The 59,756-nt window shown below is 43.5% G+C and overlaps 2 protein-coding genes across 2 annotated transcripts; one reads left to right on the forward strand and one right to left on the reverse strand.

Annotated features, from left to right (window-relative positions):
* Window positions 1–3,013: 3,013 nt before the first annotated feature.
* Window positions 3,014–34,879, reverse strand: PLEKHA8 (pleckstrin homology domain containing A8). Its single transcript, XM_074150528.1, has 14 exons — window positions 34,802–34,879; window positions 23,994–24,123; window positions 23,161–23,316; window positions 21,092–21,216; window positions 19,515–19,673; window positions 18,556–18,596; window positions 17,691–17,852; window positions 15,354–15,509; window positions 14,867–14,952; window positions 13,558–13,616; window positions 12,146–12,276; window positions 11,581–11,651; window positions 9,294–9,355; window positions 3,014–8,366 (listed from the first exon to the last, which is right to left on the reverse strand). Exons 1-14 carry the CDS (start codon window positions 34,877–34,879, stop codon window positions 8,169–8,171), a joined length of 1,614 nt encoding a protein of 537 aa, XP_074006629.1. The 3' UTR covers window positions 3,014–8,168.
* A 627-nt stretch (window positions 34,880–35,506) lies between these two features.
* FKBP14 (FKBP prolyl isomerase 14) lies at window positions 35,507–43,519 on the forward strand. The gene is made up of 4 exons (XM_074150598.1): window positions 35,507–35,832; window positions 37,679–37,830; window positions 40,543–40,670; window positions 42,395–43,519. The coding sequence occupies exons 1-4, from the start codon at window positions 35,636–35,638 to the stop codon at window positions 42,551–42,553; spliced, it is 636 nt and encodes a 211-aa protein (XP_074006699.1). The 5' UTR covers window positions 35,507–35,635; the 3' UTR covers window positions 42,554–43,519.
* Window positions 43,520–59,756: the final 16,237 nt, after the last annotated feature.

Here is a 59,756-nt window from a genome sequence, read left to right on the forward strand (position 1 = left end):
TGCCTTGCTAAAGCAGTGGGTAAACAGCAAGGGATCCTGGAAATTATAACCAATCTTGCAAGTTGAAATACCAGCAAAGTAGTACAGGCTGGTAACAGGAGAAGGTTAGGGGAATGCAAGAACACAATGAAACTTGGGAAAGCCTTTTTCCCTAATCCCCAAAGTCAGGGGTTGAGCCTGCGCTGCCGTCACTGCAGCTTCTCTGGGAACCATCCCCTCACAGGGCAGGGAAGGGAAGCTGGAAGCTGATGTGTTGGTTTTTTTTTTAATTGTAACACGCAAGAAACAAATCTAAAATCTGTGTTAGACAGAGAAGGAGAGGAATACATATCTGCTAATTCAGAAATATATTTGGGTCATTGTACTGAAATATTTGGAAAAAGTACATGGTAACATGTTGGACTGAACCTTCCACATGGACAGACACATACCTTAGTTGGACTAATAAGTGGAAGTTTCTGGTGTAGTACAACATCTCCTGAACTTCCTTTTCCCAGTCCTAATACTTATGCTCAACGCTTACTCTACCAGTCCCCAAATGATAAAGAAAACTTTTCTCCTCGTGGCTCCGATCTGGGGAACAGTTTTGTGCAAACACATTAAACTGGTGTTCAAAACCTGTGCTCCATCCAGGCTGTAGCCCTGAATTATGGCCCCATATTCTGCATTTCAATAGCTTTGTATTTCCCATAGGGCAGAAAAACTGCCCCGCGCTGTCCCCAGCGTAGCAGGGTCTGCAGCTGGGCTAAAAGCAAGCAGCCCAGTAAAGGTTTCACTCTGCCTGGTTCCGTTAGTCAAAGCTTTGGTATGGTGAGCTTGCATTGCCCTTCCCGCTCAACTTCAGGTAACACAGTCTTTTTCCATATAGGAGAACCCTTAAGAAAAAAATTTTTACAGGTAATTTGGACTGATACAGATAATTTGTTGAATCTCAACATGTCCTCTTTGAGCGCCACACTTTAACAGCAGCATCTGTGTGTTCCTACAAACACTACACGTTCAGCACACCATTTTTTATTTTGAACCACAGCCCTAGATTCCTCTAGGGACAGGAATCTAGCGGCCACTATGACAGCCCATGACCTTTACTAACAAACATCACAAACTCTGTCAAAGCTTTAGCTGGGGCTCTTTCTGCAGCTCATCTGGGATCCCGTAATGGCAACAGATTTGCTTTTTTTAACCAGTGGAGGTTATGGTGAGGAGACACTTACCTGGGAGATCTCTTTTTGTGCACGGGGTTGGTTTCTAGTAGCGTACGTCTGCAGCGCTGCAGGTCTGTGTTTGGCTATTTAGGAGAGCAGAGCGTTTTTCCGAGGTGAGCCCAAGGACTCCCGCTGGCAGACAGTTCCTCCACACGGCCGCACACCTCCTCGCCACAGCCACCACGTTCTGCTTCTCCTTTTAATGTCCATCTCTGCGTACATCCTCCTTGTTTCGGTGTGAAGAGCTACAGGTGTCTAGGACAGCACAACACAGTAGAGAAACCAACACCAGAAGTGCTGACACTGCACAGGACCGAGCTCTGCCCCAGCAGCAGCCCCGTCCAACCGCGACATGTAACAGCATGGCTTCAGAGAAGCTGCCAGACAATGGAGTGAACTGGGCTCAGTGGTTCCTTGTGGCACAGCTGACACTTCAGGAGAGCCACCAAAGCAACCTGCGCCATGGCTGCAATGGCAGCTTATGCCTGAGGTACCCAGGCCCACCCACACGCCAAGTTATTTCCACATACCCACAAAATAGGGCCAGGACAGTGTCTTAGGGGGACCTCTAAAAATATTAGAATCATAGAACTGTTTAGGTTGGAACGGACCTTAAAAATCATCTAGTTCCAACTCCCCTGCCATGGGCAGGGACACCTCCCACTAGAGCAGGTTGCTCAAAGCCCCATCCAGCCTGGCCTTGAACACTTCAGTGATGGGGCATCCACAACTTCTCTGGGCAACCTGTTCCAGTGTCTCACCACCCTCACAGTCAAGAATTTCTTCCTAGTATCTAATCTAAATCTCCCCTCTTTCAGTTTGAGGCCATTACCCCTCATCCTACCGCTACATGCCCTTGTAAAAAGTCCCTCCCCATCTCTCCTGTAGACCTTTTAGGTATTGGAAGGCTGCTGTAAGGTCTCCCCAGAGCTTTCTCGTCTCCAGGCTGAACAACCCCAACTCTCTCAGCCTGTCTTCATAGGAGAAGTGCTCCAGGCCTCCAGAGACACAACTTTTGTTATTTACCTGCACCACACAAAGCCAGAACTGCCAGGGTCTCATGACTGATAACCTGCTCCTTTCCTTGGGAAGGAGAGGAGATGAACAAAACCCTGAGGCGATGAAAAAGGCAAGTACTCCCTGAGCTGGAAGGCCTTCTGAACTCCTCCTCCTCACTGAGCTGCCAGTTACCCACCAGCTCAGCCCCAGCAGGTGAGACAGAGGGATGCTGTGTTTGGGGCTCCTGCCAACCCTTGCTGGAGCAGAGGCAGCTCAGCCTTTGCAGAACTGATGCTCTGGGGCCCACTGCAGTCAGCTAAAGAAGGGTTTGGAGTCCCCCATATCCCACAGCCGAGCACTGCTGTTGCTGCTGCAAGAGGGTACATGCATTCTTCCCCCTGCCACAGGGCTGGCTCAGTCTCATCTGCTGAGAAAGTGCCTCCACCACTTCACAAATGGCAACATTCAGGTGGAGATATAACAGAGGGACTTTGACCTCGCAAACGGGTACCATAGATTTGTTCAGGTCCCTGCTGCGTTCATACAGAGAGAGAGAAAGAAAGGGAGGAAAAAAGGGAGCTGTTACACCCACATTAAGTAAGGAACACTAGTCTTCATCTCAAGATCACCACGCAGATTTCAAAGACTTGAGGAACTCCTACAGAAGAGATTCAAGTCCAGGCAAAAGGCCATATACTATATGCAATTTTAAAATACAAATTCCTCTCACACTGCCAGGCTAGGCTGGCTTTTGTAACTACAGACTTCATATATTTAGACTGGCCAAGGACCCACAACCACATGCCAGACACAGCTTTTATTCTCGTAATCAAAACAGGCTCCATGTGTGTTAACATTCTTCTTACAAAGATACATACAGGTAGTTTCTATGAACCAGAAACATACTGTTTTCGACTGTTCACACAGTACCTAGAACAGATGCAGTCCTGAAGAGCACTTTAGGCCCCCTATTGTAATAAAAGAAAAAAAATCCATGCAAGGAGAAAGTGAAATTTTAAAACATGCTTATTTAAAATAAGTTTATTATAATGAAATAATATAAAAGTCTGACAAATGCTCCAACAGAAAAGAGACAGATGCTGTATGATTTGAGAGATGATGCTGACCGGAAACTTCAAAGTATTTTAAGACTGAACTGCTTACGCCAGCACAATTTGTGCAATGCTGACACTGGAAGGGGTGATGCTGGGGGCAAGAACAAGCCCTTAGAATTAAGTAAATTTAAAGTGTGAGGCAATATACCTTCTCTTCATTTTACATGTGTTTCAGTATGTATGTAATGTATTTTAGCATGTATAAGTAAGGTTTGCAGTAAGCTCTACTTGACATTGACAAAATGTATGCCCAAAATTGGCTTGAAAAAAAGAAAATGGGAAAGGAAACCACAAAAGCAAGCTGCTTTGGTTTTCAATCTAGCCACCATATTCCAGAATGCAATTTACTTGTGAAGTTTAGTTTCAAGTAGACATAAATCTCAAACTTTCAAGATGACTTTAAATAAAGGAATTAGAGAGTAAGTTTTGGACCCCCTAAATGCTGCAATGCAAAATAAAGAGTGCTAAGCAAAAATCAGGAAGTGAAAACAAGGAAGTTTCATGAATTAAAAAAAAAAAAGTCAACCAACCTTTGGCACATGTGGAATATTTGGGGGGAGAAATAACACACGAAGAAAGGGATATTAAAAATTATAGTCAAAGATCATATTTTGAAGAAGAGCATGCCAGTGGGAGGGTGAATATGTGTTTAAGTGAAGCACACACACGCCTATGTTCTAACTTCAAAGCAAGTGCTTAAATCCTTGTGTGAACTGTGAGCAGCATCAGCTACTGCCTGGGCTTGCTCAGGGCCAGTAAGTGAGCTATGAATACCCCTTCTGCACAAGGGTGATTTTATATTGCTTGGAGCATGCAGTAGTGTGCAGGGTTTGTTCACCAAGGGGCTACAGAAGGCAGGAAAGAGGCACGAATTCAGTTTTCCTGCCCCCCTTCCTTTTTTTTAATCAGTACTATGCAGGCAAGGAAACAGAAATAAGTCAATTAAAAAAAAATAAATCCCTGTGCTTTCCCTCAAAAGAGGTAGAACTGCCAATTTTGAAGTGTCCTGATTTAAATTTCTTCAGTGAAATTAAAGGTTCAAGGTGGTGTGGTTTTCCTGCCAAAATATGTCAAATCAAGGAGAAACTTCAGAGAAAAGCTGAACATTCTCCACCTGACTGCAAGTCTGGCTGCCTGCCAAACAAGTCACGTCTGATTTTCCAACTTTACATTTTTATCACTTACAAAACTTCCTGCTTTGTGCTCTTATAGAGAGATGCTTCAATTTGACTGCAGCTCTGGCAGCAAGAAAGTTGAGGATGGAAGGAAAGGAAGGGGTGGTGACTAGGTAAGGGAAGATGGAGTTAGCCACATAAGAACATGCTAATGATCTTTTCTGGTGTTTAAAAAGCATTTTAGGGCTCCCTAAAGCTTTTCACAAAAGCTGAATTGATAAAGAAAAGAAAGGGTTAGAAGGTCCAGCGTATGGACATATATAACTGGTTTCTGTAATGGTCCACATCCCTTTGCCAAAGGAGGCTGCAAACAACTCTAGTGTGTTTTGGGCATACTTTTTAAATGTCCAGCCAACCAAGTGACATTTTTCAAACTATGAAACATTTTTAAAGCAAACAGCTGTAACCTACATCCTGATGATGCTTTACAAAAATCTTCTAAGTGAAGGTATATGGCCCTTAACTTTAAGTGCATCTGTTAAAGGGGGAGACCCATATTACAACAGTGTCAAGATGGGATGTTTCAATGACTCCTTAAGTTTACACTAAAGCACTTGAGAATCCAGTTCATATTATACAATTGTAACGTCACAGAACTTCAATATGCAACTGAGTATGATGTCTTAAAATAGCAGAAGGGGCTCCAGAACGTGTTTGTTTTAAAAAAAAAAAACCCAACAAAATAAATAAAATAAATAAAAGCCTCCCATTGCTAAGCAGAACTCGACTGAAATTATTTGAGAGCTCCGCTCTAATGCCAACAGCACTATATTACAAAGATGTGTATGATCTCTATTCAAATATGCTGACAGCCATTATTCAGTACTAGATAGCACTTCTATCAGATTGCTTTGGGATTTACCATGTCTCAGCAAGGATGTGCACTGGATAGACACTGTCAGTGTCATACGCTGTATCAGAGTTCTATGCTCAGCTATACTAATTTCACAAAAAGCAGCCTTACTCCCCTAGGGTAAGGCTGTGATTACTCTTATTTTGCCATGGCTAAGTAAAATCCCTGAGAATATGCAACTGTTAGACATTGAAGGAAACAGCCGAAAGCATTTCTAAAGAAAAGGGATGCAAAACTTCAGACTAGTTCAGGCAGTTTAAGAAACCAAAGCAGTTCATGTAAAGTATACAGAGCAAGGGTGCTGTTATTTACGAGTCATATGGACCTCTGTCAGTATCCAGGTCAGTTGTTCATAAATGTCAGCCATTGAAAAAAAAAAAACAAACACCAAAACAACAGTAACCAATCAATGAACCAACCAAATCAAACAGAAAACAACAAACTTCTCTCCAACAGACAAGAAAGCCTGCTCTGAGGCAGGATGCCATGCCGATTAGAGGATATGCAATGTGGACCACTCTCTATTTGTTAGAAGAAAGAAGAATGGTAGAAGCTAGTAACTGCTGAAACAATTGCCCAATGAAGCTAACGGCCCAGCAAAGCTGTTAAGATCCCTGCTTACAAAATAAAGCCTCCTTACCTTTTGCATCAAACGTTGGGTCTGAGGCACTACTAACAAACCAGTGGTTCTCCCGCTAGTTAAAAAACAAAACAAAACAAACAGAAAAGCCAAAAATAAATCTAAGACTAAGTGCTGAATACACTTTCCTGCTACTGGAAAAGCTTAGAGCAAAAAGGGAAGCCAGTTTTCATAATCTTTACAGGTAATTTCTAGAGAAGAGGGATCTCTTCCTGCTCTTCCCATACCCCGACCTGATATTTTGTGGAATTGTGGTCTCCATTACCTTCCCAGAGCATTCAGGTAAGAACTATTACAGTGAAGTTTCCAACATAATAGCTGAAAACCCTGAGGAAACCATGCAGGGTGGAGAGCTGGTTCTGCTGCAGGGGTGATTTCTTTCCATTCATGCTTAGAAGCAGCAGACAGCCAAATCCCACAGGCTCTCTGCTTCATTTTTAGCACTGCAAGTAGTGAAATAATTGAATGGAGCTTTGGTCAAAAGTTTTTACTTCGTACTCAAATATATACTACTTAAATTAAGAAAACCCCAAAACCCTAAAACTCCCACATCCTTCTGATTCTTGGTGTATGTAGGAACTACAGATAGGCACAGCTCAGAGAAGATGACAGGAACAAGAAAGACACGCTGTTTAAATGCCTAATTACAGTTCTGGTATCTTGCTTTATACACCAAGTGTGATGTTTGGTCTTTTCTTCAAGCATCATATGCTTTTCTCAAAGCTCCTTAGAAAGGATCAAGTGGTCAGTGTGCAGAGAGGCTCCCATCACAGAGCCATGCAGGGCAGCAGACCTGCAGTACAGTCATTTTACCGACAATGTGGCTTTTAGCCTAGCAAAAGCCAGTACTTCTCCTGTGACTATGATGACACTGAAACTTCTCCTGTATTTATGAAGATTTACTAATTCTAAGTACCTCATTAGCACAGCCTTCTCTCCTCCTGCACACTCAACTCTTTGCACAAAGCCATCTGAAGCCCTAGGACACCACTGAGAGACCCTGAAAGGACTGCTTTATTATTTTTAATAGCAGCAATGTTAAGGAGCACATTTTTATCTGTATCAGCAAAATGGGAAAAAAATCTCACTTTCTTGATTTCCAGTCACTTCTACATCATTTCAAATTTTCAGGTTTGTAAATGGCCCAATGTGTAATGGTTCCATTACAAATTGTAGCTTCTCCTACATTTACCCCTTTCATGTCCGCTTTCATGAAGTGTCTGCCCATAATGGCAGCCTAGGAAGGGTTTTAATAAAATCTGCTTTTTAAATTGCTAGCTGTATTCAATTTAAAAGAAAGTATTACATTTTTGTGTGAATTTGATTTAAGAAAACCCTAAACACAAAATAGAAAAACCCCACCAAAACCTTAATAAACCAGGATGATGGACACGATCTTCAATTGCTTGTGTAAAGCACTGTTGCAATTAGCTGGGCTCTGCAATTAGCTGGGCTCTGCCAGTCTGTGCCAGCAAACTTCTTGTGGCCCATCAGCAGGAACTGACAGGGAGAACGTGGCACATACCGAGAGCTGGTCAGGGAACACAACCCTCAGTTTCAAAGGCTGGTTCCTAGGGAAGCTCAGACCACCAACCCACACGTGCTTTGTGGTGAAGGTCTCTCTAATATTTGGGGAGGTGCTGCATTAAAAAGCTTCAATCCAAATTAAAGGACAAATGCACCATGTACGTTGTAAGGTGGCATTTAACCGACCTTCTCTTCCGCTACCAAGTTAACAATAACTCTCACTACCTCTGTCCTCCTACACCGTCACAGGGAGTGGGCACAGGGCATGGGAGAGCTCGAGGCAGCTTGTCCACCCTGACCACTCTGCTGCATACACAGCTTCCTCCTAAGGTACGGAAGTGAAGGCCAAATTCTGCTCTGTTACTTTTATGAGGTGAAGAGAAGAGGGAGCGCACAGGCAGGAGAGAAACAGTCAAAAACATTCATCACAGACATAGTTATGACCCAAAGAGAAACAGTACCTCTGCATTTAAACACAAAACAAGTGCTAACAAAAAAAAAATAATACATACCCTTCCCCAAAAACACTCACAACACCCTTCCCACCTGAAAAGATACAATGAACAGAAACAATGTCCAAAAAAAATCCAAAACGAAAGGAATCTTTGTTAACAGACACAGTCCCTGAAGTTTTAATACACAGTCTTGCTGTAGTCATACCACCTCATCTGACTCCAAACCATGTACTTCATAGAGAGTGTCCAAGATATTTAGCTGCTTTTCCATGGCTGGTAAATAAATGTTGAGGTCCCTCTGCATTCCTTTGTAAAACGTTTCTTCCTGAGGATCACACTCCTCTACAGACAGAGCTGCCACAAAGTCTTCGTATGTTGGAGCTGCCCTTAAAGCTAACTGGGAGAAGAATCAAAGCTTTTAGATTTGCAAAACGGAACGGGAAAAGAAACCAAACTAAAGCCAGGAAAAACAAACTTCTAAGATATGTCTCTTTGCACTTAGATTGCATAGCTTTATTGTATTTATGTGTATGTGCATACGTTCAGATTTTTAACTGAGAAGTTATATATACATATACATATAAAACTAACATATATATATTTATTATCTCTATGTAGATCCCCAGTTTAAGACATCTTTAGAGAGGTCTGATTTTTAGGAAGTGAATCAAACAGGACCCCTAAATAAAGTACAGTTTGTTAGGGGAGCTCCCAACCCAGTGTCACACACTTCAAGAGTGAAGTCCCATTCTCAAAACAGTCTTAGAAAGCTTTCCCAAACATTTCTGTTTCTCCCAGTCAAAGGCTCTGTCACAATTGCCTGGATAGAGGCTCTTCTTTTTTCTTTTATAATTTCAGTGATGGTTTCCAGTGACAGACACGAGGGGGAGCTGCCAGACTGGACAAAAATACACCATTGCCTCTAGCCAATATATTCTGCTCTGACTCCCTGACACGTTCTGCACTAACCCTTCTTGAATGCTCACATCCAAAGACAGATCGATCCTCAAAAAAGCAACCTAAACCCCACACTCTTCATTTAATAGCCCTGTGAGACTGATGAAAAACACATAATGAAAAAAAATGTGCCTGCAAGCGTGATCTGTCTATTTTGGCTCCAGAAAGCAGGTTCCACCCTGAAAGACCAATGCTGAACACGGGGATAGTCACAGTCCTCATCCGGAAAATACGGTCTGATAAGGGAATCTATTCCTTTTAACGCTTATAATTTTAACATGGTATATTAATTACACAACATTTAACACAACATAAGATCACATTAACAACACCTCTAGCTCTGCCAGCAACCAAGATAATTACTTACCGCAAAGACCCCGCGGACAACCCAACCATGGTGCTGCCGTAATGTCTTTCCATAAGCATTGTCTTAAAGGAAGGGAAAAAAAATTAAAAATAATTCAAGAGAGATATGTATTGTAGTTTTAAGTTTGCATCACAAAGAGGACTTAGAGCTTAGAAACGACTATTTAAAGATATATCCTGCCACTGGATGGAAATAATGGCTGTTTCTGAGCACCACAGTTATGACTGAAAGAAGATGACAGATTTGGGATTTCTGCATCGGGGTCTCAGCTCTGCTGTCAAATCTCCTTCAACTCATCCACGGCAAGTAAGTATTCTAACAGACAAGAAGGCAAATGTAATTTTTATTTGACTAGCTATGCTTCAAGACTAACACTTCTATCTAATTCTCAATTCAGTGGAGGTCTGAGAAAATAATATTTGGGGTGGAACAATCCTGCAACCTGATGGTTAGCCAGCCTCAATCAAGGTGGTTAGCTCAGGCATTAACCAAGAACTCTCTCTTTACATCTGAGGGTCAAGTCTCAAGGCTCATTCGAACAGAAAGCACAGGGCCTTTATTAAAATAATCCTCAGGATCTCTATTGTGAGTTCCCCTGAGTGTAGCCTTTGATGAAGGCCCTTGTTATGTTCCTAGAAGGCTCCGCTTTCATATACAAAGTTTTCTATATACAAAGCTAAACATCTTTGAGCCGTATTTTCCCAGTCTCGGTTTATCACTGTTGTCATTTTATATCCTTGTCCTTTAGTTGAATTTTTAAGTATCTGACATTGTATTATACTTTCCCTGAGCTGTTCACCTTGAAGAAAGAGAATCTCTACATTTTTCTGCTTTAGGATATTTGCTCAAAAGACTGCAGACAGTTGGTACTGGAAGAGTGTAAATAGTCAGTAAAACATAGCCAGAAGTTTTGCTGTACTATGAAGTACTCCTCATCTATCAGTCTAATAATGAGGGAATGCGGCTTTTTTAACTTTACAGTAGGAGTGAGAGTCTACAAGAAAAGCATACAGTACTAAGAGCAATGAAATAAGGAGAAAGAGAGTATTGTGTAGCAAACAGGACTGACAAGTCTATTGTCTATCTTATCAGCAAGTACAGGAGACATTAAAAACACCAGAAGTTGAAAAGTTTGGTTAGATTTAAATCCCAAGTAAAGACAAATGCAGTTAGAAAGCTGTTTGTTCCTCATAAGATCATAAGAACTGGTGGATATTCCATTTTTTATTTTAATTTCATTAGCTTGACATTTGAGGTTGTAGAAAGAAAACATATACCCCATCTTTACTTGAGATTCAAATAGCACAGTAACTCCCAAATACGAAACTGTAACAGTAAACCAAAGCTGCACTGGTGATACAGACACGGAAGAGCTTTTCAGAGGGAGAAAGGGAAGGAAGAACTGAGAAAAAAAACAGCTGCTGGGGACACAGAGCAATTCAAGAAGTAATTCAGTGCTGAAGCCTTCAGACTCAGAAGGTCAAGTAAGTGCCTTGACTTTCCATGTATTTAACATCCACATCTGGTAGCAGTGTATTTACAGTCCTGCTTCCAAGAGCTGCCTACATACTTTGGTGTAGTAGGTCTTTTTACTAATCCTATAGGACAAGTGCTTAGCTGTTTAAAAGAAGCTAAAAAAAAAAAAAAAGCCAAACTGTTTTGAAGCTGTTTTAAAGGATTATCATAACATTAGACTACACTCATATAGAGGGTCTTACAGGAATAACGAAGTCAAGTCTAAGAGGTGTCTGTATTTTGTTTTATTCTTGCTGTGGGCAAGAATAAATGTCAGAAATTGTGTAATTGGAAAATAGTCCTTCTTTTCTGTTACAAACTCCCTTCTAACTGATACAGGCAATTCTCAGTCATAGTAGCAAAGAGGTGATTTCATTGAGTGATGGCCAATCTCACAAGGAATAAAAAAAACCAAAACAAACCAAACAACCAAACACAACAGCAACTATAAATTTGGGAGCACTCGCTGCAAATCAGTAGAGAAAACAGAATGAGACAAAGCACCTTTTTGCCTAAGATGTGATTGTCTGCACTGCCAAAAGTATGCCAATTAAAGGAATCTTTATCTGTCATTAAATCAACATTGACCAGCTATCTCGTAATCTGCCTGAATTAGCCATTTTCAAAAATTGTGATTTTCAAAAAATTTGTCTTGGACATTACTTGCATCATTAGTCACTGAAGAAAAGAAAACACGGGTTCTAAATGAGGAGGAAACAAGCCAAGTATGTAAATTCAGAAGCACAGGAAGAATAAAGCAACTGGCACTTACTCAGAGCTGTTTGGATATTCTTTTCCCCGTTCTTCACTTCTGTCAAAAACCCTTTCAAGAACTTTAAGCCCCTGTCAGGACGAACCCATGAAATAGAAAAAAATCATGTTCATAACAAAGTAACCCAAAGTAAAACAAAGCCCCCAAAGTGGCACTACAACTCAGAAGTGCAATAAAATTCAGAATGAAGATGCCATTTTCAATGTGAATAAAAAACCCCGCAGTCTCCAGCTTTTCTCCTAGCCCAGGCAAGAACACTTTGCTAAAACATTTCTGCTGCAGCCTGAAATCACCTGCCTGAGGTTCTGGCCCAACGGGATCAGTCACTCACTGTAGCCTCACTTTTATGGGAAAAAAAGGTTGCCTGCGATCGGTTTTTCGGGCCTTTGGGCAAAGTTGTGGTGATACACCCACAGACAACACACTAATCTTGAACCTAGCCAGTTTGGACTGATGGAGCCTGTGGAAAGTAACTGGTTTGCTCCATGTACATAAGTTTGCACTGGTGAAAGCCCCCTCATTCCGCCTTAGCGGTTAATAGCGTAAGCAGATACGAGGCCATTACCTTTTCAGCCACAGGAGAGCCTCTGTAGCAGAGTTTCTAACTTGTGCTACGCCAGCATTCACTTCATGGAGCACTATCTTCTGAAGGGTATCAAACTCTTCTTTGTTGGTTATAAATTTCTGGTTTATTTTCTGGAGGAAAAACGAGGCAAAGCTTTAGGCTTTTATGACCAAACAGTGGTCTGTCCTAAAAATACCACCTATTTACCAGGACTTTTCCCTGCAAAGCGATACCACAGATCCCTAACCATGTCACACACTCCCCACGGCAGGACTGGCCTGCCACGCAGGGCGCATCTTCCCAGGGCACAACCCCATACACAGCTGGTGAACCATCTGGCTAAGGCAAAGAAAAAAGAAAAAGCATCTCAGTCAAAGATTTACATGGAACCTACCACTTTCTGTCTGACAAAATGCTTCAGGTTCACATGACGCCCTCTGTACTGGTGGAAAGGAGTTAACTCAACCTGCTCTCTGAGCAAAGTCCCATTCGCCCCAAGCTTCAAGTAAAAGCAAGATTACGTTCTTACAACTGCTAAGCTACAAACTCTCAATTACACTTAGCAGTCGTTGGCTTAAGCTTTTAGTTTATTCCAAAGGTTGTTATACACAAATCCTCACAAAAATAAGAAGGAAAATACATGAGGCAGATAAACACAGTCATCTTCTACGTTAAAGGAGCAACTGCCTATCACTTGACAATAAATATTCAATTTTTTTTTTTAAATAGCATTCTTCCCTCTTGCTATTTTCAGTCTCTCAGTGGCCACCTTCAGCCAGATAAGTGCATACCTGTCTTACTCTGCACCAAACAAATCTGAATGTATGGAATGCTCCTTATCATACATTCAGGAAATAGGTTTTGCTTTTCTTGTTTTTCCTTGAAAGAAAAGCTATGAAAAGTCTCACTATGAATACATCTTGTCTCACAAGTAGCACTTCAAGCCTTTTCAGACTTGGTGCTGGAAGGACAGTCAGAATGAGAACCGAAGCTGCAGGGTCTGCCCCAACCAGCTGTGAAGCTCCTTCTTAACACACTAGTTTGCTCCCACTTTTTTGAGGAAAAGGGGTTTTTTCCTCTCATGGTTTGTTTTACAGTCTAAAGTCATCGCATCATGACTTACAACCTATTCAGCTCAGAATCAAAGTCATATTCATTAGGTGTAACAGATGTTTTACTTGGCAGTCAATCAAGTATTTTATAAGTTTGTGCACAACAGCTGGATTTATTAAACACGGCATTTACTGTAAGAATAGAATTAGGGGCATATCAGCATTCTGACATGAGAGATGGTAACATTATCAAATAGCCTTCCAGTATTGACTCCCACAATGAAGATTCTTGAGCTTCAGTACCTAAAATAGATATTTTAGTTAAAAAAAAAAAAATCAGTGTTAGAAATAAGCTGTTACCTTGATGTTACCTACAAAATCCATTTTAACAGGTGCAAAAACGGTTGGTCCCAGCTTGTCTAGAAAAAAAAAAAGCCACATTTTAAAATTGTGTCTTTTACCAGTCCTCAGTAAATTAATTTCATTTACTCTCTTAACAATCCTTCTAAATGGCAAAATACTAAACGAATGACGTAAACTGAAGCCTTTCTTTGGTGTAGAACCAATCTACCCTGTTTGGTACGAGTGTTAAAATACATTGGAAGCCTTCAAAAGGGGCTTACAGGGTCCTCACATCTACTGTTAGATTCAGGGGCCAAGTGAGTCATAGAATCATAGAATGGTTTGGGCGGGACCTTAAAGATCTTCTAGTTCCAACCCCCTGCCATGGGCAGGGACACCTCCCACTAGACCAGGTTGCTCAAAGCCCCATCCAGCCTGGCCTTAAACACTTCCAGGGAAGGGGAATCCACAGCTTCCCTGGGCAACCTGTTCCAGTGTCTCACCACCCTCACAGTCAAGAATTTCTTCCTAATATCTAATCTAAATCTGCACTCTTTCAGTTTAAAACCATTACCCCTCATCCTACCGCTACACTCCTTCATAGAGAGTCCCTCCTCATCTCTCCTGTAGCCCCTTTAGGTACTAGGAGGCTGCTATAAGGTCTCTCCAGAGTCTTCTCATCCAGGCTGAACAACCCCAACTCTCTCAGCCTGTCCTCATAGGAGAGGTGCTCCAGCCCTTTGATCATTTTCGTGGCCCTCCGCTGGACTCGTTCCAACAGGTCCAGGTCCTTCCTGTGCTAAGGACGCAGTACTCCAGGTGGCGTCTCACCAGAGTGGAGCAGAGGGGCAGAATCACCTCCCTGGACCTGCTGGCCACACTTCTTTTGATGCGGCCCAGGATGCGGTTGGCTTTCTGGGCTGCCAGCGCATGTTGCTGTCTCATGAGTCAGGGACTGCACTAGCTGGAGATAGAAATCTTTGGAAAAATCAAATAGCAGCAATAGCTAGTAGAGCTGATTGTGTGCTGTCAGCAGTACTAGCAAGGCATTCCACGCTCTTCTTCTGAGGATAAGAAATTGCTGTTCCAGATATACCCATAGATTTCCAGACAGCTCACACGGCTCCCATCTAAATGAGAGTGCATCCTCTACACAGTGAAAGAGTAAGAAACATCTTCTGGTACCAAATTGATTCCGCTGATAGCAACTATTTCTACTACACCACTTTGGTGAAGAAACAAATTCTCCAAATCAGCTGCTCCACCTTTTATCACAGCTGGCAGCAGTCAAAAGCAGTCAGATGCACAAAAAGAAAGAGCTGCTTACCCAGAACGGGCACAATTGCATAACATGACTCCAGGAACTCTTCTGTCGGTATGCCCTCCTCCTCCCGAAGTTCAATATCACTGAACCTGGTGTCCAGGACAAGCAGAAAAGATTGTTACCTTAACAACTCCTTTTGTGCAACTTCTAAAGGCAAAATGACATTTCATGCCCACTTCACCAGCATAGAGGTAAAATTTATAGATATGGAACCACCAACATGGCTTTTGTTTCACTAGGTTAATGTAAATGACTGCAGAAAATACACATTTGCTGGCATGCAAGCAAGGCCTGTAATTATAACCAAGGAAAAAACCTCCCACTCCACTCTGCATAGACAATTCTACAAAGGTTACTTTCTTCATTTACTGTTCTGTATGCAGTCTTGTTAAATCATCTCAGCAAATACAGCTTTACAGACAGAACAGACTTAAAAATTAGTCAATTAAGGGCAATAATCCTTGTAATTTACATTTGCAACATGTACTACCTATTGCTCATGACACTGAAGAAGGTAGGAGAATCATTTTCATTTCTGTCTTCCTCACACAGGGTCAATCCACTTAACGAATTAATTTCCGATTGCAGCAACTTGTGGGCACCAAAGCTTTCTACAGCTTGCAGCTTGTTCTCTCCATCTTCTTTAATGAAGTTTATAGGAAACAGAAGAAAAACAAAAATAGAAAACAGCCATGCACCCATATTGTTATTCCTGTTCCTCGGGACATGTTCTATTTGAAGGAAGGTATTTGGATATCTGTATCATGCAAGTTTAAAAGCTTGCCCTGCCAGCACCATGACTCTCAAAGTTTCCCTTCTGTCAGATGCTCAGACCACCTTTCACCTAGCCCTCTCCCCATTTCTTTTAACCATACAGACCAAGTACCAGGCTCCAGTGCAGGTGAGCCCACACATCCTCAGCGAGGACAGCCTCATTAGGGAAGAGCATTGAAGAAGCGATTGGGTGCAGCAGGGAGTAGACTCATCTCCTTGAAATAAAGATTACTTCTGACATGGCTGTAAATAACTTCCCCAGTGCTGATAAAGTGGCAGAGTGCGTTTTCAAAAGCAAAATAATAATAGTGATTTGTTTTCTCCTTCTGGTAAGTAAACTGGCTGCTTAGATGGGTACTGCTATGATATCAAAGTCTGCTATGTTCTCTCCGATTTCTATGAATATATTTTTCTAGAAAAATCAGTTGCCTCTTCCCCACTGTGATCTATTTTATTTCTTCTTTGGTGTCAAGTGCATCTGTTTCATATCAACAGAGCACTACATGAGCACCTCTGAAGGAAACTGAAGCCTCAGACACCCAAAGAAAGGTCACACCCCATACATGGCAAGACCTTCTGACCTCATGCACAACTGCAGAGAACAGCTCAAGAAGCAAAACCTATATATCTGCAGCATCTGCAGTGCACAAGCCATGGCTACCGCACAGCTTGCTGCCACACTATCAAACTAGCATCCAAGATTTCCCAGGGAACCTATCTCTCCAGGAAAGGAAGACTTTCAAATGCCAGTGAGGACTTACAGACCTGAAGTGGAACTGAACCTCTGGCTGAAGGAATCAAGCTGCAAGGATCTTGCTTCAAGTGAAGTCTGAAAACAAACTTGCAGCTTTCCCTACTACTTGCAGAACCACCTAATAAGCCTGGAGCTGGCTGAAAAAAGAACCACTCGCTCCCACTAACAGCAATGAGAATTCAGCCATTCTTCCCAGGGCAGAAAAAAATGGCTTCAGCCAACACTGACTGTGACTCATTCACAAGCAAAGTGACTCTGCTAATGAAGTGGAGTTTGAGGGATGTCACTGATCTGTCCCTCACCAAGACACATGGGCTGGTGAGTAGAGAAACAGTGACTCCAAGTCTACAGTGACTCCACAGGAGTTCCATGCGTAAAGCCCAGAGCCCTCTGAAACTCCAAACTCAAACACCGTAAGCCCTAAATGACAAACATAAATTTCTTATGGGACTGAAAATGCTCGAGTGTTTTTAAAGATTGACTGCTCCTAGTAAAGGCGAGAGGGAAGGAAGAGTACCTGAGACAGGGTAGAGCTGTGGGGCTCACAGGGAGCACCCAAATACAGCCATCAGCAAGATGGAGCCCTGGGCTGGCTGGCTCAGCCCATCCCACATGGATGGCACTGCACATCCTTCTCCACCCCGTACTGCCAGCAAAACTCTGCAACTCACACGTGCACACCCAAGAGGCAGTAGGCTTTTCTGTTTTTTGCACAGGAACAACCTGAATTAGTTCAACAATGTTTTACTAAAGTCACACACAAATCGAAGTGTCATGGTATTGCCAAGGCAGTGGAAGAAATAAGGTGCTTTCTAGTATACTCTTAGTTGCAGAAAAAGGGTTAATCTGTCAGAGCGATCAAGAGTGACTACAAGGTCAACCCCTCTGAGACAGGCACACAAAGCTTCAATGCCCCCCTTCTGACAGTGCGGCCCTACATACTAGCAGAGGTGCCGGCATTCCCAGCGGAGGGCCTCTGGGAATAACATGTCTGTCCACAGCTCAAGCACTGCCCAAGCTCTGCCAAGCTGTATTGTTACGCACGTCAATCAGCATCTTGAGGAGCTTCCACTTGTCCAGAAAAGAATTTTTAATTTCCTTCCCCATTCAGTCCCACGTTAGCTATCAACAAGGGCAGGAGCTATGCTGAGAATACTTGCAAAGGGCAGATACCAGACCGAAATACACTGACATTCCGTCTCATGAGAAGCGAGGTATCAGCACTCTCACAGGCAGCCTACCCCTCCCTCCATTTACACTTAAAGAATAACGATCCTGGATAAAAGGCCGTGCATATATTTACCTGCTAAATCCTCTGCTATGTGATCTTCAACAGAAACATCACTGCTCCCCTCATTTGTTCCCAGGTTTAAACATTCCAGGCTTTTAATAAGGGTTTGCTCTTGATGGTTAATTTCTGATTTTACAGAGCCATTTTCACAGGGGTTCAAATCCATCTGCCTGAAGGAAGGGAAAGTATACTGGTTAGTGTACAAAACATTGCTTGGTAAACTTCTTCCTGTGAAAACACACAAATAACAATAACAGAAAAATAGTTGACAGAAATTATAGGCTGTCACAGGCTGCTCTGAGCAAAAGAACTTGTCTAAATAATAAAAGGAATAAGGCATCTCTGCAGCAAGTAGGATTAGTTATTCAACCTCAGTTTGCAGAGTTTGAATATATTTACAATGACCTTTATTAAAAAGGGACATAATAAAAAAATACAATTGATTACAAAAAAAAAAAAAAAGAAAAGCACAGGCAGATATTGTAACTAAAAGAATATCCTCCCATTAGTACTTTAAAATATATACCTTTGCCACCTATTCCACAAATCATAGCCTGCTCTCCATCAATGATTTTATGAGCTTATGGAGTGGAACCTAAGATGCAGGAAAGAGCACTGAAGCGGGTGAGAGATGGCTGGTGGCTGACCAGTAAGTCACCAAGTGGAGGGGTGAGAAAAATAAAAGGGAAAGGGCTGATAAAGAAGCAACATGAAGTGGGGTGAGCCAGCTCTCTTTTGTCGTGCCTGATTCCAAGTACGCAGCTCAGAGCAATACAGTTCTGCCTGCATCCAGTATTAAGAGTAAAAATATGGAAAGAACAGACACTACCAAAAACAGATTAGAAAGAGATTGAGAGTAAAGACTTATTATACCTTTCCGTTGAGGTGTGACTGGACAAGACAGAGTGCTTTATCTGTAAGATAAATGGGGAGAGGGAATGTTCTTTAAAGCAAGAAGACTGTATCATGCTTCTCAAACTTCATATTTTATTAAACCCAGGCTGGAGTCAGCAAAGAAGCTGAAAAGCTAAGTGTACACTCACTAATTCTCTGACCTGGACGCAGTATACAGACAAACACAAAAAAGGTGCTACATTATTTCACCATTAAAATAATGGGGAAAAAAAAAAAAAAAAAGAAAACCAGGAGATTTCTTTCAGAAGTTAGCAAGTGCCAAGTGAGACACCATAGAGTATGTGGAAAAGAAGAAACAAGGCAGTGAGTTCCCTTTGCAATATGTTTTCTTTACTTTAGAAAATTTATGAAAAACCAGAAGAAACATGAGACCAGATACCATGAATGGTACGGTGAAGTAATCTCACTTCCCAGATGCAGTGGCACATCTACCTTCCTACATACACCTAATCACCTAGAGATGCTCCAGTTTTGCATACGTAGTTGTGGATCCAGGATTCAAGAAAGCGCCCTTGTCATTAAAAAGATAAACTCCTAATCTCCTGTTGGCATATTACCACAGATCCGATGCTGCAGTAGCTTAGAAGAGCAATAATTGCTGCGACCTCCTACAATGGACCAACTTGCTATACAGCCAGGGCATTTTGAAACACCACTGTCTGCAGCTGGGTCAGGCCCTGAAAGTTAATACTTACTAACTTTCACCTACCATTAAAAGTTAAGGAATTGGTCACCGCTTATTAATAAATAAGCCCTACCCCACTCGCAAACCCCAAGAATTAGCAGAGTATGTCCAGTGAATGACTACTAGCTATAATACGGGTAAAAATGCATTCCCTACTTCTACAAATGCTACTTTACAGAAGGGCACCTTACCAGCCATGCCAAGACTGAGAGAAAAGGACACTGGCCATTACCTTGCTCGTTCTGAGAACTGCTAGATTTGGGGAACCAGGCGGGGTCTGATGCAATAACTCAGAAGTGAAGGCAGTATTTGCAATCTGCATACATTCTTCAAGAGTCTTCAGGAAGGTGTCACAGGTTGATTTTAACAGAGCTCCCATATCAATCCCGCTCTGTAGGAAGAAACAAATTCGAAGACGTGGAGTCTCCACAGAAGATCAACTTGGAGCAACTAATGTCTACAAAGCCCCCAGCTGCTACAGTCATGATTTCTGTTTAACATGAATTAAAATGCAATGTGTCAGCTGCTCAGAGAACTGGCATCGCATATGACTGGGGCTATGCCCCCTCACTGCATTGCCACTCATCAGCCTCTCGCTACAACGAGCTCGGTACGCTCGTATTTTAAACACAGTGCCCCTTAGTTACTTATCTCTGATGTTAAAAGCATATTAAATACTAATCCTTGATGTATTCAACAATGGCATTCCAGAAAACACCGCTGACAGCAGAACTGAAAAGTAAACAAACTAAATAGATACAGAATGATCTGCAGATAATAATTTCAAAAACCCCATGAACAAAAAATTACTGCAGTTGAAAGGCAGAATGAAGTATCACGTTGCCACAATACTCTTCATCTCTGCAAAGTGCAGTTATTGATGCTGAAATGCTTTTAGCAATAAATCTTTCCTGTTAAATAGTGGTAAGATCAGGGAAAGTGAGTTTTCACCCAGAACCATGAACTGTGAGTTGGACAAACATCACATTACTTGTTTGTTGTCAAAACCTGTGAGCTGCAAGCTCTAGCAGTGCCTTTTAGTCATTTATACACTACATAATTCTCTGCACTGTCTGTTAATCCACCATAAGCAGTTTATCAGGTATCTTTATGAAGATGGTTTGGACAAATGATTAACCTTCAGGTGTTCTGCCTGCCTGTCCTGCACTTGAGGACCCGTCTCTCCAGTGTGAGGCATCCTGGAACTCCACACCAGCTTCTCTAGCAAGTGCATTCCTCATTTATCTCTCAAATCGAAGGGCAGATCACTGTCATTAGGAGTGTTTTCTTAAATCAGGCTTCTTTATTCAGGAAGATTTGCAAGGTTTGAAACTTTAACTTAAGTGAGGCTAATGAGGCAGCTTTTAGTAGCAATTTGGGTTTTTTGCGGTCTGCATTGTCTCTTGACCTTTTAAGGGTTTTGGTTGAGAACAGAAGTGAGCAAGATATTAATGATTCAGGGGCAGGCAAATACGTGCTTCTTGCAAGTTATCTTTTCATAAAAAAATCTTCTGCTTTTTTGATCCACTATATACACATGATCACCTACGGAGATATCATTATCTATATCACAGATATATCTCATCTCATTACTTGCTGCCCCAACACAGGGAAAGTTATTTGCAACAATACAATATTACTCCATTTGAACAAGAACTGTTCTGTGGGTACATTATTTCCCACAGGTTCTCTGCCGTAAGAGGATGCCTTACCAAGTAACTGGGAGTGAATACTACACTGGCTAACCAGGAGAGTTCACAACGCTCAAGGCTTTACAGACATGGTCTACACCAAAAAATAGAGCTGTACCTCTGGTTCTGATACACCAGAAATGCTGGCTTCCTTTGTTTTATGCACTTGTTGAACAAGGAGGTTACAGTACAGTCTAAGTTCAGACATTTTAGTCTTCAAGGCTTCTGTGTTTTCAGTGAACTCTAGAAGTGAAACAAAAGAAGAATTAAACTTATTGTATCCATCCTGCAGTATACGATTTTGGAAAGCTGCTGAAATAGTATTATCCAATCCAATTCAATCAATACTTCCTTATTTCAAAACGTTTTCTATCAACTCAAAAAGATGAGCTGTATTGGCCATAAATTACGCTCCTGACAGGTAAAATACTGTTATTTGCCATCACAGACAGGAACAGTATGTTCCTAGACTTAAAACACAGAGAAAAAGCAAGTACACAACACTTGACCTTAAAGGGCCTTTTAAATAGGACAAACCCCCTATATATCACATTTTTTTTTGTTTTCACTAAGTAATTTGAGGTGCAAACAAACTGTGAATTAAAAGATTGGGGTTCTGTGTAGAAAACGCTGTAAGGAAAAGGCGCGTCCTGTCCAACACAGAGGGATGAATTTCATACATATCCTTGAATCATAGAATGGTTGAGGTTGGAAGGGAACTCTGGAGATCAGCTAGTCCTGATCACAGAAGGGTCAGCCAGAGCACGTTGCTCAGGGCCATGTCTAGTCAGGTTTTGAACATTGCCAAGGATGGACACTCCACAGCCTCTCTGTGCAACCCATTTCAGTGCTACCTCATCCTCACGATATAAACATTTTTGCTTATGTCTCAATGGAGTTGCTTGTATTTAAATGTATGTCCATTTCTTCTTGTTCATTCACTGAGAAGAGTCTGGCTCCATCTTTTTAATGCTGTCCCATCAGATATTTCCTTTAATCATCTTAGTGGCCCTTTGCTGGACTCACTCCAGTATGTCCATATGTTTCTTGTACTGGAGAGTGTGGAACTGAGCAGACTAATCCAGATATGACTAACAGTCAATCTGAGATTCGTCAGAAGCAATTTTTTTGACATTAGAGTCCCAGAATTACAAAACAAATTAATTTGTCTGTTAATAAGACTAAGATAGTTTAGTTCTGCAAATATATCAGTAGCTTTTCACCCTGTGCTACTCTATGTCAGTTTATAGATATAACTTTGTTCTGCTTCTAAGCACTGCGCTTCAGACCCCTGTGTTGTGTAGGACCCTACAGTAGCATCTTCTGCTCAGTTCTGACTCAGACTGAACTGGCAGACGCAAAGCCTGGTGAAGATGCACATAAGGTTAAGAGGAGAAGTGATTCCTCACCTCAGGAAGTGCCTTCCCCTGCATTTGCTCAGGATCACTGATATATTAACAGTAATTTGCTGTCTTCTCATCTTCTGCCTAGTCATTGTGTTGAGGTTATGCAAGGTTAAGGCATGAGGTCTCACACTGACTCATGAATAACACCACGCTAGTAAGCAAGAGGGGTTTTCACTGGGGTGAAAGTGAGATTGTTGGTGAAAGCAGAGGGGTAAGTGAATTAATTTTGATAGCCTGACCACTATCGGATTTCAGTTTCTGAATACTAGTATGCACATTTAAAACCAACTGCAAACCTTTATTTTAATTACCAAGAGAATCTTGAAGTGCACAAGACCACCCAGTTAGAACACGGAAGGAAAGGGTCTGAGAAACTCCAAAGCTCAAGAGCCACTGGTATGAGAGGCTTGGTTACCATACTAAGACGGTTGCACAAGGTGGGGGACTTACCTTCATGTACAGCCGGCATTCCAGTGGCCCGTAGCCAGGACCTACTCAGTTATATTTACAGAACCCATCAGCACACAGATTTCAAATTATTCATACATAGTACATTTTAAAGAAAAGCCAAAGTTTTCAAATCCCTGCACCGAGAGTTAACACCTGAGATTTCTAGCTGGAGTTCCCACGTGGCTTGGATTTTAGTGGCACTAAAGACCTGAAGCACAGGTTGGACACGGAGTTCAGGTATGGAACTTGTCATCTTTGCGTGTACACCTACTAAAGCAAGGATGCAGAAATAAAAAGCAAACCGCATGCACCAGGAAAAGGGTTTTCTTGCCTTTTTCCTTCTGTGTCCTGCTGTCGGTCAGACAGGCTTTGGCAGTTCCTAGTGCAACCAGCCACTTTTGCCTTTCAACTGCGTTTCTTGCCTTCAGATAGAAGTACTGTTCCCCTGGGATGATCAGGTCCATTCGTGTGTTATCTGCAGGATGAACTGGAAGCAACAGATTTCAGACCAGTACCTCAGCCCTTCCCAGCCCAACCGAATATCCCAACAGACATGTGAGGTGTCAGGTCAAACAGTAACGAAAGAGAAGAAATCTACAGCCCCAAACTTCCCCCGTTGCCATTTTATGACTTCTCTTCTGAGTTAGGGAATAGCCAGGACACATGTGTACAGCTGTGGGACTAAAGGCTATGAAAGGCAGTTTTGTGATCAGTATCATCTGGGAGTCTTTGTGGAAAGGGCATCCTCTTCTGGCAAGTCTCTCTTTCAGGTTTCCTGCCCATAACTGAACCTTAAAGATGTGGCAAGTAATCCAATACGAGTGGGCAGACCTAATACTGAAGTTTATTATTCATATTTCTAGCTTCAGCTTTGTGCCTATGAAGGGTCATTTGAAGCTATGTGATATTCCATGACAGCTCATGAAAAACAGCCTACATGACCCACCAGCATGTAGGATACCCATGACATTTGAGGCTTGCAGCTCTCTTAACATTTTTAAAATACTATAGAATAAAACCTGGCATGTAGATCAAGTTACTGAGTTACTACAAAAACATACCAAAGAAATCAAGACACCAAATAGCTCACGACCTGAAATCTCATTTAAATGCGACACTATTGGACAAACTTTGTGCAGCTGAATGTTACTGTAGCTCAGTTACCTTGAATTTCACACACGGCCATTTGGATGCTTCCCTTACAGCCCTTCCAGGCATCTTCCTGAGAGTCATAATAGGACAGGATGCCACCACAGAGAAGAAACCATCGAGGCTGCCAGCCTGAAAAACAAAACTGCATTTCTCAGATACTTCTCTCCCAGCAATTCCACCAGCTCTCTCATTCAGAACTCGTTGCAAGTAAGACCCCAAAGATTCCCAGTCCCCCCAGGAAAATTAAACCCTTTGAAGGTTAAGTAAGATTTGTGGACAGGCCTGGATGTTGTACACCACAACCCCTGCTTGCTGGCAGCTACATGTCCTTTCTGCGGGTAGCTGGACCACAGTGATATGTTCCCGATATGCCGTATGTCATCTTCAGTAGTTTTGCTAACACAGCATCACTGACTCGCTCTCTCTTCCAAAACCACCTTTTCAGTCCATCACCCCTCAGTCCCTCCCATCGCTCCTCAACCCACCTCTTCACTCTTTCCAAAAGCCACCCCAGTTGTCTTGCCTTGCACATCTCCCTCCCTTGCGGGAAGGGCTAGCCAAATTGTCTTGAAAAGCAATGGGCAAGCAACTCCTAAAAATCAAGGGAAGGAGGGGACAGAGACAGCTGTGCTGATTTCTGAACACCATCTTTCAATGAAGCAGTTCTCAATAGCACTTGAAACTCCCGTGTTGCCCACATTAACAGTAGTCTTGAATTAATGATTTGCATTTCTGGTAACTTCCCAGAGAATAACCAAAACACCAGGCTAGACCAAACCCAATAATTCTGGGTACACTTTTGCCAACCCTGCTGCCCGACTTCAGATGCAAATTATCCCTTTTGTTTTCTTCTTTTGGAAGTAATACAGCAGTACGAAAAGATATAAACAAACAAGACATGACAGCCATCATTTAATGTCTAATTAAAAACTACAAGCTCATTAACTTAAGAAGAAACGAGGCAGCAACGTCACTGGAGGAAAGCAGCTTTCATTACTGAGCTGCAACAAGCTTCCCCGGCCAGGACCAACAGAGCGAGATACCGAAGCTCCCACACTGTGCCAGCAAACCATCTCTGGAGAAAAAACACTTTGACAAGACCACGTGGGCCACGTGGCTCCTACGCATCTTTGCAGAGTGGCCTCACTTCTGCTGTCCCCTGCACCGGGGCTCTGCCAACCAGCATGGTGCCTCAGGAGCCCAGGCTGGGCTTGGACCGGTACTGCGTTGGAGGAGGAATGACTGCTCCTTACCAGCTAGGGACCGATTCCTTAGGCTGCTGCTGAAGCCAAGTCCAACTCAGCTTAAGGTTAGAAAGCCCTAAAGCCACAGGTTAATAGTAGGAGTACAGTTTGGGGGTTTTTGTCTGGTCATTTTTTTCAACAAGCAATACCACGGCATCCTGGCCAACCTGGTCTATAGATTGCTGAGCCTTGGGGGTGGCCAGAAAACAAATTGAACATAAATCCTTTTTCACACTCTTCCAGAGCTCTCCCATTATTTCCTAGAAGAATATAAAAACATTATACATGCCAAAGTAGTCTCAGTACTTCTTTCTTTTATATGAAGGGAAAAAAAGTCACAAGAACGAGAATTAAAAAAAAAAAAAAGAAAACAGAAAGACTGATTTTTTTTTTTTGGTCTTGCCACCAAAATAAAGAAACTATCCTAAAAGTCACTATTGATATGGAGGAACTCACGAAAAAAGGAGGTGATTGTTCAGCAGAGAGCCGCAGTTAATTGCTTCAGACACTCAATGGCACAGAACCAATCCTTTAAATAATGCACAGCGCCACAGTCAATACAAGCCTCTAATTCAGTCTGGAGACCCTGCTGCTGCACATGAATCATTTCAGCCATGGTCCTACAGCTTACAACTGCAGCTGACGCTCAACCAAATTGCATCCCATCAATCAAAGGCTGTGCAATCAATTAGCCAACATACAAAGCACTCTGCCTCCATCACTTTGGAGGCTGGTCAAAAATATGTTATGAGTCAATATATTTTGCTGAGGTTTTTGTTTGGTTGGGTTTTTTGGTTCTGGGTCGTCTTTTTTTTTTTTTTGAGGGGGAAGCAGCAATCTTCTGTCCTCCTTTGCAGAACCGAACTCTTCCTTATTAGATATGTATTAAAAAGACTATGATAGGCAATTGTTAGCTAGGACAGCATATATTTTCAGAACAGAATTGTTACACTAATAAAAACACATTTTTGTAAAAGAAAACCAATTAAAAAACAAACAAGCAATCACAGCAAGGTTCTGTCAGAAGATGCACTAACCACCTGGTACTCACTGACACTGAGTCAGCAGCCATGGGAAGGTTAACCCGAACAACCAGCTAAAAATAGCATGTGGCTGACAAATCATAAGCATTGCAACAGGGATACAATCTTCAATTACAGGAGCTTCACATTTTCAGACAGGCAAAGAGCAGAGGAAAAAAAAAAAAACCAAACCCAAAACAAAACCCAAAGGAGCAAAACGGCATTTAGACACTTCCAAGAACACAAGCCTTGGGATATTCAGTTTTATTCTCTCCCCATAAACTGTCCTAGAAATACTGCAATTTTTGGAACTGAGCATTCAGACTTCACCTGATATAGAAATTATAAGCTGAACCTTTCGAGGTCTTACAGTGGCAGCTCTAACACAGCTTTGAAGAAGAATTTACTAAGCCCGTTTATACCGGTGGTGCACAGGCAGGACAAAATATAGCTCATACTTCCTCATTTTAGAGGCACAGTAAAAATTGACCTTGCTGGGGAAAGATACGTATTTTTAAAAGACAGTAAAATGCAGAGCATAACAGAAATGAGCAGTAGCTTAAGGTCTCAGCCATAGAAGAAAGACAATAGATTGCAGACAACTTCACAGACACTGGTTAAGGTCTTAATACATATTGCCCTCCTGTACTAACTTAAAGTTAGTACCTGCAGTACTAACTGGATCTGATCTGATATTGTCCACTACAGAAACAGGTATTTAAGCAGTCTGTGCCTCCTAAGGATTCAGCATTTTTCCAGAAGTTTCCACAGCCTGAAAGATCTGCCTGCTTCCCCCGCTACACTTCAGGAAGTCTGGATGCAGCTATCACTGAGCAAACTTGACATTTCTTGATAACACAGTTGAAATTTGGACATAATTCAAACTTTAATGTTACACAACTTAGACTCCAGACAGCATTCTTTCCAAAGTGCCAAGCCTGAAGAAAAAAAAAAACAAACCACATTTGAAGACATGTAGATCATGTCAGACATCCACAAAGCCAAACCATCTGGGAGAATTACATACTCAAGAAGTCAAACTGATGACCTGGAAAACAAGATGCAATTAAGAGATGCCAGTTCCAGTTGCATTTCTAAAAGGCACAAAGGCCAGACACCCAGGTTTTTACTATTGCTTGCTTTTCACTAGAATTATGTAATGCTTTGTGCTTATTAATTTCTTGAGCTTCAATGTAAGTCTTTAAAAACTTATGCAATAGATAGTCCTTGGACTTCTTTGACCTTAATTCAGATTTTAAGTGCGGATAGGAGATAATTCTGAAATTTCCACGTTATGGCAACATCCGCCTAACAGGAGCAATTAAAGCCTTCCTCACATCCCTACTGCCAATAGCACGGGCAAGACCAAAGACTTGGCTGCAGCCCAGTGGCAAAGCTGGGGCAGATCCCTGCTTTTCTGTGCAGGGTCGCAAGAGAGTCCCAGAGTGGCTGCTCCTGTAGTCAGAGACACCTCACAGCAAGAACAAGCAATATCCATCTTTTCATCCCACCCTGAGCAAAGCAAGCTGTGCTGCGTGTTCACCGTACCACCACCTACCACTTTTTCTCCCAGCGCCCAAGGGCAGAAGAACCACAGTTTCTGCCCAGCGCTGTGTCCACAACCGATAGCTGGATGAGAGCTGCTGAAAACTCAGCTCAAAGAGGACCAAGACAGTGCCGGTGTCTTGCAAAAAGCAAAAGAAAACCCAATATATGTCCTTCCCCCGTTGCCAGTGCTGCTGTAAGTCTGTGAATGCCATCAGGTTCACACCTTTGCTAAAACCCAACCTGCTCCTGGTTGTCCACGTAACAGCTGTTGGCCAGAAGACAGCACCTTCCCCTCGTGCAACTGTGACGGCGAAAGACCCGCCTTCCAGTTATGAAGAAAGTCATATTTTCCTGTTAGAGGATGCATCTAACAGCCAAAACGCAGGAACGAGTCAAGAGATCCTTTTTTCCAGCTTAGAAAGACGAGTGCTGAGCTGCCATGGACCATGCTGAAAAAAGCCCTGAGCTGCCTTCGTCTCCTCACCTATACAACACAAATGATTCATACTGGCCCAAAAGGACCACAGCTGGTCTTAATGCGCTAACGTCTGGTGGACAAGGATTTCCCCAGGGAATTAAGGCTATGGAAATCTCCACGTCCCAATGCTGGTTTTCAAGCTCCCGCAGTGCCTGCTGTTGGGCACCCAGCTCTTATCAACGGGTTGCGTGACAAAGTTCAGTTCACGTGGCCATGCTGTCAGTCACCACCAGGCCTCCAGTCAGGAAAAGCGTTCAGCAAAAGAATATCTTACACAGACCAAACTTGAGACTTTCCCCCCTTTTTTTCCCCATGCAACGAACAGAAGTAATATAGTTAAAGGGTTATCCTGACATAAGCAATCTGCACCCAACGCTGCTGCCTGCTTTTTCCATACAGCCTCCTAAGGCTACCCAGTATTTTGGGAAGGGCAACCCCAGGCACTGGAACACATTTTGCAGCCTGAACTCTGCAGCAAAACAATTTGAGAGGATAAAAATCCAATCTTGAGGGACATCAAGGGGGGACACGAGGGACATGAAAGGCAGCCAAGAGTGTGTGACAATCCGTGCCTCTCCTCTGAGCCATCATCCTCTCACCCAGACAGCAGCTTCTACAAATGCCCATACTGCAATTTTACTCTGATTATGTGCATATTAACAGCAGGAATCGATACCAAAAGCCCCTAAAGGTAACGAAGTTAACAGATTTAGCACTTCAACAACGGCATCACTTTTTAAAGCACTTGTTTGAGGGACACTAGAGGTTCAAGCAAAGCAAGCAATAACTGGAACCGGCTTTAACACAGTGACCCTCTCCTAAGCGATTTTTCTCACAGAGGTCCCATAAAATCCACCCTCATTTTAATCACAACTGTTAGTGCCGTGCCAGCAGCATTGAAAAAGCATCCCGCCGTCACAGAGCAACTGGGTTTGTTCTCAAAGGATTTTATGCCAGTGACCACCCAAGGCACGGAGAGCACAAGGTACCAGCAGCCAGGCGTTTTTGAAGGGGACGCAGCGAAAGGATGAAGGGCAGAGAGAGGCTCATGGCGAGTGATGGAGGCAAAAGTTCAATAATCCAGGCCACTGCCCCGACACACCAAAACATTCAAAGCTCCTGGGAGCTTTCCTCCTCTGTTGACACTTTCCAGCCCCAGCAAACTAGCAGCTCCTCTCTCTGACCCCTGGGGTGGTTATCACGCCAGGCTGAGCCAGGGCAACGAATTTATGTAAACACAGAAGGTGGTATCTCTTCACCATCGTTCTGCCACACCTTTCTCTTCTGTCCTACCCAGCCATTCCCTGAGATCACTTATTTATTTGGGTGCAGAGGGACTGAATGCAGAGGCACCGGTACTGCAGCATACCTGGCAGGGAACCCTGCACCACGCAGGCTCTGCAGCGTTGCTCTAACACCTACAGGGGAGAGAGGGGACACAGATTTCCATTCCTGCAGCCTCATCAAACTTTGCTGCTGCGAGCACATTACTCAGTTCCAAAAAGGTACGACAAAAGCAAGGCTGCCGCGTGAAGAAAAAGAGGGGGAAGGGAAGGGAGAGATGAGAAAGAAGGTCAAACCACACAAACATAATTACGCAAAATCCAAAAAGAATGAAGTAACTAGCCCCTGAAGCATCCTGAGTGAGAAGCGTAGCCAGGACTGGGTGAGACTCGGTCATCCATCTAAACGAACTCCTGGTCTCTGAGAGCAGCTTCGGCCAGTAATACTGGGCAGATCATTGCCCTGAAGGCAACAGAAACCTCAGCTGTGTAGGTCCACCTCCACAAAAGCCAGACTCCTCATTTTATACCATCAGAACTTGGACTATACCCAGAGGCTAAAAAGAAGGGGAAAAATGATAAACAAAAGCTTCTTAGAACCGAATGTTTATCTAAGTGTGAAGTTTTCAATTACTTCCTTCATCTCTGGAAACAGGGGACCTTATTTCCAGAGCTTGATATCAACTGGAAATGTACGTGCCTCTCATCCCAAAAGGTCAGATTTCGTACATTAAACTCACAAAACAAAGGCTCACTCTAAGCAATGTCACGTGCATCCGGATTCAAGCTATAAAAACTAACACTCTTTCACATTTTCTTGAGCTCTCCCCGCAAGTTTGTCAAGGAATTCTGAATCATTAGAGACAAAAGTAATTTTACGTGAAAGCTGAAATTTACTGCTTGGTGTTGGCTCTTGGCACCTCAGGATAAACTGAAAAGAATTCAGAGCACCACAAGAAAAGAGTGGATGATTACAGACAGGACGGCGGGGAGAGTGAACTGTGGTATGGGGTATGATGTATCATCAGTACAGCATGTAGCATCACCAGTAACAGCATGAATGTGAGGGTGCTGTGCCTCGAGGAAGACAAGAATTAGTTAGGGTTAGAGTTACCCAGCACAATTAAGGAAGTGAATATTTAAATACCAGGAAAATCTTAGCTTTGTGAAGAAAAGCTATCAAAACCACTTCATGGAGCGTACAGAGAATACTAGGCAAACCAGAGGAGGCAGTCAGCATTTTTCTTTCTAACGACGAAGCTGCCTTTAATCCCCAAGCCAAGAGCTGATACATACCACCTCTTCCAGAGTCAGCAGCAATCCTCCCTGTGGCCAGCTATCTCAGATAAGACATGCCTTATGCTGGAGATCTGAAATGAACTGAATTACAGCGGAAAAATCAACTCAAAGTGCTGAGGTTTTACACACACACCGCTGAAGGAAGGTATTCCCCAACGCCACGCTGTTTCCCTGTAGGTAAGCAATAGCTTACTCGTTCTATAAGCCTAGTGAGAAATCAAAATCACAGATTATTTTTACAAGGCAATCTCCAAAGACTAAAGGAATTTATTTTATTAATCAGAAGGTATGCTTAAACAAAGAGTGTGAATTGCAGCTCGATTTCAGCTGGAGAGTCCCGTAGGAGACAGTCACCAAACAGCCAAGAGCAGCCTTCAGGTGCGGTTCCCCTCCGCTCTCTCCTTTCTCTGCCCTGCAAGCAGCATCCCCCAGTCCTGCCACACCACCACAGCCAGGATCCGGCTTTGATGCTGGCCACGCCAGACGGCTTCATGCTCAGCCAGGACCACAGGCAGCAGCAGCACAACAGACCGACGAGCTATAGGGAAGGTATGGGGTGACGCTTTTATCACCCCAACTGCTCACTACAATAAGCAGTACTGAAATAAGAGTTGTACGCCCTTTATCCATGCCATAAGCCCATCCCTAGCCTCCACAACCATTACCAACCAATGCTGACATTAGATAGAGAGTTTCGGCAAAGGATGAAATCTAGGAATTTTTTAAGATCAAGTTACACTCTTTGACTGTAGCCTCAGCTGAGGCCAACTTACATGCCTGCATGATTTAAGTCACCCAGCTCTGGGTTTTGAGGATTAATAATCTGAAGGTTGCAGATGCATCATATATTTGCCCAAGTGGAAAAGTGCTATCACACTTTATACGTCAGCAATAATTCTCCTTGCAAAATTCCCTGTTCCCTTAAAGTTTTAACCAACTTAGTGGAGGAAGCATAGACAAGAGCTATCTCGGGACACGCTTATTGCAAGCACGAGATCCCAAGTGGCTTTTCATAGGCTAGATCTGTGTGCATGCATATCTGATCCAAAGTTGCCACACTTCCCTTGAACTTAAACAAAACTATCACACTGAGAAATCACTATCTGGTGGCCGTTGCATTAGGGGAGAGAAAAACTCTAAAATCTCAGTTCCCTAAACTCAGAGATTATAGGAGCAGCACTGGAATTCCTGCATGTCAGAACCAAAATGTCAGCACAGAACTAATACCAGAGGAAAAACCCTATCTCCAAGCAGAAACCAAGTAACACTAATTTAATTTATCATAATCTATATAAAGCAAACAAGTACATTTATTATAAAACAAGATAACTTGTTTGAGCAGCAAGGCAAGCTAATCTGCCTTTCGGTCGTTGGCAAATATGCTGTGCTTTCTGACCTTTGCCTGCAGAAAGCCAAACTCGTTTCCTACTTCTGAAATGTTCTTGCTGTCAGTAACTCTGTCATTCGCAACACAGATCTAGCTCCCTGCCCAAGGGCAGAGGGGAAACAGGTTGATGTGGACTTGATCTCTCATGATGGCGATGACAGAAGGTGTTATAAAACCAAAATCACAAGAAAAGACTCGATTACCGACAAACTCCCATCAGCTCCTCTCTCACAGCAAGAAGGGAAAGCAGTTCTTTTCTACAGTTTTAAGCTTCATTCTTTGGTGACTGTCTTATCTCCTCTCTGGCTATGTGAAACAAAGGTGTGTGCTTCATAACGAGGAGGAAAGGGCGTAAGATATCTGCTGTGTATTTTTACACCAGCGTTGTATTAGTAACACAGGCACATAAACACACAAGAGGTGGCACGCGTTTTCCTTGACGTTTTGCGTACATCATTTACACCACGCAGCGCCAAAGCAGTTAACCCTGAGCAAGAGGAAAAGCAGAATACTGTCAGCAATACTGTTCTGGATGACCTGTTGAACCCTTTCGCTTCCATCAGTCCCCAAAAGGAGGCCTTCCTGTCTCTCGCTTCCCGGCTCCCTCCTACGATAAACGCCACATTCCAGTACGATACTTTTTTTGCATCATCGCATAAATTTATAGCTTAATGGCTTCAAGGCAGGAAGTCTTCATTTTAGACTTACATGTGCAAAGAGAGCACATGTAAGCCCGTTAGCTTGCAGAACAGCAAATGTGCTGTTCTCAAACACACACCAGGCAGGCCTTCCACAGCCTAGGAAAAGGCGAGGAGTGACCTTGACCACCACACTTATTAGCAGAGTCAAGTTTCAGCAAAGAAATCAGAAAGACTCTTCAATCCTCCATCACAGATTTTCTCTCTGTTGAGAACAAAAATTCATCTAGTTTTCAGCTGGGCCAAATCTCACGCAGTCAAGGGAAAGAGATTCCTTCAGCCTGCATTCCCTTCGACCAAGGCTTGCGTCATCCTTCCTCCTGAAGGGTCATTTGGTTGAAAGTCCCTATCAGTGTGGCTATCCAAAAAGAAATAGTAATTAATTTTGATGGAACTGGAATATTTCTGGTCCTTAAGTCTTCATCTTACCATCAAAACAGAAGGCAAGTCCAGCTGATCCTACCCCACGCACACTCGGGCACAAACGCTACAACGCCAAACGCCAGCCAGCCACCTACACACGGACTGGTTCCCACTCCCCAGACCTCATGGCACGGAAGCAAGCACAAGGGGTCCACATACGCCCCAGCATCCAAGCAGCGCAAATTAAAACAAACACTTAAAACTTTCCATCCGCTGAACCGTGGATGTTTTTATTACGGGAAAAGGATTAATAACACCGCCCGAGTTCTGCAGTCCGAATGGGAAAGCCAAGCATGGCTGCTCCTACTGCCACACACTCCGTAATTCAAGAGCATTCACAAATAAATAAATAAATCCATGCCTATTCACTGAGACCTGACAATTTTTGATTCCCCTCTCAGAACATCTATTGCCTAAAGGGGAAAAGCAGCAGCAATCATCCAGCACACCAATAAATCCAGCCTCACGCACGGCTCCCCCCCATCCCCCTGCCACATAAATTCATCACTCGCTGGAGCTCCAGCTTTTTCTTTGTTTAATTTTGATTTCCTACACTTTCCTAAGTAACCAGAGAGGAGCAGCTGTTCCAGCCTCTCTGAACAAAACCCCAGCAAGAAGGCAGCCCTCCTACACGCACCACTGAGCGAAACTCGCACCTGGCAATGTCAAGGTCGAGGTTATTTTTCTCCCACCATGAGGTTTCCAAACTCTTTCAACCAACCACAGAGAGGCTTGCACCAGGCAAGACCCCATCCTCGCACCCCGAATTACAAGCCAGCCCCGGCTCCCACGTGCCCGGTGGTGGACACCCCATGGGATAAGGCTTGCATTGGACCCCCCCATCTCCGCAGCATTCCTGACCCCACCACCTTTAACCTCAGCAGAGGAAACCCTGGCCACGCGTGGCTGCTTCCAGTTTGCTACGAAAGTCAAGCATCCCATGGCATGGTAACACCCAAAAAAAGTAAGATCTGGGCCTAGCGCTGGCAGGATAGTCCCTTTTTTTTTTTTTTATAAATTTTCTTTTTTTCTTTTTTTTTTTTTCTCATGTGTTTTCATCCAAACGAAACAGATCTTTTCCGCTCAGGTCCGGGATTCCCCCGTCCACGAAGCGACTCAGTGAAAGCCCTGAAAGTTTCCCGAGGGCGTACAGAAGGGGGAAGTCTGCCGGCGGGTACGACCCAACGCATCCGAAATAACCCCCGACCAACCCCCGGCCCCGGGGAGGGCAAGGGACACCCCAGACCAGCGCTGGCACCCGCAAGTGGGTGAGAAGATGCCCCCTCCAGCTGCCGGCCGGTGACAATGTGGCAGTGCTGCTGGAAAACCAGGGTGCGTGGTTGAGGTCAGGGGGCAGCGCTGACCCAGACTCAGCAAATGTATACATACGCTCGTATAATACATATATATAAGAAGACGACTGTCCCGCTCGGGAAGCCCGCCCGGCGCAGAGGCTGAGAACTGGCAGCAACTCACCACTCAGGTAGTTGGTCCACTTGTACAGCACCCCCTCCATGGCGGCCGGCCCCCGCCCCCATGCAGCGCGGCCGCCCCCCGGCGGAGTCACGCCGCCGCCCGCCGCCGCCGCCGCCACCGCCCCCCGCGCCCCGCCGCGCCGCCGGCACCCAGGGCCATAGCGGGGCACCGCCCGCCCGGCCAGCCCGGCCCCCACCGCCGCCGAGCCTGCCCCCCGCCCTTCCCGCCGCCACGCTACTAGCGCAGAACGCGCCGCAAAGAACGGCCCCGCGGCGCTACGGAAGCGCAAACAGTTCTAGGAATCGCAGCCCACGTGACCCACGGGAGCAAGGAGGGGGAGCGGGCACTGAACGCCCAAAGCAGGTGGCCTTCCGCAGCCAATTAAAACGCGCCGTCCGTGGGAGCGCCGCCCAATCGGCGGCCGGCAGAAGCCGGCTCTATTGTGCGCGCGCTCCACGGGGTTCCCCTGCTCGCTAACGTTCGCTTCCTGGAGCGCCGAGGCCCGCCCGCTCCCTTCACTGAGCGCCCCTCTCACGGAGCGCTGCTGGCGATTGGACAAGCCGAGAGACTGACACGGGCATAACCCAATGGGCGACAACTTCTTCTGGGCTGTCTATGAAGCGAGCCAATCAGAGGGCGCGTCCCCGGTCCGGGAACGTCGGAAGCCGGGGGCCGCAGGCTGTGGGGGCCGCTGCCACGTCTGCGGAGCCGCTGCCGTGGGGAGGCTCGTAGGCGCGGGATGGCGGCCCAGCGGCGGTGAGGTGGGCGCCGGGGGTACCCTGGCTGTGAGGCCGCGATGGCGCTGGCGCTGCGGGCCGCTCTGCTGGTGTCAGCGCTGGGCTGCGCGGGCGCGGCGCTGATCCCCGCGGCTGACGTGAAGGTGGAGGTGCTGCAGAAGCCGTTCATCTGCCACAGGAGGACCAAGTGGGGAGACATGATGCTGGTTCACTACGAGGGGTACTTGGAGAGGGACGGCTCCATGTTTCACTCCACGTAAGTAGTTCGTCCCGGGCGACTAGCCTTCGAGCGGGCTGGTGCGTGAGATTGCGCCGGGAAAACAATAAAAATACATCTTTATATGTGTTTTAACGTGGGTGATCTCTTCTGGCGGTGCTTTCCCCTCAGAGTGGCCCGCAGTCCGTCTGCGAAATAGCTCCGTGAGGAGTGTTCTGTTGAGGGCGGGTGGCTTCATGGTTTTTTTGCGGAATTACCCTCCTCTCACCCAAAAGGCACCGAACTGGCGTTTGCCTGTGTGCAAGGAAACAAAAGCGATGCATGCGTGTCCGTAGCACGCACTAGGTTTTAGTTGTTATTGAATTAAAATAGCTTAAATAATAAATAGCTTAAATAGCTGCACAAACTTGTCAGTGGGACCCTTTCCATTGTCACCTATTTTCCTGAAAGTTTGGTTTGCCTTTATACTTGGACAGTTTAGGAAGCACTGACTCACAATGCTGTTGAAGGTGAACGCCAGCAGTCAAGCTTAGCTCCTTTCCCTTTATCAGATCCGGGCCATAAAATAAATCTTATTTAGCTTTTGTTTTCTGGTTTGTCTGTAGAAAGTAGACCCGTGTAGCATTTGTTAAAAGATGGGGATGTTAGGCATCCTCTTCTGCGACCTAGACACAGGTTTTGGTATATGATATCAGCAGCTTAATAAGTCTTCTGCTGCGCACGAATTTCTGCCTGGTTTCTAATGCAAACTTCTAGGGGAGAAGTCTGTCTGTAACTTAAAAAAACCTGAAGTTATATCTGTCCTTCCACTACTGGCAGCACAACGACAGCTTTTCATTACTGAAACGGCATATTCTTCACCTGCCCCTGGCCAGACAAATTAACATACCAGACCCACAGTTATGCAAGTAGGAGGAAGAGCCAGAAATTCGAGGGAGTCTGCTAAGAGCCTGCAACGACTCGCTAATGTTGCCTTTCCTGTAAAACATCAAGGAAGTGTTAATAGTGGGAGACAGCAGAATGCTCAAGTATCTGTTGGCTATGTCTGAAGTCTACTTTTGTAGAATGTATTAAGGAAAAAAACCCAATGTTTTGCATGTTTATGCTCTTGCAGAACATTTAAACTAAAATCTCACTAATTTTCTCTTTTAGTTACCCTGCCTCTCTAAAAGGAGTTCTAGTGACACTTTAAGTTTTTGCTGCTGACTAACTTCTGTAAGTCCTCTATTTTCTTGTTAAGCACCTCTCCTGCATGACTAGTAAATCCAGCTTTTAAAATTCTGTGTCTGTCAGTAGAGTGAAAGTAGTCCTGAAATACCACCTGGTTAAGTTGTAAAACGGTCTTCTCTGCCTGCTTTAAACTTGAATGTTTTGCATGCGTTTGTTTCTGTTTTTCTAGACTACCTGTTGTGTAGATGTTTTTTGCCTCCTGACTTTTTTGGAAGAGATGTGGCTGATTCTTGTAAGGATGTTATAAGGTATATTGCAGTCATGACCAAGCTGGTTTTTGATTTGCAATTTACCAAAGAATACGCATGGCCTTGAATGTAGATCTTTAAATAGAAATGCCTTTCCAGTCTGATCAGTTTCAAAGTGGAAAGAAGTGATGAGAGAAGTGAAGGTGGGGATCCTGATTGCTTGGTGTTGTCATAAACACACCGTGTAGATATTTTATTTCTTTCCACTTTTTAAGGAACCTTGTCATGCAAGGCATAAGTTTTAAAGACTTTAAAAGTCTAGGTCTTCGTTTAAGAAATGCCAAGGTGCCAAATAGTGATGTGTTTTTAATTATATATCTGTGCTGTGATATTCCATCTGTTTCACTTGCCTTTTGTGGAACTTACTATCTAAAGACTTAAGTGTTTTATTCTATTTTTTTTTCCAGTCACAAGCATAACAATGGTCAACCTATGTGGTTTACACTTGGCATAAGGGAAGCTATCAAAGGCTGGGACAAAGGTTTGAAGGACATGTGTGTGGGAGAGAAGCGGAAGCTAACTATTCCACCAGCCCTTGCTTATGGAAAAGAAGGGAAAGGTAAAACACCTGAAGTCCTTCCCTTACTTTAATTGTTTCTAATTTCTGTATTTTTCTGTTATTCTTGGCCTAAGAGGTTAGCAAGCTTTCCAGGCTGATTCCATTAAATAAGAAAAATTGATGGAGTCAGGTGCTCTTTCTCATAAATTTGTTTTCTGCAGAAATAACGATTAAGTGGTTATGTGGTGAATGCAGGGAAAAAACAGGAATTGATGGTAGCTGCTGTGCGTTATGTCCTGAGCGTCTTTTCTGTTAGTGCTGCACTCACCGGTGCCCTGCTTTTTAACTTTTATTTTTATTTTTCTTGCTTTCCTCACCCCCTTATTTTTACAGTCAAGCTGGAAGTGGTTGCTTAGGTAACAGTTGGCTTTTTGGCTGTTGCATCTTTGTTTGTGGTAATACTACTTAAATGTGCATGTGCAAGCCTCATTCTTGCTTGCAGGTGTTTTGTGTGGTTTTTTTTTTTTTTTTAGAACCCTAAGAAACTCCCTGTACTGCTGCCCAACTAATTTTTAGCTGATACAGTGAAAAGTCGCCATTTATTTCTCCATATAGGGACACTTAATTCTTTTTTTTAACTATTTGCTGTTTGGGCAGTAGTCCCTGTTATCCATGGGAAGATATGCATGTACATGGGCAGTCATGTTGGCATCTACTGAAAATGTATCAAATGGCATACAGACGGATAAAATAATCGTTTGTAGTGTGTTCTCAACCTGTCTAATACTGAGGGTGCTTGGGGTTTTTCCTTTCAAACATTTCCAGATTCCTATTTTAATGGGAGGGCCAGACTGGGAATTTGGAGTTTCAAGTGACAGCTTGAATGATGTAGGAAGGCTACTTTTTCTGTTTTATGGGGGTTTTTTTTCGGTTTTTTGAGCAATTATTAGGAGTATTTTGTCATGACAAGAGTTATCACAAATGACCTAGGGTAATGCAAGGATTCAAAGCAGCAAGGATAAATCCGTTGGAAGGTATAATCTTTCCTGCTACTGTCCTCTCCCATTAATCTGAGACTGTTTTAGGAGTGAGGAGTGGTTTGCATGTCTGTGTCTTCTGGCAAGTAGGGCTGAACATAGGCTAAGTAGTTCTCCATATTACTCCATGCTAAGTAGTATGCCATATAGTGTACTCCATACCCTCCTTTCTTGAAACTATCCTTTAAAACGTATTTTTCTAGAAGCCTTAGTTCGGGGTTCAAGGGATACTATTAGAAGTAATCATGTTTCCCATAGAGAACGGGAAACTTGTGGTAGTCAGTTAGTTGACTGTATGCAGGGCACAACTGTAAATTTTTCCACAAAAAGATACTAAGTGCTGCAGAGCTCACGTAGTCATCACAGGCCTAATTGGCTTGATTAATATGTAAAGCACTACAATTGTTCTTCAAAGACTTGCAAGCCTCACCTCTGTGTTCAGTGCAAGAAGGTTGAACAAGTAAACACTGCTAATTCCTGTAAGAAATCACATGCTTTAGGGGAAACTTTGAAGTATTTGAACATAATTATGTTGCTATTCTCAAATTATGCCCTTGAAGACAGAATTATTCAATTTTCTTCATGCTTTCCTCTGAACGCATGTAATTTCACTAGCATCCCACCTTGCTTGCTGTCTGACTTGAATGATTTCATATGCCTTTTTCTGTAACACTCAGAAAAATTACCTGTGCTCCAAACTCTAAGCAGGCCACTGTGCCCTCTATTTCCAGAAGTTTCTGCACACTTATTCTTCCCAGAAATACTCAAACCTGTTTGTTGCTGCAGCTCAGGGTGTATTTAACACCATAGCTCCAAAATAGTAGATGTAGATTAGTTTTTCCCCTATCTTAAGGCACAGGGATATTTTTTGGGGGGTGCTGCTAATATATATAGAAAAATGTGTGCTAAGAAGTCTTTAACAGTAGCTTCAGCCATCAGCATGAAGGCACATCACTGTAAAAGCCAGTGCCTGATAAACTGAAATCCCTGAGGGGTAGTGGTGGTGGTAGGAGGTGGTCTTTGGCACTATTAGGAAATTATCAGTCTGCTCACCTGCATCGAAAATGGCATGATCCCAACACATGTCTTTTGAGCAGGTTTATATGCTTAGTTTCTGCTGTGTGTTTGGAAAAAGCTCAGGGCCTTGTGCTGTAGTCCAGAAACAGCTATGGGATACTGACAGGATTGCTGCCCTTCTGTCTTTCTCTGCAAGAAGAGTTTTTCCAGTGGCGGAATAGCAGATACAAGGTGTCGGTTGGCAGCGGAGAGGAATTTGGAGACTGGCAGGGTTATGGTGTGTCAGGAAAACAAAACTCTCCCTTCTTGCTACCTTGCCCATCAGTCTTGGCTGTATGTTGGGGTAGTGGCCATCTGGCTGGCTGTACGGTCTCCTTCGCTGTTTCCCGCGTTATCTGGCTCTGGCCATGAAAAAAAGATTCAAGAACACTGTGATAAACGATGATTGCTGAATATGAGCTCACATTAAAGCATACTAGTCTCCCACAAAACTCATTGCATCTAAAGTTGCATATGTGCTGTAAGGGCTGCTTGGGATCCAGGCTACAGTCTGAAATAGTTATCACTGTTACAGATACTTATCCTTGTCAGTTCAAATTGCTGGATGCTTTGAAAGTAGTAGGGTTACTGGAACACTGCTCTGACGCGTATGGCTTTTGTACGGCACTCAATATGCAGTTGTTTTATAACTCTTCTCCATGTTTACCATTTTGGACAGGAAAAATTCCACCTGAGAGCACGCTGATTTTCAACATTGACCTTCTTGAAATTAGGAATGGACCAAGGTCTCATGAATCCTTCCAAGAGATGGATCTTAATGATGACTGGAAACTGTCCAAGCAAGAGGTGAGTGGGTTACTATTCTTGTCAGCAAACCTAACAGGATGGGATAGTGGAAAGTGAAAGATAAGCTAACTTGATCCTCTTAGGGAAGTATCAAAACACAAGTTAAATTTTAGCTACTACTGTGCACAGAGCAACTCTGCAAGCAGAATGCACACTAGTATTAGTCATGTGGGGAAGAGTGGGTCTCTGTTCTTCCCTGGAGATGACTCTCCGTGTTGCTACTTTCCAATTCTCTACTTTTTTTTTGCCTTTGGAGTTTTATGCCTTTTCATGTTGCTATCTTTCCTGCTGAATGCTCTTGAACTACTATTCTTGGCTTAACAATTAAGCTCCCGTCTCTGTGCTTTGCCTTTCTTGCATGGCTTCAGCTCACATACTTTCTTACAGCTTAGCAATAGATTTTTTTTTTTTTCAGTAAAACTAATCCAAGGATGCACATCTGTGCTGCGCCACACTGAGCATTGGATCCCAGTGGAACTGCTGGACTGGGGATTCGAAAGCAGCCTCAGTAAGCTGAGGCATAGGCACGTGACCCATGTGTGCCCCATGCTTATGGGAGACTTGGATGAAGTAAAACATCTTAGAAATATAACCAGACTTCTCGGCTTTTTGGAGTTCGTTGCTGATTTACAAATAAACTGGAATTAGAAATTCTTCTGCCGAAGGGCAGTCCTGTTTCTTAGCATTCACTGTCTGAAGGACGTGTATTCAGCATTATTCAAGTTCTGTTTGCCTCTTGTTTTCAGTCTTCTGCTTTTCTGATGTGCAAAAGTCATCCATAAGAATTTAGGATAAACCACTGAGTTTGTTTTGATTTGGGGCTGGTACAGTTTGCTAGACCCAAAAGACTAATCTTTTGTACTGTGCATCAGACAGTGTCACTGTGTCCAATGCCCATGTATTAGAAATGCAAGCAATGACCCTAACGAATACCAGAATGTGAAATGAATAAAACAGACCTGAAACATGGCCCATTTATCTTGCTGTTAACAGTCCACTGTTACAGTTCTTGTTACACAAGTGGTATCTGTTTAACAGGTGGGTATGTTGATATTCTTATAGAAGGCTCTGCAATTAAGAACACTTGGGATCTCAGTAGTCAAACCTGAAACTCAGTAAAAATAAATCTGTTGTTCAAAACACTGCTCACCATTAGTAACTAGCTTAGTGTAAATAACTGTTCCACTAGTCTGTTTTAAAAACTACCTTTAGTTATATTTGCCCTTCAAAACTTTGAGATGTTTAGAAATATGTCTTTATTAATGTAGTTCCCATTAGAGTAGCAAACGCTGAGATTGCGGACAAATTTCTCTATATATTTCAAGTGACAAAAACAGTAGATGTATACAGCCAAAGTGCTAGGATATATGTGAACAAGCTGTTTGGGTCTCTGACCAATTGGTAGCTAATAACTTCTGCCTAGTTATTTATACTTAACTGTATAGATATCAGATAACAGGTTTTCCCGGCTCATATTTTGGTCAGATACCATAAAGGTATGGCAACTGACTTGCTGGGTTTACTGTCTCTTACATTACTGAAGATTTCATCACTGAATGGGGCTGTAGAATCAATTGGGCAAGTATTATTCTGGCACTGGCATAGGAAGGAGGGTATCTTTTGTCTAATACTACCATGCTGAACAGAGTGGCCCTCTCTTACGCTACAGTAATCAATTCTTTCATAAGCCTAAAAACGTTAACTTTCAGCTTTTTGTCTTATAGGTGAAAATTTACTTGAAGAAAGAATTTGAAAAGCATGGAGCAGTGGTAAATGACACCCAGCATGATGCTTTGGTTGAAGACATATTTGATAAAGAAGATGAAGACAGTGATGGGTTTATATCTGCAAGGGAATTTACATACAAGCATGATGAGCTGTAGAAAAGGGTGGCATAATTTTTTTTGATGCAAATAGCAGTGACTTAGACTGTCTGGTTCTCTTGTCGTCTTAATTCTGTGTTTTGGAGTTGACAGCTGCTGTTGACAAAAACACTCTTTGTTTAAGTAAAAGAGAATTTCCGTTCATTATGTACAAATGTTTTAAACTATTTTAAAGTATGAAAATGTACCTCCTTTTATGCAGCAAAGACTTGCACATCAGTGTTTTTTAAATGTTTGTATTAACTTATTTTTCAGACATGAACAAACGTTCGAGTTATCAAATGTTGTGAAAATCAAAATCCAGTTCAGTGCCTTTCTGTGATTTGTTTGTGTGTTAAGATCACTTTCAGCGACTCCTTTATGTATAGCTTCTAGTCTATGGCTTAATTACTCGACCTTCTTTCTTGTGTGTCATTGCTTGAAAAGCAGAGTGCTGACCTTGCTTTTTTCTTGGTGCAGATTTTTAAAAGATGTGCTAGAGGGTATCAGCATCTCTCTATGCAGCTGAGAAACTGATACAAAGCTGGATGAGAAGAATGACTATCCTGTGCTGATTTTGCTCTTCTAAAGGGAGAGTGTTACCAACTGTGCCGATAATTGTCTGCATTTTTTTTTAAATTATGTGAACAAAGTAGGAGTTAAATGTCAGACAATGTCAGCAACATTCTAGGAAATATCTGTAACTTGGAAAATAGCAAGTTATGCTGCAGTGCAGAGGTGGTGTCCTTGACACATGCGTACACACACACACATGTGTTTTGAAACTCAGGACTGAAGTTTTTCCCGTTTGCAGAAAGGGAAGAGCACACTGACAGGAGAATCAGTATGGCCTGAAGACCAATTTGCATTGGCTTGTCTGCTTTACAACTGCATGAGTTGCAGAACTTGTTTCATCATTGCCCATTTGCCATATTTGCACAAGTAGCACGAGTGATGTGAATTTTACACAATAAAGTGACTTTTTAGAAAAATAGAGGCATGAGGTAAATGTTATGATGGTGTGTCTTTACAGAGATGGATACCATAAGGATTTCAGCCCCATTTTGTGTTTGTTTGAACTGTTTCTGGCGAGAAAGAAGCATTTTGCATTTTCCATGGTTTCTTAAACGAGAGGGCAAGGTATCTCAGGGAAAGAATTAGCCTGTGTTCTGGCACCATTAACATATGGGTCTCTGAACACAATATTTTATTTGATAAAGGTTGCTCAAGGCTGCGTGTAGACACAAAGCAAATCCAGTTGTTGGAAATAGAAACTGCTGCATTGCACTAATCCTTAACTATTGCCAAGTGAGACTCTACATTTAAGGTTCTCAATGCTATAGATGAGCTAGATGTTTTTCCTGCCACCTAGTGTTGCAAGTAAGTATTAAAAGACTACTTCATTAAACAGAGTTCAGCTACATACGGACATTACAGATTGCTGTTAATAGTGACTGTTTGGGGGGGTATAAGTGAAGGTATGCAGTGGTGAGGTGTTTTGTTTCTATTTTCTTCTAGCATCTGGCATTTTGTGGCTGATGGCCCACACGATACGGAATTCTGGCCGCATATTCTGTTTTCAGTAACCTTTAGGTCTTTTCCCTCAATGATGCCATCTAGTTTTCTTGAACCCATTTATGCTTTTGCTTCCATAATGTTCTATAGCAGTGAGTTTCACAGTAGAATAGTGAGGAAAATATTTCCCTTTGTTTTAGGCTTGTTGCCTGTCCTAATTCTTGCATTTTGAGGAAATAATGAATAATCATTTCCCATTTAGCTTTTCTTACCAGTCATGATTTTGCATACTGATTTTATTTTTTTTCCTTAATGATTGTGAAAATTGAGCTTGCCTGACTTCAGCTCTTCCGAGGTTGCTTGTGTGTTCTGTGCTGTGTGTCTTGATTTCCCCTACAGTCACCAGAGCACTAGGCATCTGGGGACAATTCATCACATGTATGTTGTCCATGTTGCTCATAGATGCCTTATCAAATAGTTTCCTGTCTTTCCCCATTGACTCCATGAGGAGCCTGGACAATTAGCACAGCCTAGGCTGAGGAGGGCTAATGGGATATGAAGTTGACCCTTAAGGTGATCTTGCCTGGGATGTGGGAACTGGTGCAGGTACTTGACCAGCCAAAGAGGAAATACTCTGTGTGTGCTGCTTGGAAGAGCAGAACTGAGACTTGTATTGGATCTGATGGGGTTTTGGATGATTGTTTGCAGTGTTTAGCATGTTCCCTGAAAATGTGGCTCAGGAACGAAAGCATAAAAGCATGAAATAAAACTTGGCCCAGATTACTGACCAAATATATAAAAAGTTAAGCTTGAATAACAGGGTGCCAGTGTATGCCTTCAGGAAGGGCTAACTGCTGTTTCCTTTGTATTAAATAGGAGTTGGGAGTCAGTGAATGCTGTGAAATGTACACAGGCATTATCTTCTGCTTAGATTTTTAAAGCATTTCATAAAAATAATTTTCAGTCAACCTGTACTGTAGTTAATTTGTTAATGCCGGCACAGTATTAAAGCTGTGGGACCGAGATGCTTTATTTGGTGGTGTGTGTAGGTTTATGCCAGATGAGTAGATGGTTTTTGTTCTTAGTGCGTTTCTTGGGAGCTTCATTCAATTTCCAAAAGTTAATTGAAAAAAAAATTTTCAAAAGTGCAGAATCAGCAGCAGATTTGAGAAGTCACTTCAACTTTATTGCCGTTTGCTGTCATTACTGTCCTGTGAAGATGAAGGGATTTCTTGGGTAGAAATAGTACCACCTGTCTTAACCTCAGTTGCTTCTGCTTGTAAATCCACAGGGCGTACTGCTGCAGTGCCAGCAGGAGCCAGCCGGTTACCTGCAGGAGGGCAGAGCAGGCAGCCAAGTGGAGAAGGAATATTGGAACTTCAGTGGCACTCAGCAATGTTTTAGCTGGCTTATGTGGGCAATGCAAGGTGTGTTTCCCTTGAAGAAACAAATCCTTGCTGCTTGGCTGTAAAATGCAGCACTTGAAAAAAGCGGAGAGGGCTCAAAACAGTGTTTTGAGTGCATACTGTATCCTTCTGCAGCTTATAGCCTTCTTCACATGGTTCTTGTTTTGTGGCTGTATAGGAAAATATGTACTGATGGTTTTTAGAATGGTAGCCTGTCATTCAGAGCCGCTACACAGCAATTACAGTGGGAGTTGGTGCCTTCTGTAGGTACAGAAGCAGCGTTCAGAGCTCATTTATTTGAAAATTCTTGATATGCAATGCAGTGACACAAGAAAGCTTTTGGCAAAGCTTCAGGAATGCTGCTTGTAGTCTGAAATGTTTTTTAAAGCATTCTTCTTTGAGATCGACTGACAAGGCAAACAGTGTTGAAAATGAAGGAATCACTTTATCGGGTCTTAAATCTTTGCTTTTCAGTACCTTATGTCCTTGCGCTGCCAGCAACATCCCCAGTATAGAGCTGTTTTGGTGAGTGCTGTGTGTGACAGAGCCATAAAACTGCAGCGTTAAGTACATATTGAACAAACGGCTACCATAGTTTCGTCTTCGTGACATTTAGAACAAAAATGATCCACGGTGTTTTTCCTGAGTAGTTCAGTGTAAAAACAGGTGGTACAGGTCAGCCTTTAAATTACAGTTGTCTTTGTGGTACGTGCTCCCCACACCCCATTGTTTCCGCTCTGTCCCTTGACCCAGAAATCCCAGTTTCAGATGGCAGGTGAGCATCAGCAGGATGGGGAGAGCTCGCTGCTTTGGGGTGTTGTGGGGAAAAGGAGCAAAGCTAGGGGAAATGCGGTGAGAGAGAGTGGAAGTAGGCAGAGCGATGTGAGAAGGAGAAGATCCTTTGGTATCTGCTTGCTTGGCAGAAAGAACGTTGGCAGCCGCTGGTGTAGGTACTGCAAATTATAAGGCTGGTTCCTGATCTGACTTTCACTAGAAATCACTGCTTCAGCCAGTGTCTGTATAGATTTTTACTCTTATGACAAAGTTTAAATTCACACTTCCCAGGCCCATTAAAGAATATTCAAAATGGGTACATTGCATTTGGCTGCTTCTTAAAAAAACATCAGCCAAATTATAGACCTTTTGCAAAAAAATACAAGCACAAAAACCCCAAACCCCACCACCCTAAACCCCTTCATATATCTTCAACACTGAATTTGTTTTGGTAACAGGAAATAAACAAAAAATGCTTATATTTGTATAATCCTGGATAATTTTAGCCTCTTTTGAAAGTTAATCGTAATGCTTACATTCTGTGCCCTAGTTTTCTCCTGGTATGTAGAAAAAACAACTGACAAAATAGGGATCTTTCTTTAGCTACCCTGCTTCTGTTTTCATGCTCGTGCTTGATTATGTCAACAGTTTCACACAAGAAACGTAATTGAAAAGCTCAGTAGGAAGCTCTGTATCTGTTCCAGGGACAAGGACCTTCATTATCAGCTTTCCCAGCCTGGAGGGGATTCAGATGGAGCCTCCTCCTGCATCATATTTCTTCCTTCTCGGAGGTTCTGCTCCAAAAGCAGGCTGGTTTTGCTAGGGGTTGCACCTGGTTAGGAGCTGTGTGGGACTTCTGTCCTCTTGAGTGATGTAAAACAAAGTAAGAGCTTGGTTTAGCTGAGAAATTTGCCATGAAGACAGAGGATAGTTTGAAACACATCAGGTAAGTAATCTTGTGCAAGGTTTCTGAAGGCCGTGTTCCTGATGGAGGACTGGAGTTTGTCCATGGGGATAGTATTTTTTTATATACGTATTTTTTTTTAGTTCTAACTGCTCTGCATCTCCATTAATGGAGATGCATCTCCATAATGGATGGAGAGCAGCCTGAGGAGAAGGACTTGGGAGTGCTCGTGGATGAGACGCTCAACACGAGCTGGCGGTGCACGCTGGCAGTCCAGAAAGCCAACTGCATCCTGGGCTGCATCAGAAGAAGCGTGACCAGCAGGTTGTGGGAGGTGATTCTGCCCCGCTGCTCTGTTCTGGTGAGACCCCACCGGGAGTACTGTGTCCAGCTCTGGAGTCCTCAACGTAAAAAGGACATGGTCCTGTTGGAACGGGTCCAGCGGAGGGCCATGAAGATGATCAGAGGGATGGAGCACCTCCCCTATGAAGACAGGCTGAGAGAGCTGGGGTTGTTCAGCCTGGAGAAGAGAAGGCTCCGGGGAGACCTTATAGCAGCCTTCTGATATCTGAAGGGAGCCTACAGGAGAGCCGGAGAGGGACTCTTTGTCAGGAAATGTAGTGACAGGACAAGGGGCAACGGTTTTAAATTGGAAGAGGGGAGATTTAGGTTAGATATCAGAAAGAAATTCTTGACTGTGAGGGTGGTGAGACACTGGAACAGATTGGCCAGAGAAGCTGTGGATGCCCCATCCCTGGAAGTGTTCAAGGCCAGGCTGGATGGGGCTTTGAGCAACCTGCTCTAGTGGGAGGTGTCCCTGCCCATGGCAGGGGGATTGGAACTCGATAATCTTTAAGGTCCCTTTCAACTCTTAACCATTCTATGATTAGATAAACAAGGAGCAAAGCTACTTTTAAAATATTAGGATCTGACTGCGGAAATCTAGTGGAACCAACTCTTCAGAGTTCCCCAAATCGCAGTTAGATTTTTTTTTTTTAGAGGAAGAACACGAGACTGATGCTAACTACCATTAAGAGCTGCTCTTCGTATTAGATACAATGCTTCTAATTTCTAGTTTGTGTCATGATCTGCTTAAGGAGATTAAATGACGCAGGATAATTGATTCCTCATCTGGGAGTCAGACTGAAAGCATTAAATCAATCCTGTCCTCTTACATCTTATTGCCATTGAAATTTCTTTAAAGCAGCTGATGTTTCCTCTTCTGCCTCTTTCCCTGGGTAGTGAACTGGGTAATACCTATTTCTTTTGCATGCAGAGCCTGCTGTCTCTCTGGGAATAAATAGCACAGCTTAGCTCTGGTCTCTCTAATCTACTGGGATGTGTCTTTAGAGAACAGGTTTTCATTCCATAAATACAAAGCAAAATGTTCTTAGTGACCCTGTGTCCATCTCTGAGTATAGAATCTATATGGCTACAGCTAACGGACTAATTGTAGCTTAAAGAGAATTATGTCCTGCTGGATTTTACTCTTAGCAACGCTGACCACTATTCTTAGAGGTAAGACTGGCGATGTTCCTTTGAACAGAAGGTAAGAATTTGCATTTGCTTCCAGTATTTCAGCCCTTGTGTGCTGTCATGGCCTCACTCCTATTATCACTATTAGTAGTTGAGTTAAAACCCGGGCATAACGTGGTAACACGGACATCACAACGTAGACGTGCGCTCTGCCCCTGCAAAACTCACTCTGAAGCAAAGCTCCCACCCACACGCTGCTCATCTTACAGCTGACAAATGAGCACAAACTGCAGTGGGAGCACGTGTGGAGCAGAAATGGCCAATGCTCCTATTCATTTGGTACCAGATCCTGCTACTGTGACCCTCAGCCAATTCCAGCTCCCCGTGGCACCCTTTCACAGCCACAACCAGCCATTCATGCCATGGTGGGGCTGTGTGAAGGCAGGCTGGTGAGGTGGGCTCTAGCACATCAATTAATCTTGCTTCTTAATCAGGCAGCTGTGGGAGGGCAGCACAGGGACGTGTCAGTGTCTCTGGACAGACTGGAGCAGCACCAGCCAGGCTTCTGCTGTCACACCACTGCCTGGTGTGGGCGGGTTCTCCAAGGGCAGGCTTGGATGAAACAGCAGGGGCCCTTGCGCTGGAGGGAAACAGTAGAGAAAATTAGAATCATAGAATATCTCAAGTTGGAAAGGACCCATGAGGATCATGGAGTTCCACAGCCAGGTCCTCACAGGGCTACCTAAAATGAACCCGTATGACTAAGAGCGTCATCCAGATGCTCCTTGACCTCTGACAGGCTTGGTGCCATGACCACTTCCCTAAGGAGCCTGTTCCATTGACCCACCACCCTCTCAGTGAAGAACTTTTTCCTAATGTCCAATCTGAACTTCCCCTGACGCAACTTCATTCCGTTTCCTTGTGTCCCGTAACCAGTCACCAGAGAGCAGATCAGTACGTCCCCCCACAACTGCCCCTCATGAGGAAGTTGTAGGCTGCGATAGTCTCCTCTCAGCCTTCTCTTCTCCAAGCTGAACCAAAAAATAGGCAGGGGAGCAGCTCCCTGTACCATCCAGCTGTTCTTGGCTGATATCCACAGCCAATATAAGGCAGTTTAAAACTCCTGGGTAATTTATTGTTGACATTTCTTTATTAAAATATGTACATGAGGAATAACGTGCAACCAGCATGAAACATAAAATAGTTTGAGCTTTGTTATTTTTCCCATCTCCTGTTAACTACTATTTTTAAAGTTGTGGACAAAGCCGTTTATGTAAATCTGGGGGTTTTTTATGAGAAAGAGTGTGGTAGTTTAACCCCAGCCTGCAACTAAGCACCACATGGCAGCTTGCTCACTTCTCCCCCCCTATCTCACCTCCCCACCGGTGGGATGGGGGAGAGAATCAGAGGAGTAAAAGTGAGTTGCAGATATTCTTAAATATATTTCTTTTCCCATCCTTTTGGAAGTACAGGAGCCAAAAGGACTTCTTTGTTTTATCTAAGTTTGAAGTATTTCTGTTATCAGAGGTCTCTTCCCACCTGCAGCTATCTTCCACTTCTTATGACTTAATGACTTAATCATCAAGGGGCATTTTGGAGTCAGGACTGCTTAAAGTCATATTTACAAAAAAATAATAAATGAAGCCCAAGTTTTAAGTCTCACGAAAAGTGGAATAATGGGAAATGCTGCAGCAAAAACATCTACAGCCTAGGAAGGACGCGCCGCTGCTCACACCCCGCAGTGTATGATGTGTATGGGAGCGGGAAGAAGGTTGCTGACACACGCAGAACTTTTCCAGCATACTCAGCAGACCTGTTGCTGTGGTAACTAATCAGAAGACTGCACCTCCCCTGAAGGAGTGCTATTTGCACTGCACCAGATGGCTGATAAATCACGTAGTGGCACTTTCTGTCCCTTGTATTACTGTCCCATCTTTTCTCTAAGTGCTGTGATTTAATTTGCAGCAATTTACACATAGATTATTCAGCCATGACACACTAAAATACACCATAAAGCTGCTTCAGGTACACAGTTGCTTTAATGAACTCCTGTATCGCCTGCATAACACCAGACCTGTTTTTTTTTGTCTTACTGATTTATATTCAAGCTGTTGCAAATTTATGAATAATGCTGAGAAAAACTCTATGCTTGCGTTTGAATATAATTGTAATAAGAGTAACCACACAGCACAGAGTTACTATAGTGCATTTCTTGCAGAGGGAAGCGAGACCCCTTTTCCAGTTCACTGATCAGCTACAAGCGTTTGTACAGGCAGCATCACAACAATGGCAGCCTACACGAAGCTTAAACAGGACCACTGCATAAGGAAGTAATGCTGTTGTCCCTGTATTTTCTGCTGCTTTGTTGTCATTACTAGCTTATCTTCTCAGGGTAACATATTTCCTTCTTCTACCCGCCTTGACTATTTATTATTATGAGTCTTCAGATATTGTCAAGCATTTTAGCCTCATTGTTACACGTGCTGTTCCAACACACTAAAAAAGCTCCAGGCTCAAGGACTTTGTAAGCCAATAATAATAAATGTCTCTTGTGATAGCTTTTAGAGCTATGAAAATAAGTATGCTGTCACAAATTATTATAAACTAAAACAAGGAAAATTACAAAATTTATGAAAACAAAGCAACAGATTGCTGCTTTTTTGCTAAATTCCACCATTACTCCAGAAGAAGGCAACCTTTTTGAATGTGCAATGGAGCAGCTTAGTAGTGTGGTTCCGTGCTATGCCTTACGGGTTTCTAGATGCTGAGGGTAACTGCAACGTGCCCAGAGTCCTTGTAGCATGCTGTCTTATGTCCCTGTGACACTGACTAAGCAGTTGTGTTGTTATGTCACTTGTGCCATGGAGAAATGAATCACCGTCTGTGGTGTGTGAGTAAGAGCTCAGCATCTGAGCCTGCCATTGTGCCTACAGTGTCATCTTATGTACAGCTGCAGCCATTTACATGGATTGATCTTCAGTGGTAGAATGGGATAAAGGGGCTGCAGCCAGGATTTTTCATATTTTTTGTTTTGAATATTCACTGAGCCCAGCAGGTGACACCTTTACTTCACATCAGAATATTGCACCTGCCACCTTCTTTCTCTGTTATTGGTGAAGACACCTTCAGTGTGGGAGAAATACTCTCAACTTTCTGCTCCAGTCTCCTGACCGTATAAAAAACCCAGAACACCCAAGTACCACTGATAATTTTTGCTGTTTAGATTTGTTCTATGACATCAGTTGAATTTTCTGGCCTACAGTGTAGCTATTATCTTAGTGGCTCACAGGGTTTTTCAATGTTACTAACTCTTCTGCATTTTAGAAGTTTTGTGTTCCTGTAATTTACTGTGAGAGGAATCATTTAAGTTTACTGGGATACCTTTATGGGTACAGGCTTAGAATTCTGACTTAGCAGCAACCAGGTACATTTGTTCTGTACAACCCCAGTTCATCCGATCTTTAGGTACTCCAAACCAGTGCCCCACCAGAGACAACAAGACTAAGATGGTGGCTTGAAATAACAAAAATGAATACCAACAAAAAGGCTTTCTCGGCTGCACCACCCTTTCACCAAAATCTATTATAGTGCATTTTTTTTAACATATAATTTCAACAGTTTTAGATGGTCTTTTTTACTGTCTACATTAAGCCAGCTTCTCTCCTTCTAAACACTGTTTGCTGAGAAAACTAATTTCATCATTTCTATGCCTGCATGGCTGCTGTCTTGAACTTGCAGAGGAAAGTATTTTGGAAAGATGAATCAAAGATCAGTGCTGCAGTGTCTTGAGGATTTTGGGTACTAGTTCTGCTGAATAGGCTTTGATCTCCAACTAAGGAGGTGTTTAAAGAAGAACAAAAATAAACTGTAACTTAAACTATATGTTGCTGTGTTTGCCTTTTGGTCTATTCCTTTCACAGATAAAACACAGAACAAAGGTTCTTTGAAATTCTCTTTTCTAAAGATGTGTCCTTCCCACTCTCCTTTTCTGATGTTGCATCCCAGTGGAAATTCATGTTTCACAGGAGAAAAAAAACATTATTTAATATCCATAAATTCTGCTGTTATGTTATTAAAGACAAAGAGCAAATAATCAATAGATAAGCATTGTGGCTTTGTCCTAGTGATTATAATTTTGTACTTTCTGTTTACGCAGCAATCTCCTTTCAAAGATTTCAAAGATGCAGCTGTGAGTAAATGCTCTCCCCATTTCATGTATAAGGTAATTTAATTGCCGTGAGGTTACAAGCTTATGGTGGAACAACATACACCCCAGGCTCTCTTGATTCCCAGGACCATGGTCTAACCACTCATCCTTGCTGCTTTACACAGCTCATGACAGCTTACACAGAAAGGAAGCATCAAAGATTTCTGTGTCGCCGGTATGTAATCATTCTGTAGACAGTCTAATAATTCTTAGGTAGATTATACTCAGCCATAATCATTTCCAGTGTAATTAGAGAATAGACTTAGTCATCTAAGTGAGCATAATATGGGTAATGTGAGTGGTGTGTTATAGGATATAATTTAAACCCCCTTTTAAATTGCACCTGCTCTTTTCATCGGCTATCTTTCTGATGCTAAGAAGCAAGCTGCCTCTGACGTAGTTCATCCTTGATGTAACTCCAGAGCAAGGAATTTGGGTTGTTATGTTCAACTGAAGTTGTTACAATTAAATTGGTATAAACTCCTCAGCTTTTTCAGTGATTCAAATCACCTTTCAGTTAGATATTTTAAGCAGGAGATATCCAGCCTTTTTTCTATCGCAAAACACATTGAACTGTAATTCTGATGACAGCAAATTGATAGTAGGGGAAAACAAAGGTGTTGCTTAAAATACATAATGGAAGATCTTAGAGTAGGAAGGGCTCCATGTTGCTAATGATCAGCCCTGCTTTTTAAGCAGAGGCATTGAGGCTAAGTGACGACTTCTAAATTAGTCCCTCTTTAGGTTACTGATATACCCCCAAAAGGTGCAGATGCCACAATATTTCACATTCACGGAGATTTAGACTGGGAACAGCAAATTACTTTCTCTTTTGCATATGCAATGAAGTTGCAACTTCTTGTCTGCAATTAAGTTTGACAGCAATGGTGTCCAAAGCTTATCCATAATTTCCAAACATAGAGAGACCCATGGATCCTTCTGCTGCTTGTGGTGATGACAGGAAATTATTTTTGCTGCACATGGTTCCAGGATTTTTTTCTTCTAATTTTTCTTTTTATGTAGGGTCCCATATGCAGATTCTGTCTGGCTTTTTGTTTTTCTTTTGCCAGGTTACTAAACTAGATCTACTGATCTAATAAGCAGTGTGATATTGAAGTGTCTTGATTCCTACCTTGTAGACGTGCATCACGTGTAATACTAACTGAAATTTGGAGTGACTATCAGTCCTGTGCTTCTCGTGGCAATTGATTCTGCATCATGTTAGGCTGGCATGGCCCATGCTATTAAGTCAGGCTCCTGAAGAGAAATAGGAAGAAAAGCAAATATCCCAACTCCAACGACCAAGTTGTGCAGCACGATGGAGAATATGCTGACAGGGCACTTTCAGGTAATTAGTTCTGCTGGCAAAAAGCATTAAAACCTGTGAAATGAGGCAAGAGCTGAGAATAAACCTCTTGGAATATAGGCACAAAGCTCTTTTTATAGATTTCTATGTTTTCTGTGCCTTCCCGGGATTTCACACTGCTGCACCAACCATACGTGCTTCCCCCTGCTCTTATGCTGAAACGTTCTAGTTTTTAATGTTCTTTGTTCTGCCTGCTGGCTCATCCGTGCCTTTCCAACCTCCTCCCCAGCTTCCTTTAAACCTTCCCATCAAATACTTGACAGTCCCTTCTCCACACAAAGTGTCTGATCTAGGGAAGGCATTGGTGGAGCATGCAGCGAAGTTCCTCTCCTTGAAGACGAGACAGAAATGTAAAGGTGCTACCTCACACCAGCAAAACAAGTCTGTTTTCCTAAACCAGAGCCGTTTAACCAGGTAGCTGTGGACTTGCATGACTACGTCTCCATATTTTCAGCCCTGTATGGAGGCACAGGTTGTGTGCTGAGGATGGAGCACACAGCCCCATCTGGGTGGGTTTGGCAAACAGAGCCGGCCACCGGCTCCGTGCGCCATGGCACGCTGTGCTCTACGCAGGTCCTTGGAGGGACAGTCATTGCCATCTTGCTCCGGGCCTGGTGATGCTGGTGCTCTTGTCCCTGAAGACAAGAGAGGTACCCAGGGGTTCAGCCGCTGGAGGGGCAGGAGCTCGCCGTGACATTCCACATGCAGCCAGCAGAGAAGTCCCTGGTTGCAAGGTCATCCCCTCAGCTTTGGAAAGGTTGGTGGGCTCCTTATCTGGCAGTTTGACTGGTTAATGAGGTGGAAACCACATTTTAAATGACCTGCTTTACTTTCTAGATTGATCCTGTGCATGAGATAGAGGCACACAAGTCACCCACCCAATTATACGACTAAAACTGAACAAACGTGCCCCTTCTCTTCCAAGGCCTAACATGAAGGGGGTATGTGTCCCCTCTTGGTCACTGAGGCAGGCTGAGGGAGGAGGTGTGCCCCGCTCTCCACCTACACATACCAAACGTGGAGGCTTCTTCTTGGCGCCATTTTCATGTCCTCGTGCTTCGGTGGCCCTGGGCCCGGTGTGGCATTTGAGGGTACCTCCACCCACGCGAGGCACCAGCGACCACCACCTCTCGCCCTGAGGGCAGCAGGTGGCCGCCGGCAGCCAGGACCGGCGCCATCTCTCGGGGGAGGGAGGATCAGGAAGACCTCGGGCAAGGGCAGGAACGGCTCTGAGGGAAGGGCCGGTGCCAGCCGCTCAGCTCCGCGATGAAACGCCACGAACGGGCGGCTCCCGATGGCCGTGAGGTGGCGCAGCGGCCCGGCGGAGCTGCGCTGGACCAGGCCACGGCGGACCGCACCACCACCACCGCCGCCGCCGCACCGGCCGGGCCTCGCCGCGCGGAGCGGTTCGGCGGCGGCTGCGCGCGCAGGGGGGAGGGGGCCGCGCGCCGCGCCTGCTCCCACCGGCAGGGGCCGCCGCCGCCAGGCTGAGGGGAGCGGAGTGGAGCGTTGGGCGCGCTGAGGTACGGTAACGGTGCTGGTAACGCTGCGGGGCAGGGCGGGGCGGGGCAGGGTATCGCATCGCCTCTTCCCTCTCCCTTTACCCCGACGAGCGGCGGGGCCGGGCCGGGCCAGGCTGGTGCCGTAACGCTCGGTGGAGGTGGGCTGGGGGCAGCGACCTGCCCGGCGGGGCTCGCCCTGTCAGCGCCCGGTGGCGGTGACGGTGAGGGAGGAGGATGGCGGGGGTGGATGGCGCAGAGCCGGTTTCCCGGAGTCGCTGCGGGCGCTGTCCCCCGGCGGCGATGTTCCTGGGCGCCTCCGCGCACCTGCGGGAGGCACCGCGCCGCCCTGGGCGGGGGCTGCGGGCACCGCGTAACATGGCTGCCCCGCAGGCCTCCCCCTGAGCCCCGGGGGTGCGGGTGGGGGTCCCCCGGCGAGGGGAGGACTTGGTGTTTGGGGCTGGCGTCGGCAAACGCTGTCCCCGGCTGTCGCAAGGCTCTCCGGCCGCTGTCTTCCCTCTCCGCTAGCTGCTGCTTTCCCTTCTGCTCTTTAAGGACCCGGCGTGGGCTGTGTCCCCCCTTCTTTTTTGTGAAGGTGCCTTTTCAGATAGTCACCTTGAAATCTAGATGCCTTCACGGGCATTTCTAAGCGTGCTGTTACGCCCAGGCAGGTATGTGATGGTTTCGTTCACTTGAGCAGGCTGATGAGGCGACATACCTTCCTGCAAGAGTCTGCAAAACTGAGATCTTTATTTGTGCTACTAGAGGCTACGATTAACCTGCCTTTTTTTTGTTAAAAAAAAAAAAAAAAAAAAAAAGATATTTTCTACATTACTGGTAACTAGAGCAGAGGAAAGTCAAACTAAATGAGCATCTCAAGCAGAAGACAGCTTTGCTAGGGCCCTGTTCCTACGTGTGCACATATAGATAAATCTATCCCTGTGAAAAACATCCTTCGAACTGAGTAAAGCCACCCATATCTGTAAGAAATGGAACTTTAATAATCCCAGAGAAGGGGTTGTGCTGCAGTACACTGTGTAAATTCTGTGATGCAAACTATCTGTGTATGATATATTTACTCAGTAGTTTAGAGGATAATAAATACAGGAACTTGTGGGAAGTGGAGCGGCTGACTCATTTTGTTACAGACTATTCCCATTTCAGCTATTCTTCTAAAAGCTGTTTTAGAATTAAGGATTTAAAGCATCTCTAAGCATGCTTCTTTGTTCATAACATGCACCCCAAACCCTCCCGCCAAACAAAAAGAAACCTCAAAACAAACTTAAATATATATTTAGGAGGTTGATCTCTGTGAACACAGGACTTCCCACTGATTTGAGATGAATCACGACTAAAGTCAACTTAACCATTCATAGTGCTATGAACTTTTGCAAGCAGTTTAGATCCCAGAGCTTACATAGACAGTCTAAAAAGACAGGTGTCAGATTGAGGCAAATGTGGTGGATGGAAGTCTTTTATTGATATGAACAGGTTTCATCCTCCCCAGAAAGTATTTCTGTTGCTTAGAGCTTGAGATTTTTATGGTAACTTCTTTTTTTGGAAGACATTTGGTAAAGTAGGGCACGGCTTAAGCTCCATTTGTTTACTCTTGCTGAGTTTGGTGGTTTTGGTAAAGGGTACTGAATTTGGCTCTCCACCTTCACCTTCAAAAGTCATCAACCATGGGATGCTTTACACAGCTTGCAGGTGGGAAAGTTGGCTAGTTTATGCTAGAAGCTTCCAGTAAGAATTTCTTTATTTATTATGGACTTGAAGAGTTGTGAAGCTGGACGTTATCCCTGTAGTCTGTTGGCCTCCTCTCCCTGTAAATTCAGCAGATTGAGAAGTTGCACAGAATTACTGTCTATACCTGCCTCTCTGCGAGGTACCCAAACGGCTGGTCTCTGCCACAGTGTGTTACATCCTAATGTTTACAAACTCTTTGGCTAGTATTGTAACACTTGCTGTTGTTTTGGGTTATATTTTAAACTAAACTAGATACTTTGATGCTTTTTATCTTACCCCTTGTTGACATAACGATGTTGCTAATTTGAAATGACTACCAGTCAGTGTGCATTAGCCAGTCGTGTGTGGAGGTGGGCAGTCGCTCCTGTGCAGTGATCGAGACCTAAAAACCGCAAAACTGGGTTGTGCTGGCTCTACAAAGACGGAAAGCTACATGGCTAAGTATTACGCAGCGGTTAGTGACTTCTCACGATGAAGTTGTGTGTTGTACAAAGATGCTTTAGATGCCAGCAGATCCTAACAAGTGTCCCTGCCCCAGTGACAGAAGCAGGAAAAAACAGGTGCTCCTCTGCGAAATGGAGAGTGTTACAAATATGACCTCAGGCTGCAGGCTGTAATAGCAGCTACAAAAGGAATAGAGTTCTATGACTGCTTGGAGACTTAATTAAGTGCATTGACATCCACTCAGTGAAAAGTCTGTATAAATAATGAATTTTCCCTGTATGTGCAGCCTGTGATGGAAATGAGACTGAAATCTGTTGTCTTCTGGATGACTGACCCTGATTTGTTTTTAAATAGAACTACGTTTCATTAACATAATTCAGATTACTTGAGGCAAAAGATAAGATTCTGTCTTTCGAAAGATGACTGCTTTGAAAGGTTGGATGAGATTGTATTAGATGATTAAAATAGAACTGGTTGGCCAAGTGACTGTAAACTTCTGGAACAGCTGAAATCTTACCATTTGTTAGGACTTTAAATGCTGAAGAGCTTTACTGTTCTCATTTGATGGCCAGTATCTAATTTGTTAGACAGTCTTAAGAAACCTGGCAGCTGTGGCCAGGAATATTCCAAGTTTTCCCACATAAATCAAGAGAAATATTTTCATTTTTTTCCAGACCTTTTATGCTTCTGCTCAGTTAAATGACTGAGGGGGGTGTACTGCTTAGGAAAGCTTTGAAATGGAGCTTGATTTTATGCCTGTGTAGGGAATTACTACTTCATGTAATTCAAAAATAAAAGTGAACTTACTAGAGAAAAAGGCCATCCCAAATCTCTGACTAGAAGCTTGAGATACTGCTCATTTTGAGCAAATTCTTGAGAAAATTTCAGTATGTAGTTAATGTGCAAAAAAAAAAAAGGAGAGAGGAAAAGTTGAGTGTGGCTTGCTAAGTTTCAGCTGCTGATAACTCCTTTTAGATACGTTCTCAGACACAGCTTATAGGGATGGAGACAATCAAAGTTGAGTGTGGCACCTTCAAGTGGTAAATTGGTATCATAACCCGTTGGTGGTAAGGAAAAAATCAAACAGTCTGGCTAAGGTCTAATAATGAAATGTCAAAATGATAGGGGCACACAAATCTGAAATGGTTTTGTGCTTTATATTCAGGAACAGCCTCTGCTTTCTAATTTCTTAATAAATGCAACCTCCTTCTCTCCTGATAAGTCATGCATTAAAACTGTCCAAATTGTCAATGAAAAAAAATAACCTTTCAGTGTTTCCTAAGATGGGAACAATATTATTATTGTGCCTTTCAGTTTGCTGTCTTTGTTCTGTGCCTGCAGCTGAATGAATTTTGCTTTTCATTTCTGTTTTTGGAAACGTTGCTTTTCTGCAGGATGCGGAGATCACATGTCCCTATGTGCATAAGACACTAGGCTTGATTTGTAAATGGAAATACAAGCTTGTCTCAGGCACAGGAAATGTCTGAATTTGAAGGTTAAAATAGAGGTTCAAAACCAACAACTAAACCCTGAACAAAGTTTTCACAGTTGTAACTGACCTTTCTCCTGCCACCCTGTTAAAAATATGGAAGAGTTGAGAATAAATAATGTGTGGCCTATTTTATATATTCTTCTTTTCCTAATGAGACAGCAGTGATCCAAATCTGAGGACCCTTGTTCAGATGCTGCCTCTCAGTTTTTCATTGTAAATGTTTCTTGCGGGTTAGGTCACTTACCCTTTCTCTTAGCAATGAAAACATTTATTGAAACCTGTAAACATTACTGAAATAGTTCAGAAGTATTAGCACAGCTGGGTTTCTGTTTTATAAAAGCCCAAAATATACTGAGAAAAAGTCATCCTTTAATACACAGAAACAAGTTATAATT

Source organism: Numenius arquata, chromosome 7 (genome assembly GCF_964106895.1).
Source record: "Numenius arquata chromosome 7, bNumArq3.hap1.1, whole genome shotgun sequence".
Lineage (NCBI taxonomy): Eukaryota > Metazoa > Chordata > Aves > Charadriiformes > Scolopacidae > Numenius > Numenius arquata.

Bases quoted from the DNA above. Each gene is read 5' to 3' on its own strand.
- PLEKHA8 (XM_074150528.1), bottom strand. From the start codon at position 34,879: ATGGAGGGGGTGCTGTACAAGTGGACCAACTACCTGAGTGGTGAGTTG. The intron at 19,674-21,091 runs GTACAGCTCTAT...TTCTTCCTACAG, and splicing joins CTGGTGTATCAGAACCAGAG to AGCGGGATTGATATGGGAGC. The intron at 9,356-11,580 runs GTAAGTGCCAGT...CCTTCCTTTAAG, and splicing joins GAATATCCAAACAGCTCTGA to ACAATGCTTATGGAAAGACA.
- FKBP14 (XM_074150598.1), top strand. From the start codon at position 35,636: ATGGCGCTGGCGCTGCGGGCCGCTCTGCTGGTGTCAGCGCTGGGCTGC. The intron at 37,831-40,542 runs GTAAAACACCTG...CATTTTGGACAG, and splicing joins TTATGGAAAAGAAGGGAAAG to GAAAAATTCCACCTGAGAGC. The intron at 40,671-42,394 runs GTGAGTGGGTTA...TTTGTCTTATAG, and splicing joins GGAAACTGTCCAAGCAAGAG to GTGAAAATTTACTTGAAGAA.